Source organism: Rhinatrema bivittatum, chromosome 1, assembly GCF_901001135.1.
Source record: "Rhinatrema bivittatum chromosome 1, aRhiBiv1.1, whole genome shotgun sequence".
NCBI classification, from domain to species: Eukaryota; Metazoa; Chordata; class Amphibia; order Gymnophiona; family Rhinatrematidae; genus Rhinatrema; species Rhinatrema bivittatum.
This window is the reverse complement of record NC_042615.1, coordinates 510973408-511045496: the sequence shown is the minus strand read 5'-3', so window position 1 is coordinate 511045496 and position 72089 is coordinate 510973408. Positions and strand designations below refer to the sequence as shown.

The window sequence follows — 72089 nt, the reverse complement described above, 5'->3', positions numbered from 1 at the left end:
TGAGAAAACTTCTACAAGTTTTGGATTACAGTTTAAGAGTTGTGTACCCATTTGGGGATATTTCTGAAGTTCTATGCTTGGAGATAACTTTTCCGCTTGATTGTCAACTGTTACACCCGTCGGTCACAGACGGCTGCAACCACTCATGCTCACCTCCTTTTTCCTTGCACCGTCATTCCGAGGAAGAATGGCGGCCTTCACAACCATCGCCGACCTCCTGGCGTCCCCGGGATGACGTCGGTGCTGCCGACTGCCATCTATTCTCTGGAATCACCTAAGGCGCACACGCAAGGGCCTCCTTTATACACATCATGGTGGGAACCTCGGGGGCATCCCCTCCAGATGACATCAACTCGCTGCTGTACTTAAGCTGACCGGCCCTTTCTTCAATGAGTTAGCAAGGAGTTCCCTCGTTGCTGAAACCAATCCATTCTTGGACTTCCAGTTCCAGATTCCTGTCTTGGCATGTGGACGCTCTGGGTACCTGCTCTTTGGAGGCCCTTCCGCTTTCCTGGCTATCCACTCCTTGGAAGGCCTTCCTGCCTTGGACTACTACCTGACCTGCTTCTTGGGTCACTACAAACTTCAACGATACTAGTTTTACTGAAGCTTCTCTGCGGTGTACCCCGTGCCCCGGGCCACTACCATTTCTCTTCAATAGAAGTTGTTCCAGTATACCCTATGCTGCAGGGTATTATTGTACCAGCTACAAGATCTACTTCTGGGTTCCTACACCTCAGACTATTTCATCATCATCTTCAGTACAGCCATCCTCGGTGTACCCCGCTCTGCGAGCCATTACCAGATCTTCACATCAGTGAAGACTGCCGAGTAGGGGCGGTGACTGCTGGCATAAATTTACCTAAAATAGATAAACCTAATATAATTACATTGGAGTCAATATGGCAAGCTATAAGAACATTGGAAAAATCAATTTCTTTATTGGCCAGTACAATGAACTATTCACAAGAGATGCTAGTTTTGATTGAACCAAGGGTAAATAAACATGAAGAACAACTTGAAGATATTACAAATAAGATAACTGCTGCACAAAAAGTACAGACTACAATGATTCAGTCAGAATTTGTTTTAAGACGGAGATTAGAAAATATGGAGAATAAAATGAGATATTTAAATCTGAGAGTTCTCAATTTTCCTAATGATAAATTAATCTCTCCGAAGGAGCAATTTAAAAAATATCTTAAGGATGTTTTATTAGGGATGTGAATCATTTTTTGACGATTTAAAAAAATCGTCCGATATTATTTAAATCGTCAAAAATTGTTAGAGTGTGCGATACAATAGAAATTCCCCCGATTTATCGTGAAAAATCATTAATACATTAGTGTCCACTAACCGGAGTTATTTGGGGGGAGGGCGGGAAAACCGGCACACCATAACAACCCCTAAACCCACCCCGACCCTTTAAAACTAAACCCTTACCTTCCCCCACCCTCCGGAACCCCCCCAAAATGTTTTACGAGTACCTGGTGGTCCAGTGGAAGCCCCGGGACCGATCTCCTGCCCTCAGGCCATCGGCGCCATTTTGGCTGCCACTAATAAAAATGGCGCCGATTGCCCGATAAAAAAAAACAACCGACCCTTTAAAAATGACCTCTTTGCTTCCCCCACCCTCCCGAACCCCCCCCCCCCAAACTGTTTTAAAATTGCCTGGTGGTCCAGTGGGGGCACGAGGAGCGATCTCCCGCTCTCGGGCCGTCGGCTGCCACTAATAAAAATGGCACCGATAGCCCTTTACCCTTACCATGTGACAGGGTATCCGTGCCATTGGCCGGCTCCTGTCACATGGTAGGAGCACTGGATGGCTGGCGCCATCTTTAAAGATGGCGCCGACCAATGGCATTTTTGCACAAAATGGTGCCGGCCGTACGGCAACACGATTCGACTGCAGGAGGTTGTTCCGGACCCCCACTGGACTTTTGGCAAGTCTTGTGGGGGTCAGGAGGCCCCCCCAAGCTGGCCAAAAGTCCCTGGGGGTCCAGCGGGGGTCCGGGAGCGATCTCCTATGCTCCTGACGTCGGGGGACAAAAAACAAAATGGCGCCGGCGCTACCTTTGACCTGTCATATGATAGGGCAAAGGTAGCGCCGGCGCCATTTCTACAATGCACCGCAGGCCCGAGAGTAAAAGATCACACTGGGACCCCCGCTCTGGACCCCAGGTAATTTAAGGCATTTTGGGGGGCTTCGGGAGGGTGGGGGATTTATTTTAAAGGGTCGGGGTGGGTTTTAGGGATGTTTTAGTGTGCCGGTTTTCCCGCCCTCCCCCGATTTACACGATATTTACAAAAACAAAACCGCGACGATCCGATTCCCTCCCCCCCCAGCCGAAATCGATCGTTAAGACGATCGATCACACGATTCACATCTCTATTAAACACTCTCCAGCTGTCCGAGACTTGGGCGTGATCCTAGATAACCAGCTGAACCTGAAGAAGTTTGTGAACACCACCACTAAAGAGTGCTTCTTCAAACTGCAAGTCCTCAGAAACATAAAACCTCTCCTTCACTTCCAGGACTTCAGATTGGTGCTGCAATCCATCATCCTTCCAAAATTGGACTATTGCAACTCCCTCCTTCGGTCTCCCAGCCAACTATATCAAACCCCTCCAAATGGTCCACAATTCAGCAGCCAGGATTCTCACCAATACCAAACAAAGGGAACATATCACCCCCACCCTTCAGTATCTCCACTGGCTACCCATCAAATCCAGAATTCTCTTCAAAGTCCTCACAATCATACATAAAGTGAAACACAATCTCTCATCCCTCAACACTTCTATACAACTAAGACCACATACCTCAGCTAGACCAATCAGAAGTGCCTATAAAGACACTCTTTATGCCCCGCAAGCAAAAACATCCTTAAGGAAGCCCGCCATATCGACAGCAGGACCCCCCATCAATGGAACGCATTACCTCCGGACATGATGATATTGTAGTGGAACGTCGACTTGGTATTAAGATGTCCCAGAATTAAGAATTTCTTTACCCATCCTGGCATCGTCTGCTGATTGCTGGTCTAGACAATAATAATTGTGTTGCCAAGGGCCTATGGGGCCCCCAAAAACAAGCCATTTTATCCAGAAAATAAATTTTTGCTGCCAGGAGTCCCCACTCCCCCACCCCCTGCTCCGACTTCCCCTTATAGTGTCCGGAACCCCTGCTGAACGACCTCCTGCAGTCGATCTCCTGCCGGCGCCATTTTCCATACGGAAAACGATTTGCGGCAGGAAATCGCTCCCGGACCCCCGCTGGACCCCCAGGGACTTTTGGCCAGCTTGGGGGGGCCTCCTGACTCCCACAAGACTTGCCAAAAGTCCAGCAGGGTCCGGAACGACCTCCTGCAGTCGAATCGTGTTGGTCTATGGCCGCCGCCATTTTGCGCCGCCATTTTGCAAAATGGCGGCGCAGAATTGCGCCGGCTGAAGACAACACGATTCAATTGCAGGAGACCGTTCCGGACCGCCGCTGGACCCCCAGGTAATTTAAGGCATTTGGGGGGGGGGGTGAGGGAGGGTGAGGGATTTAATTTAAAGGGTCGGGGGTGGGTTTTAGGGTGTTTTAGTGTGCCGGTTTTCCTGCCCTCCCCCTTCCCCCGATTTAGCTATGGACCGCCGCTGGACCCCCAGGTAATTTAAGGCATTTGGGGGGGGGGGGGGTTCGGGAGGGTGGGGGATTTAATTTAAAGGGTCGGGGTGGGTTTTAGGGGGTTTTAGTGTGCCGGTTCACGATTTTAACGATTTTCATGATACTCTAAACACCCAAACGGCGACGATACGATTCCCTCCCCCTCCCAGCTGAAATCGATCATTAAGACGATCGAGGACACGATTCACATCTCTAGTAGTAAGTGCTTTCTTGTACATTGGTGCAAAAGTGCTTACTTATCTGTGATATCACATGTTTTATAAATTAGTATTACCTTTTTTTAAAAATGTGTGGTTTGGGGTAAAAAGGGGTATATAATAATCAACTTTATACGTTAGTTGTGTTTTGAAAAGTAGGGGATTATTCAGCAGATCACAGTTATTCTATGAGGATAATAGTTTTGTACCTTTTCTTTTTCAAATTGGATTTGAAGGGGTTGCCCTCATTGGTACCACCATGTATTTGAGGGTGGGTAAGGTAGACAGCCAGGAAATTAGTCTATTTCATGAAACTGCCTTTTTATTGGATAGTATGGTCTTTAAAGGATATGGATGACTGCGAGTTAAAGAATAAACAGTAAAGAATGGACCACATTTTGCTGGCACACATGAATCAGATAAGTAATGGCAGCATTGTCCATGCTATCTTGTACATGGTTGTCAACAAATCTGTTAATATGAAGCACATGTTAATAAACAGGGCTGAGTCCCAAAGGCAGAATAGTAATTTTTTCTATAGTACATAGGAGCCTCATTTGTAATGTAAAAAATGTTATAGATGTCAGCTTAAAGGAATCTAGTTAATTTTATGTGAAATAATTTTTTTTCTACAGTTGATGCTGGCTCTATGTGCAAATCATGGCTGCTAATACCACTTGTGGTTCCTAGGATGGCTGCTGAATTGAGGTACCAAGAGGCACATGCGAGGACACAGAGCATCATAGAGAGAACATTTGGTCTCCTCAAGAGTCATTTCCACTGCCTGGATCACTCAGGAGGGGCACTATAATACTTTCCTGAAAAGGTAGCGGACATTGTGCTGGCCTGCTGTATGCTTCACAACCTCACTATGCAGCATGGTCTTCCATAGGACATTAATCCTGACCTGGAGGGAGAGCTAAATATGAGCTCTGCAGATCCTGGAGAGAACACAGCCAGAGGAAATGAGGTCAGGAGGCATGTCATACAAGACATTTTTAGAGACCGACAATAAGGACTGTGCCTTAATGAGTATGTCTTCTTCAGCCAGTTAGTTGTCCTTGTACATACCTGTTAATATTGTTAAGAAATGTTTATTTCTTCACAAAATATTTGTTTTTAAATGTTCTCTACCTCTATTGGATGCTGTCCTTGGTATGGATGGTCATTGGGGTTGACAGCCTAATGTCCAGTATCACTGGCTTACAGAGCATATTCCACTTTATATATTCCACAATCCCAATTAGGTCAGGGGTATCCTGTTTCAGCATGGCTTGATCCCTTGCTGGCAGTTCACATGGAGCATACACTGGATCTGAAGTTGGATTCTCAACAGACTGCCAGATGTATGCGTCAAAGATTGGTGTGGTAACCTCTTCTGGTTTTCCAAACCTCCAGACTAAGGCAGTAAAATACCCCTTAAAATTATGGCTACATTGACTCCTGATTCCCTGGCATATATGATTTAAGGTGCAATGTTTGGTCTTTAAAGCTTTGCATAATCTGGCTCCTCACTGTTTTTGCCATTCAAAAATATCAACCAATGCATTTGCTGCACTCGGCCTCTAGGAATCTCCTGGAGACACCATCTCCAAAACTCTTAAAACTGGTCTCATCAAGGAAAAGGATGTTCAGCTCAGTGCCCCCTGTTCTCTGGAATGAAATACCTGATGAGATCAGGGCAGAGACAGACCTGTGCCATTTTAAGAAGCTGCTAAAAATTAATCGTTTTTCTCTTGTCTTCAGTATCTAGGCTTCTAGACAGCAGGGATGTCCCCAATAAGATGGATCTGTATTGTGATGCTGATATGTATATTGGTGCTTTTGTGTTCTGATATTTTGTTTTTATTGCTGTTATAATTTTATATGTATCGGGTTGTACATGTGTTTTATCGATATATCTTGATTATGAATATAGTGATACAATCCTCTGAGACTTGTAGATCTGCAGACTAGAAATTTCTTAAACAAATAATAAATAAATAGATACAAGTAGAGTGGGGCAGTCCTTCAGGGGCCACCACCAGTTTTGAGCTTCCCCACTGAGGAAGAAGCTCATTGACTTTACTTTGATGGCCTCATTTCTAAAAGGGGGGGGGGAGGAAGGGTTGCGGCGTGGAGAGTGCTACACCCAGGCATAGCAGTGATTAAGGTATTTTTGAAGCTGCCCTCTGGTGCCATATAAAGGCTCTGGAAATGGTGGTAAAGGCTTGGTAAAGGCAGCAGTACTAACATCATTTGTAGCAGGTGCCAGTTGCTTTGTAGAAAATGGTGTAAAGGTTGCTCAAGTGCTTTCGGGAAAGCTTTAGTATCCTCTTGGGATGTGGTTTGGAACCGGTCCTGAGCAAACTGCTTTGTTAATCCCAGGCATCTCTGGCAATAAAATTCATAAAACCAGGAGCAGCACCCATCAATAAAGTTCTGCAGGCCCTTTGGGTTTCTCCAAAACTCTGTTGGATATGATGGTCTCATAGTTTGTATACAAGACTCAAGTTTTAAGTATAAAGAAGTAGAAATGAATTGTATGTCACAGTCTGTAGAAACTTGAAGTCACCGTTCTTTATTCCAACTTTAAACAAGGATTGGATTGTGATCTGCATAGATTCAAGCAGAACAGCTTGCAGGGTCTGGCACATTGCTTAGGTAAAGAAGTCAGCTGCAGAGCTGACTGCAGGCTAAAAAGCTCACACCTGCAGGCCGATGCAATATCATGAGCGTAAGAAATGTGCATCCAAATTGGGCGCACGTTTTTGAACGTGCACACATCTACCTCTCCTGGGCACTCGATGCAATAAGCAAATGAGCTGCCACGCTAAAAGGGATGTGCAATGGCTAATTCCCTGTAAGTTCCCAGATCAGACCAGACTCCTGGGTTTTGTCTCCCCTCCAGCAGTTGGAGAAAGAGAAGATTTGACCGACTCTGCCTTATATACCAGGGTGCCACCCACAGTCCGTCAGTATTTCTTTGTCTCCAGCAGATGGTGGAGGTGCAAAACCTACAGTCTGTACTTAGTTAGTGGAAAAAAAAAAAGAGAAACAGAGATTTTACTTAAATTTAAGCTTAGGTCTTAATTATTAAAAAAAAAAAAAAGTCAGGAGAAGAAGATTCCTTTCAGCCTCCCAGGGGGTTGGCAAGTCCTTAGAGGACCATCCCCCTGGTACTCGAGGCAGCTGAGGTTGGGGGTTGAGGGCCCTATCACTGACTGTAAACAGCACTGGGTGTGATACCGGGGAGCCTGGCTCACTCACCCCAGGAGGACCAGGACCCACTGAGGACTGCGGGCAAGTTTTGAAAAAAAACAAACAAACCTCGTTTTGCCTTTCTTTTTTTTATTGCTGGGCCGGACTCTCCCTTCCCTTTACCGCCAGTGTTGATTGCCACTGCCTTCCTTTCTGCGCCATTTTGCTGGGCTCCAAAGTTTAATTTTCTCCTCAGAGATGCCGCGAAGGACAGCTTGTTGAGCGTGCGAGTCGGCAAGTGCGTGAGTCTCGCGCAACGGCCTCTGTTCGTCCTGCCTCCCCGGGGGGGGGGGGGGGGGGGGGGGGAGGGAACTTCCACTGCTGCCACTGGCGATGTTTTGAAGGCTTCTCCAGATCCGTTCCTGCTGAGCGCAGGAACAATCGCCATTTTTTATTCTTTCAGAGCAGCGACGTGAGCCGCAGCAGGGGAAGGGATTTCCCCACCTCCATTATCCCCGCAACAGGCAGCCCCTGGAGGGAGTGGGGCAGACCAATGGGGGCATGGCTCAGGTGCAGCAGAGGAGAGCCCCAAGGGGGCTTCAGACTCCTCCTCTTCGTCCTCCTTCTCCTCCGAGTTTATAATGCTCCTCCATAAGGCCTTTAAGGCCAGGAAATCAGCAAAAAAGCATGGTGGTGATAAATCATTTTTGGAGGTGCCATTGTCAGGTTCCCAATATTGGAAGTGATCCAAACCTTGGGAGGGTGCTGGGTCCTCAAAGCTGAAGCACCCCTTACGGTTGGTGGCGCCCCATATGGGGATGGATTCCTCTTCAGAGGTTTCCGACCCGGACGATCAGACTCTGCCATCCATGCCTCCGCCAGGGCTAGATTGTGATGGAGACCAGCAGCATGCTTCTATTCACAGCTCCCATGTTGTTGAGGTGAATACCCAAAAGTGGTCCGCCTTTTTTAGAAAGGATGAACTGGGCCCGCTTATCCCCACAATTCTGGAGGAGTTAGGCATTGACGCTCCACAGGAGGAGTCCCGAATGGGGACTATTGATCCGGTGATGTTGGGGCTTCTTGGTCCGACTACTTCCTTCCCTTTTCATCTCTTAGTCACTGACTTGCTATTCCAAGAATGGGACACCCCTGACTTGGGGTTGAAGGTCAGTAAAGCAATGGACAATCTATATCTTCTGCCAGAGGAAGCCTTGGACCTTCTTCGAGTTCCCAAGGTGGATACAGCGGTGTCAGCGGTCACCAAAATGACCACCATCCTAGTTACTGGGGCGACGGCCCTCAAGGATCTCGAGGATCACAAACTGTAGCTTCAGCTCAAGAAAATATTTGAGGTTTCAGCGCTAGGTGTACATTCTGTCATATGCAGCAGTTTTTCTTTGCGAGCTGGTCTTCGCTGGGTGCAACAACTACAGGGCAACGCTTCTCTGTCGGAGGAAGAAGCTCTTCAAGCAGGGTGCCTGGAGGCTGCGGTTACTTATAGTGCAGATGCCCTTTATGACTTGCTGCGGACATCCACCAGGTCGATGGTTTCGACTATCTCTGTACGCAGGCTTCTCTGGTTAAGAAACTGGTCTGCGGATGTCTCTTCCAAAGCTCTGCTAGGCTCTCTTCTTTTCAAGGGCAAGTTGGTTTTTGGAAAGGACTTGGAAGACATGATTCAGTCTTTAGGTGAGAATAAAGTACATTGATTGCCAGAAGATAGGCCCAAGTCAAGGGGCTCCTTTCCCCCCCGGCCTCACTTCCGAGGGAATCAAAGATTTCGAATGCCCCGGTTGTCAAGCTCATCTTTTAAGCAAAATTTGGACAGACAGCAGTCATGGTCTCAATCCTTTTGAGGGCGTTGCTTTGGTAGAACGGGTAACCCCAAATCTGCAGCAGGAGTTAAGTCCGCACAATGAAGTGAGGCCAGTTCATTCCTCGGTACCAGTCGTAGGGGGCAGACTGTATCTGTTTTACGAGGAATGGGCCAAATTGACATCGGCCCAGTGGGTGTTATGGTTATTGGTGTTTAGGTGGCTCCTTGGACACTGTGGCAGCTGACCACACCCACAGGGGGCAGTCCCGTGAGGGACCACAGTGTCAGGCTAAACTCCGAACAGACAAACACAGATTTGAATCTTTTATTAAACAGTATATGGAACAACCAAAGGTGGCAGTAGTGAGTAGTGGTTGTAGAGCCCGGCTGGGTGCATCTCTCACAGAATGCTGGAAGCAGGTCCTCTGTAGCAGTGCTATAGTGAAAAGAGACAGAGTTATGAGCACAAATAGAATTAGCATTCAGAGTCTCACGTAGAATGGGAGAGCTCCAAGGCAGGGAGAGCAGGCCCTCAGGGTCCCACCCCAAGTAAGAAAGCTCTGGTACATCCCAGGAGTCTGGACTGATCTGGGTACATACAGGGAAAGGAAAAATTGGTCCTTACCTGCTAATTTTTGTTCCTGTAGTACCATGGATCAGTCCAGAGTCCTGCCCGTTTTATATATTTTAATGTATGATGTGTATGCTCTATTTTATTTTTATTCTGATGGATATTATTGTATTTGTTTTCTTTGTAAACCGATACGATGTTGTTTCAAATACCTGTATATAAAACTAAATAAATAAATAAATAGATGTGTGGAGATAACGGAGAGTCCGCTTGTTCAGCATTTGTTTTATTTGGTTCTGCAGATCAGTTTTTCACAGTGTTGAAGATTCTTCGGTTGTCACAGGTTCTGTTCCCACTTGGGATTAGAGAGCTAGTTCAGGGGGATATAAATTCCCAGTTATTGTTGCTATATAGTTAATTTGGTTTTGAACCATTCTGCTTTGATACTGAGTAATACTGATGGACTGTAGGTGGCACCTCAGGATATAGGGCAGAGTCAGTCAAAACTTCTCTGTCTCCATCTGCTGGAAGGGAGGCAAAACTCAGGAGTCTGGTAGTACAGGAATGAAAATTAGCAGATAAGGACCAATTGTGGTCCTTATCCGTGGTAGTACAGGAATGAAAATTAGCAGATAAGGACCAATTTTCCTATTTTGTGTCCCTAGTGCTCTGCATCGGGCACCCAGGAGTCATGCTTGTGCACCCATCCACAACAGCCTGGCCAGAACTCCCTCCCCAATCCCTGCAGAGCTGTTCCCGATTGGTCTTTTTCACTGACAATTGCCAGTGAAAAGGACCAATCGGCACAGTGATGGAGTGAATAAATGCATTTTTAAGTGTCAGCACCTTCCTTCTGCAGTGGAGCCACCTGGGCAAGCCCACTGGAGCCCACTACCTAGGCCAGCTGGAGGGTAACGCTCACCTCTCCATTTGAACAGCAGGTGAGTGTCCACACCACTAGACCCCATGCCCAGAAATTCTTCTTTTTTTTTTTCAAGACTTGCATGATGCTACTTTCTGTAGTTCCTCCTACTTAGTATCATGACAGTACTAACAGGGGGAACCTAGAAAGCAGGATTTGTGTTTTTGTGGTTGAACCCTTGAGCACGGCATGCCAGCTCCCGAGCTGGCATTAAATTTGCTGTGTTACAATGGGCACATTGGCCGCGCAGGAATTTTTTGAATTGCGGGGCAATAGCTAATAGCCTCATCTACATGGAATTTACACGCGATGAGCGCTATCAGCTATGTGCTGGTTTGCAGACGCTAATCTTCGTATTGCATCGGGAGTTATTTTAACGAGTCCAAAACGTGTGGCCAGTCCCTTGTTAAGTGGTGCGCTAGCCTGAGCGCATGGTATAGCATCAGCCTGCTGTAGTCTTTCTTTCTCCAGCCCCACATACAAAAAAAACCCAACTCTTGAAGCAAAAATTCGAGCTCTCACCGAGCACTACCTAGAAATCTTTTAATTTTCTAGTTATCCCCATACCAGGGCTAGATCCCTTTGAGTCTGAAAACAAAAAGGACACAAAGAGATTGCTGCTTACAGTGACAAAAAAACATTCAAAGATTTGTTTGCACACTTTTCCCTCTGACCAGCTGGCTGCAAAAGCTGGAGGCATGTTGTCAGGCTTTGAAGGGCCCTGCAGCACATTCACACAAGAATTATGCTTTAATAGTGACTTTATTTGGAAATTGTGACAACAAAACAGTTCCTGACTATGCACTGCAGGTTAACTTAACAGAAAGTTCACAATTGGGTAAAGCTTATTTCCAGTCCAAGCATTTGGTCTGAGTCTTGTTTCAGTGGATTCTCTTCAAGAACAGCACACAACATGACTGCAGACAAGACTTCTGCTTACAGACAAGGTAAAGGACTTTGAGACTTAACGATACAGTATAACATAAATGCACATCAGAGGAAGAAATCACTGTTTGAATCCAGAATCCCACATCTTTTTTTGGCCTCCATGCATTCTAAATGCTGGGATCACCTTCCAGATGTTCCCACACTGCCTTTGAATCCCCTGAGGACCAATCCTGACCCTCAGGGAAGGAGCCAAAGAACAAGCTATCTACCATCTGAACTGAGCTATCCTTGAGTCAGTCTGTAGCTCTATACATAATGCACAGGTTCTGAGCAAAGCAGACCCTGGTTCAAATCAAGCACTATTTTGTCCCAGACACCAGGCTACAGTGGGATATTGTATGTGTAGAGTGTACATTATTGTATTTGTTTTAGTCTACAGGATGGTGAAAGAATCCTGATTTTTGGGAATGTGAGAGGATCCACCTTAGCAGGCAGTAAGAATGCTTGGGAGAATATTATTTCATTTTCCATAAAATGTTGTTTGGTTTCTTACTTTAGGAAGTGTTCACTTGGAAAATTGTGTGGCGACACCCTGAAGATGGGTGCATGCACAAGAAGGGGTGTAGTTTAGAATGTAAAGTAGTAGCATTGGTGTCACACAGAATGCCCTAAAACTACTAATTAGAATGGTTTGAGGTATTTTCTATGTGCTTATGTTCTTACAGTTATTGCAGAATGCTGTGACTCCTCTTATCTCAGGCCTGCATGAGACCATATAATGCCTGTCTTTGCTGATCTCCCCTGTCTCCTTATTCATTCGAGAATCACATTTAAAACAGTACAGTTAGTGCACAAGCTTTTATCTCCTGTATTAATGTAGCGCTCTGGGTTTATAATCCCACAAGAGCGCTCCATTCTGCGCAGATATCCCTTCAGTGCAGCATGCTCAGTTGATAGACATCAGGGAATGAGCAATTTCTATAGCCCCTCATTTTCATGAATCCCAAACCCCTCCCCAATGCTTTCAAAAATTTGCATTTGTGCCATGAGGTACAGGGACTATCGCATGCATTATGGCATTAACGCCAAAATGCATTTTGATGAATGACCCTGTATAATTGGAACAGTGTACAGGGTTTTCACTGTTTCCTTATTTATTATCTTTTGATTATATTGTGTATGCTTTATCGTATGCCACCTAAGGCCCTGGCATAGGTGGGATATAAATTAAATAAAAATAAAGTAAAGGGTTGGGCTAATCAATCTGTATAGTGATTATTACTAGATTAGTTTTTTGTTTAAAAGTGAGGTATAAGCCCACGTATTAGAATGCCGATACCAGATGCAGAGCCGATTGTGATTAATATGCACAGTCATGATAGAAATGTGTTATGGTATACCTTGTTTGTGATGTACATTTGAGACTGTTTTCCAAAATTTGAAAACACTGGGGAAAGATATAAGGAAGAAGTAGATGATGTGCTCAGACTGTATATAAACTCTTGCCACAGTCACAGTGCGTGGAGTTTTTACTTGGATTTCCTGAGTTAATCTCCAGTAGAGCATCATAGTGTATGCCAGGGATGTGAATCGTTTTTCAACGATTAAAATTATCGTCCGATAATGTTTATATCGTCTTAAATCGTTATAGAACACGATACAATAGAAATTCTAACGATTTATCGTTAAAAATCGTTAAATCGTGTTAGTGCGCACTAACTCGATTTAGTGCGCACTAACTGAAAATGATACAAATAAACACTTTCCAGGTCACTGAAGGTCAGTTAGGAATGAATATGTGTTCCTATTGGCTGGCTGCCCTCTTATCTATTGATGTTACCAAGGTTACCACTGAGGTGATGGTTGGGGGGATGGGAAATGGAACTGGAAACTAACGAACACCAACAGAAAATGAAACAAAGTGTTCACACTTCCCAGGTCAGTAAAGGTCACTTAGGAATGAATATGTATGTATGTATTCCTATTGGCTGGCTGTGCTCTTATCTATTGATGTTACCAATATGGTTGGGGGGATGTGAAATGGAAACAGTTGGAAGCTTGACAAAAAAAGTAATGTAATGATCAGCACTCACCTGACTAGAACTTGTTTGTTTATTATTTTTGTTAGCAGGCACCTGAAATGCTAGTGCATGTTGAATTTGCCAATCACTGTGCATTTTAGAAAGGTGGTCCTGGCTGGAACTGTACACAGTTCAAATATATGTAATTGATTGTTGGTAAGTGTATTTTTTAAGTAGCCACACTGGCACCAGTATGTTTACTTTTCCTCCTACTTAACTCACTAGCTCAGCTTTGTAAGAAGGGCTTCTCTGCTTGTGTGTTGTTTTTGTTTGGTGTGAGGAGAGCAGAAACATCAGATCTTTATTCAATCTACTACAGTCATCTCTTACAGTGCCCTATCCCTATTAATACCAGGAGTGTTGTGATCTTCCTGCACACAGTGCCCTAACCCTGATACCAGTCTGAGACAGCTCCCTCCCTGCATTACTAGTGAGAGGCTGGCTTCACAGACAGGGGGGAGCTGCCTGACCCTCACTCCTGACTTCCCCCATGTCCCAGCTAGTGAATGGTGTGTGGGTGAGGGGGGGGGGGTGGATGGTGAAGTCTGAGACAGCTCCCTCCCTGCATTACTAGTGAGAGGCTGGCTTCACAGACAGGGGGGAGCTGCCTGACCCTCACTCCTGACTTCCCCCATGTCCCAGCTAGTGAATGGTGTGTGGGTGAGGGGGGGGGGGGGGGAGGATGGTGAAGTCTGAGACAGCTCCCTCCCTGCATTACTAGTGAGAGGCTGGCTTCACAGACAGGGGGGAGCTGCCTGACCCTCACTCCTGACTTCCCCCATGTCCCAGCTAGTGAATGGTGTGTGGGTGAGGGGGGGGGGGAGGATGGTGAAGTCTGAGACAGCTCCCTCCCTGCATTACTAGTGAGAGGCTGGCTTCACAGACAGGGGGGAGCTGCCTGACCCTCACTCCTGACTTCCCCCATGTCCCAGCTAGTGAATGGTGTGTGGGTGAGGGGGGGGGGGGGAGGATGGTGAAGTCTGAGACAGCTCCCTCCCTGCATTACTAGTGAGAGGCTGGCTTCACAGACAGGGGGGAGCTGCCTGACCCTCACTCCTGACTTCCCCCATGTCCCAGCTAGTGAATGGTGTGTGGGTGAGGGGGGGGGGGAGGATGGTGAAGTCTGAGACAGCTCCCTCCCTGCATTACTAGTGAGAGGCTGGCTTCACAGACAGGGGGGAGCTGCCTGACCCTCACTCCTGACTTCCCCCATGTCCCAGCTAGTGAATGGTGTGTGGGTGAGGGGGGGGGGGGGAGGATGGTGAAGTCTGAGACAGCTCCCTCCCTGCATTACTAGTGAGAGGCTGGCTTCACAGACAGGGGGGAGCTGCCTGACCCTCACTCCTGACTTCCCCCATGTCCCAGCTAGTGAATGGTGTGTGGGTGAGGGGGGGGGGGGAGGATGGTGAAGTCTGAGACAGCTCCCTCCCTGCATTACTAGTGAGAGGCTGGCTTCACAGACAGGGGGGAGCTGCCTGACCCTCACTCCTCCGGGGTATTGTGATCTTCCTGCACACAGTGCCCTATCCCTGATACCAAGGGTGTTGTGATCTTCCTGCATGCAGTGCCCTATCCCTATTAATACCAGGAGTGTTGTGATCTTCCTGCATGCAGTGCCCTATCCCTATTAATACCAGGAGTGTTGTGATCTTCCTGCATGCAGTGCCCTATCCCTGATACCGGGATGTGTGCAAGAAGATCACAACACCCCCGGTATCAGGAATAGGGCACTGTGTGCAGGAAGATCACAACACCCCCAGTATCAGGAATAGGGCACTGTGTGCAGGAAGATCACAACACCCCTGGTATTAGGGATAGGGCACTGTGTGCAGGAAGATCACAACACTCCTGGTATTAATAGGGATAGGGCACTGTGTGCAGGAAGATCACAATACCCCTGGTATCAGGGTTAGGGCACAAGTTCTAGTCACATTGACTGATCACATTACTTGTTTTGTCAAGCTACCAACTGTTTCCATTTCCCATCCCCCATATACTGTCAGTAGGAAACTTGGTAACATGAATAAATAAGAGGGCAGCCAATAGGAATACATATTCATTCCTAAACTGACCTTAACTGACCTGAAAAGTGTCAAATTGTATCATTTTCAGTTAGTGCGCACTAATCGGAAAAAATGATTTTTAACGATTTTTTAACTAAAAAATCGTGCCTAAGACGATTTTCTTGCCCTGCCACACGATTTCTATCGTTAAGACGATATGGAAAACGATTCACATCCCTAGTGTATGCTTTTCCATGTTTGTTATTTTTCTAGGGTTAGGTTTCTGGAGACAGAGACCGTATCCCTTTATTTTGTCAATGGTTTGTTGGAAACCTTTAGTTGATTGAAGAGGAAGTTTTTTCCCACCCTTTCTGCCTCTTATTTGGTTTTCCCTTTCAGTGAACTTTTGTCATTTTCATGCTTCTGAGGATCAAAGGGCCTGGGGACTCTACGTTTGGGCTGTCTGACGAAGGAGATGCCTTTTTCTTAGAAAGGATCTGAGAAGAAGAGGTGTCATAGGTAAAAAATGGACTCTCATCCATTCTCAGAGAGGAGGAACTGGACAAGCATGATTTGAGATCTTGTGCTACGGATATGTGGGAATTCTGAAGAGAAAACTATGAAGAGAAATAGAGAAGAGTGCAAGAGAGGTATGAGAAAAGGGATTGTGTTTAGTAATGGAAGTAAATTTGGATAAATTTCTACCCATGCCAATGGGAAGAATTGGAAATGAAATGGTGATATGAGAAAAAGTGAAATGCTAAATTACCCACAGAACTGGCTGGGAATAATGGGAGAATTTGTTGCTGACATGGATGGTTTCAAATTTTCAAATTTTCATTTTGTGAAGCTTAATTGGACTATTTTTAAATTAGGCTGTAAAAGGACCATCAATTTACTTTTACATCCTATCAGTAAAATTAAATTGGCACCCATCCAGTTTCCAGCATAGAAATTGTGCAGTTATTTGGGGTGATCTTCATTTATTTAATTGATATTCTGACTTTTCAGGCACTTTAAAGTGAATTATATTGAGATACTGTAAGTATTTCCTTATCCCAGTGGGCTGACAATCTAAATTGTATATGAGGCAATGGAGACTGAAATGTCTTACCCAAGGTTACAAGGAATAGCAGTGGGATTTGAACCCTGGCTTATAGCCCACAGCTGTAACTGCTAGGCTAATCCTCCACTTCATCAGTGCTGTTGACAAAGGGACTGAAGAAGAGAGATTCGGAGGTAAACAATGTAATAAGGCCTTGATGCTGAGCTTCCCCCACAGGGGGATCCTGGACTCTCAGAGAGGTATATTAAGTGTGTGAAAAATGTGCAATTAGGGTCCTAAACTGAGATGTGAACCTTTTGTTGCAGTATCTGGGTTTTCCTGCCTAGGGGTAACACTATCATTACTATGAGACTGCTTATTCCTTTTAGCCTCTTCGGAAAGTAGATTTGTGGAGGCTGCCAAATCTGGAACAATTTTGAATAATATAGTATGAAATTGGCTTTTCAAAATCTATTCAGGTGATACAAATGATCTATCATTTTTACTTCCTGCTTAAGGCCTGTTTCTTACTAAATGTTGTCACATTTTCAGATCCCAATGTTAGCAAAATGTTGTAACACTTGGGCAGAAATATGCAGGCTAAGACACCAGTGCTGGAGGACAAAATGGCGAATATCTCCACAGCGACCATGTATTTCCCACGAGTGCTCAGATAGGCTGGTAGGAAGGAGGTCCAGACACTAAGAAACACCGTCATGCTGAAAGCAATCCACTTGGACTCATTGTAGCGGTCTGGAAGTTTCCGGGCTTGGAATGCTACCAGGAAACTGATGCCAGCCAGCAGGCTCAGGAATCCCAGCATGCAGTAAAAGGCGATCCGTGAGTTCTCATTGCACTCCAGGAGGATTTTGGCTGGTGAGTCCTTCCAGTTGAACTCTGGGAAAGGAGGATACATGCATATCCAGGTAAAGCAGATGATGGCCTGAATTGACAAACAGCTCAGAATAATAGTGACTGGGGTTCTATAACCTAACCACCTCCGGTACATGCTGTCGGGAGACCTGGCCTTGAAAGCCACCACAACCACAGTCGTCTTGGCAAGAATACAGGCCACACAGAAAGAGAAGACTAGGCCGAACGCAGTTTGGCGCAGGGTGCAGCGAAGCTCCACAGGCTTCCCAATGAAAATGAGAGAGCAGAGGGAACAAAAGATGAGGGAGACTAGGAGGAGGTAGCTGAGGCCTCGGTTGTTGGCCCTCACAATAGGGCTGTGTCTGTGCTGGATGAATATCACCAGGAGCAAAGCAGCAATCACTGAGAGGAAAATGGCAGCGGCTCCCAAACAAGCCCCCAAGGTTTCACTGAAAGAAAGGAAATCCACCACTCTTCTGATGCACCGATCTCGCTTCTGGTTGCTCCAATGGTCATCTGGACACTTGATGCACAAAATGGCATCTGTAAGAATATAAACAATAATTAGTGCTGGTTTCAAATTATAGATTTCTAGAATCTATTCATGTATAAAAGATGTGGAAAGTTATGAGTCTGACAGAACATATCTGGACTCTTAAATACTGGATCAAAACCAAACTAACCAAAGCAAGTTTCCTAGACTTCAAAATGACTGACTTCAAGAAAATTAACAGTTATGCTAAGGAAGCCTTATGAGGGCTAGGAGGCTCTAAGAGATACAGAGGTAATATGGACATCATAAAAAATAGTACTGAAATTGGAATAAATCATTGAGGCACACATGATAACAAGGGAAAGAGAATGGTTCACCAAAGAGGAAGAGCAAAAACGTAAATAAATAAAATTAATGACATTCAGACTAAACAGACTCAGAAGGAGAACAGACTAAATTATAAAGTGAAGCAAGAGTAGGCAGGGGAGAGAGTTTGTCTGGCAAAAATGTAAATGATGGAGTATATTTCTCAGCCAGTAAAGATAGAGGATAAAACTTTCTTTAGAAACGTAGCCCCTTTCCATATTTTTACTTCAAAGGGAGCTTGCTGGACCTGAAGGTTTGTTTCCAAGCAAGAGGGGAAGATACACTTCTAAGCCCATTGGGCTCAAACCCACCCCAACCCTTCCCATTTATTAAAATATGGAGGCCCCCACATGCAAAACCACCCACCATAGCTCACCCTCCCTAGCGCCCCCAGTACTCACCAAAAGTCCCTTGTGATCTTACAGGGGGCCCGTGAGCACTGGGTGCCTTTTTCCCCTACCATGCAAGAGGGACTACTGGTTCCATTGGGCAGCCCCTCTCACATGGTAGGAGAAAAGGGCGGTTGGCTCCATTATGATTCATAGCAGCTACCAGCGCAGGAGCAGGAGGTTGCTCCTGGCCCCTCTCCCCCCGCTAGATCAACAGGGATATTTGTTTAGCCCTGAAGGGGTGATTGGTGGACATAGGGGTCTGCATGTGGGGGCAGGGCTCCATATTTTAATAAATGGGAAATGTTGGGGCTGGTTTGAGTTTTGTTTTATTTTACACTTGTTTATTGGCTCCCCCACAAAATAAATTATAGGAAAAATAACACAAAATTTCATGGCTTTTCCTATTTCTATTTTAAATTTCCAAAATACAACAAAATACAAAATAAGAGATATCATCAGCATTTCCTATATCATTGCAAAGAAATCCCTAGTTCCCACTGCACGCACCTGCTTCTGACTCTGAACAGTAATATTGGACAAGACCAGAATCAGAAGACTGCTGATCTAGAGAAGACATTCTTAACCAAACTATGCTGTTTGGGGGGGCCTCCTGACGCCAGCGCCATTTTATTCAAAATGGCGCCGGCGCTACTTTTGCCCTCACTATGTCGACATAGTGAGGGCAAAAGTAGTGCCGGCGCCATTTTGAATATTGGCAATACGGCCCGCGTGCAGGAGGTCGCTCCCGGACCCCTGCTGGACTTTTGGCAAGTCTTGTGGGGGTCAGGAGGCCCCCCCAAGCTGGCCAAAGGTCCCTGGGGGTCCAGCGGGGGTCCGGGAGCGATCTCCTGCACTCGTGACGTCGGGTGACATGAACCAAAATGGCGCCAGCGCTACCTTTGCCCTGTCATATGGTAAGGGCAAAGGGCCACCGGCGCCATTTCTATTAACGCAGCCGTGGCCCGAGAGCGGGAGATCGCGCCGGGCCCCCCCCCCCCCCCCCCCCACTGGACCCCAGGTAATTTAAAACATTTTGGGGGGCTTCGGGAGGGTGGGGGATTTGTTTTAAAGGGTCGGGGTGGGTTTTAGGGTTGTTTTGATGTGCCGATTTTCCCGCCTTCCCCCCTCCCCCGATTTACGATTTTTTGACGATAAGGCGGGGGAATTGCTATTGTATCGCGGCTCTAACGATTTAAAATATATCTGACGATTGTTTTAAATCGTCAAAAAACGGTTCACATCCCTAATAGACATACTGTGTAGATGTGGAAGAGAGGCACTCATGGCAAAGACAGACATTGAATCAGCATTCCGTCTCCTCCCAGTGCACGCCACCAGATTCCCTTTATTGAGATTTTGTTTCAAAAAAGAATATTACTTTGATAAATGCATGCCGATGGGGTGTGCGGTATCATGCGCAATCTTCAAAACATACAGTCCATTTCTCCTTTGGGCAATGGCACAACTGGCAGGGCTGAGCACCATGGTGCATTACCTCCATGATTTCCTCTTCATTGGCCCCAAGAATTCCGCTACCTGCTCTTGATCATTGTCTGCATTCAACGAGATTTCATCCCAGTTCGGAGTCCCTATAGCACATGACAAGACAGAAGGGCCCAGTACTTCAATCAAATTCTTGGATATCGAACTCAACTCCAATAAGATGGAATCCAGATTACCATAAGATAAACTTCGCGAGATACAGAGTAGGTTGAAGGAGGTGATGGCAGCAAAAAAGGTGGCGTTGGTCCATATTCAGTCGCTAATAGGTTCCTGAACTTTGCGTGTCAAGTGATACCCATAGGTAGAGCCTTCTTGAAGAGAATAACTGCAAGCACAATTGGCATCTCCTGCCCAAAACATCGCATCAGAGTCACAAAGGTGGTGAAAAAGGACTTGACACTATGGTCATCCTTCCTCAACGAGTTCAACGGAACATCTGTGTGGCAGGATCCCCCAACCTCAAATCTGGACCTGGGTATCTACTCGCACATGCGGAGGCTGGGATTTCGGTGTATACTGGGCTGCAGAACAATGGCCCCAGGAGTGGGTACAAGAGGGTTTAATGCACAATATCACTTTCCTTGAGCTCTTTCCCTTTCTAGTTGCGCTTGTCATCTGGGGAAATGAGTTGTATAATAAACATAATCTTTTGGTGCGACAACATTTCGGTGGTACAAGTACTCAACAAACATTCGGCCAAATGTCAAAGGGTGGCCGAGTTACTGAGGGAGGTGATATTAGCCTGTCTGCCATTAAATATGACCATACAGGCGCGCCATGTCACAGGCGTGCATAATAGTGTTGCTGATGCATTGTCAAGAGCTAAATGGGATTTGTTTTGAAAACAGGTTCCTGGAGCCGACAAGGAGGGCACAGCAGTAACCAAGAGATTGTGGAGCATTGGGATGATGCCACAAAGGATCTGCTGAAGCAATCATTCGCTCCTTCTACATGGAAGGCCTACAGCAGAGCATTCGACAAGGTGTCCAAATTCTTAAAGGAGAGAGGTTGGAATACAGGATTCGTTCCCCAAGATCTAATTATCAAATTTATTGTTGGTGCCAAAGAAAGTAGTAAATCAAGGGGCATGGTGATAAACCAACTTGGAGGCTTCACCTTTTTCTCAAAGGCGTGGGGATGGGGTGACCCAACCAGGAGTTTCCTCGTTAAGAAAATCCTGGCAGGGTGGTGAGACGTTCAGCGAGACAGGAGAGTGAAGCCCCAGAAGCCTTATGGAGGTGCAGATAATCGGCTTCGATGGCAGCTTACCTGGGAGCCTGCGTCTGACATCATCGGGGCACACACAGGGGCTTTGAAAAGAGCCCTGCTAACTTTCCCTACTGTTGTGAGATGTTCAGAGAGAGAGGAGAGTGAGGCCCCAGAAGCCTTCCGGAGGTGCAGATAATCGGCCTCGACGGCAGCTTACCTGGCAGCCTGTGCCTGACGTCATCAGGGCATGCACAGGGGCTTTGGAAAAGAGCCCCAGTGCGGTGTGATACCGTCGCTGGCATGTCACCTAAGCCGCTCGCGCCAAAGGGGCGCGCGGCTTTGCCCAATCTTTTGTGTGGAAATTGAAAGCCCTCTTTGAAGTTCTTTAATTTGTTATTGTCTCTGAGCTTCCACGCCACTAATTTTAAGAGGAACCAGATAATCTGCTAACCAACACCGCATCCGAGGGGTTTAATCCTTTTAATATGCCACATTCAGCATGGAAGAGGAGGGCCAAAGAACGTCAGACCTTGGACAGAACTGAGGCCACCTCCAAGTTGGTTCCAATGGATGCGCATGTGTTACTAGGGATTGAGAGGGGAATAGAGTGTGCTGAATGTCAGGAGGGGAGAAGAAGAGCTCTCAGGCATTCCTGAACTGGTAACATCACTCTTCCCTGGGGAGAGATCACCACCGGCAAATCCCGCTGAGAAGTTCCTGCTGACCTCCGGAGACCAGACCCCAACCGAAGGGGTTGGAGTAGGGTGGTCTCCCCCGAGGCAAGGAGTTCTTCAGGAAGAAGCTGCGGCTAAGAATAACAGCTTGGAAACCAGGCAAGTCTCCAACTAAGCAGATGATGTGGAACCTGTCATAAGGGAGAGGGAATAGCCTAGTGGTTAGAGCAGTGGACTATGAACCAGGAGACCAGCGTTTGAGTCCAGCTGTCACTCCTTGTGACCTTGGGCAAGTTACTTTACCCTCCATTGCCTCAGGTACAAAAACTTAGATTGTAAGCCCTCTGGGGATAGAAAAATACCTACAGTACCTGAATGTAAACCAGTGTGATATCTCAAGTGAGATTGAATGTCAGTATATAAAAATAATAAGTAAAATGGGACTTTTAACATCTCAGTTTAAACCATTAGTGAGACCACAGGACTTTTCTTTAGAATACATATGGGAGGCTATAAATGAAATTAACAGAATATGGGTACCCAAATGGTTGTGATGACTAATGTAATCAATGATACAAAAAGAAATATTGAATTATTAGAAGAACATAATTGAGTTATGAAATAAGAAATGGATAAGGTGAAAACTGAAGTAGGTAAAATTAATAAAACTCAAGTAGAAATAATAAAAGAAAATCTATCTTTGCAATTAAAAGTTGAAAAATTAGAGAATGTGGTAAGATCAAGAAATATAAGATGTATTAATTTTCCCAAGATTCTTACCTCTACACCAATACAATTATAGAGAAGAAATTTAATGGAAGTACTTGATATTCCAGAGAAAATTTTGCCTATAATTTCTAAAATATTTTATTTACCTCGATTAAAAAAATCATTAGAAGTTAGGGTGGTTAGAAAGGCAACCTCGATTAAAAAAATCATTAGAAGTTAGGGTGGTTAGAAAGGCAACCAATATTGAATGATATAATAACGTGTCAGAAATTCTGGAGAAATCTGAAGAGAATTTTGTAACATCAGCAACCTTGATAGTATCATTTATGTTAGAGTCTGATAGGGACTGAATCTTTAAGAGATATTTTCTTAATAGATCCAAAGATTTTCTTGGCTGTAGAGTTCAGCACCTTCAACCCAGAAACGGAGGAAAGAGTTCCTATTATTAAAAAATCAAGTGTTGCAAATAGGGATATACTTTATTTTAAAATTCCCGTGTAAGTGTATTTTAAAAAGTGAAGGTAACACTTTTGTCTTTACCCAACCTAGTCAGTTGGTACAATTTATTGAAAATAGATCAAAACCCATTGGAATTTCTATGCCAGGAACCACAAAATAAAGCTCTAATGTTGGGAACTTACTCTCTCATATATGGAAAATATCCCTCAGGTTAGCAAAAGGAAAGTCTTGCTAATGATTATTGTTTTGGAATTTGGTATTCTGGATCCTCTATCATGGGCTAATAGACAGGTTTTCTTTCTTTTCATGTGTTAACTTATTAGTGTTTTAAAACTTTATCAGTGCTTTATTTTGGGCCTAACGATTTAAGGTCTAAGTAAAGCATGATATGACTAGTGAATATATGTGGTTATATTACATAGATAATTTTGTGGGGTTTCTATTTTCCCTTTCTGATTTCATGTGTAGTGAATGTAACACATATGTAATGTTTTGGGGTAAATAATAACCTGTATAATTCAAGATGTAATATACTTGAATGTATAATGAAAATTTGATAAATAAAAAAAAAAAAAAACGAAAATCCTGGCGGGGTGGGCCAGAAAATCCGGACATGTCATGGATGCACATGAGCCAATCACACACGAGCTACTCACACAGCTGTGGTTGGTATTATCAACATATGCAAATCCCAATTTGAGGTAAAATTATTTAGGTCCGCGTTTTCAATGGCTTTTTTCGGAGGTCTGCTAATCAGCGAAATGGTGGCCGCATCTAAACTGAAAGTGGGATACGGGGGCATACTACTGAAGAACATTTCAGTATCGGAGCACGTAGCCCAAATCACCATAAACAGGTCAAAAACTGACCCAGCTGCCAAAGGTGCCAAATTATATTTGAAGCAGACCAATACCTTGATGACATGCCCCGTTCAAAATTTGAAGACATACCTGTCCGTACACCCGCCAGTCGGTAGATTTTTGCTGATCCACGACGATCATACCCCACTCACCAACTATCAATTTGCAGCCATTCTCAACTTGGCAAGCAAAAAAATAGGGTACAATCTGAAAGAATTTGGTACCCACTCTTTCAGAATAGGCGTGGCCACCAGTGCGGAGCAAGCAGGTCTAGACATAGACACCATTCAAAAAATTGGAAGGTGGAAGTTGGACTCTGTCTATACCTATATCAGGCCAAGCGCTGAGTAAAGACATAACCACTTATTGACCTCTTTTTCAAAGACACCTCAACGGCAAAGATTTGTCTGGATTATCAGACACTCCTTTGTACATTGGGCAGCCAGGAGGGTGCGGTCTCGCTCCTACGGGACCCACTTGGGTTTAGCTACGAAACAAGTTCACATCATATGGATGGATCATAAAGGGATGACCTGGGAACAGCTTCTCCCGATAATGCAGCACAAGAAAGATACCCTGGCCGACCCAAATTGCTGTCGTGATTCACCTCGCAGCAACAACCTGGGAGCTATGTCGTGTGTACAACTAATAAGAAGAATAAAGCAGAATTGGAGCGAACTGGTTTCCAGGTTCCCCAACTCGTGCCTGGTCTGGTCAGACATCATACATATATTACAATGGCTTGATAATAAGCAATGAAAAAGAGGTCACAAAAAAGTGAATCAGCAAGTTGGGCGGTGGGCCACCAGGTTGGGGGGGAGGGGGCAGCATGTATGCCATGACTGGGCCGAGGTCACATATGAAGGGCTATACCGGCCTGATCGAATACACTTATCCGATATTGGTAATGACCTTTTCAATAATTCCATTCAGGAGGCCATTGAATCCAATTTTGGTTGAAGAGGCCACAGCTGTTGGAGGGGGCATGACGCAAATGTTACTACCTCATGCTTGTAGCGAGGGCATGAGCCAGGGCCGGATTTGGTAGACCTTCGGTATGGGCCCCCTTGCTATCAAGAGCAAGGTGGGGGGCTGGACGAGGGGGATGCCTTGCTAGGAGACATGGAGGGTGGCTCCCGGGACTATTATATATATATAATTATCGGCTCATGCATCTCATATACTAGTTCAGTTTGGTCAATTGTTGATAGTACAATAAAGCTGCGGCCTCTTCCACCACAAAAAAGTCTGCGCCTCATATTTATAGCTTTACAAGATTTTGTGACTATATGTTAAGATATTCAGGATGAGAGGGGGTGGATGGGGGCGGGCCCTGCATCAGCGATCTCGACGTTATGGGTTGCAGGGACAATCTGTACAGAATCATTTGCACAGATGAGAAAGCTAAAGCAGCTACCCAGCCAGAACTGCTTACATATATGGCACAGGTATCTGGAGCACAGAGGCACACATGCAATAAATAACTGGTAGGACAAACAAATGAAGGTGGATTTAAAGATAATAACCATGATTGTGCTATTTCAAAGGCAAAGCAACAGGTATACCACTGCCGAGGGCAAGCCATCACAGAGCAAGTCAGCCACTGAGCTAAGCCACAGTGATCTGTATGGGCAATTGAAAACAATGATCCCTTCTGGAAAACTTCCTGACTTTCATTGATGATTACTCTAGGAATACAAAGACTTTCCTATTAAGACAAAACAATGGAAAACTAGAGAAACTCAAGGAATATGGGACTGTGGCATGAAAAAAGTTCCAGCATCAATCTGAAAACATCCACATTGCATGGACAACAGAGGAGAGTATGTGAACACAGCAATGCAAGCAAGCATACCTCAAGTAATAAGGGATCAGACCACACTGCCATACACTCCCAAACAGAATGATGTAGCTGAGAGTAAAAAAATGCAGACTGGTGGAGATAGAAAGGAGAATGCTTTCCTGACAAGTTTTGGGGAGAGGCACTGATGCGGCTAGCGCAGTACCGCCCCCCATTAGCGCGATTTTCTAAAGTATTGCAGGCGTGCGATACTTTAGAAAATGAGGCCCCATGTTTCTATCCACTATAATATAATAATTTAGATGTGCAAGAATTACTTTGTATCTGCTAACAATAGAAGATTGTGGCTAAACCACTAAGAAAATGAGTGTGATGCTTTATAGGTAGATATAAATGATTACCTCACGTTGCACAAAGCTTCATTCAATTGAAAGCTGTGTGTGCAGTTGATTGTGCTTTTGTTTTTGATATGTGTGCATCTTGTTATTTTAAGTTTGGGATTTTACTATTATATATGTTTATAAATGTTATTAAATTATTATGCTCTGAATGTATTTATATGTGTCATATTTAATGTATTTTTAATGTATGTATACATTTTATTTTACTTGTTTTTAATTAAAAATCATTATAGCCCCTGAGGCAGCTCATCTCAATAAGCGAAACTCGGCCAGAGTCAGGTTCCTACTGCTACTAGATCAATAAAGAAATCTTTGCTTCTACCGATCTTTGTTTCCTGGTTGCTACTGTGCCACTTTGGATTGGCTTCCGTGTTATTTCCTGGGACGGTTAAATAAAGCTCAGTTATTTACCCTTTCAAATAACATTAAAACAAGAGGACACGCCATGAAACTAAAAACCAGCAGATTCAGAACAAATTGTAGAAAGTAGTTTGTCACTCAGTGCACTTTCAAGCTGTGGAAGCTGCTGCCAGAGGACATGATCAAGGCAACTAGCAAAGTGGGATTTAAAAGAGTTTTTGACAAGTTCTTGGAGAAAAAGTCCATATCTCATTATTAGCCCTATATATTTAAGAAAGTTATTGCTATCCCTGGAAATGAGTACATAAGATCATAAGAAGTTGCCATACTGGAGAGACTGAGAGTCCATTAAGCCCAGCATCCTGTTTCTTTAACAGTGGCCAGTCCAGGTCACAAGTACCTGGCAAGTACACAAACATTATTACACAGTTCAAGCATTCATGATACGCTTAGTATTCCTTGCTGCAATGACATCTAATGTCATAGTATAATAGAAAATCATAACACCCACAATGTTGGAGCTAGTTATTGTGCTTCCACACAAGTGTAGTCATCCATCTCCAGTTCCTTTTTTTTTTAAATGTTTATGCAAATAAAAGCAATCACTTCCCTTGTAATATAATTCTTGAATTATGCCAGCCTCAAAGGAAAACCCAACATCATGCTATGTTTCCAGATGAGATGGCTCTGTGTCAGGGGTTCATGAATGCTTGCATTGTGTATTTTATACTGAGTGCATTCAGACTTTGGACTCTTACTGTTTGTGAAGTACCCAGACATTACATAGATCCCATGCTACTAATTCCAGTAATAGCAGTGGCGGTTCCCTAAGTCAACCTGTTACAAACCTGAAGACAGGAGTGTTCTTTCAGGGTTTGTTTGAGTTTTCTGGAATCACTGCACCATGTTAGTGCTAGAGATGGGGAAAGAACATTGGAAAGACTAAGCAGTGCCCTGTAAAACCTTTGTCCCCACAGCCACAAAACATGGGAGATCCACATACCGGGTATATAGAACTGCCAGTCTGGATCAGAAGAGTTACTGCGGAAATATTTGGAGCTGTCCAACATAAAAATCAAACTTTGGTAAAATGTCTCTATCACACCAAGGTACGTTTTATATAAAAAAAAAAAAAAAAGTCAACACAAAAGAAAGTTGGCAACAAAACCAAAGTAATTGAAAACTGAATAAAACTATTATATAACATTCTGGAAAAAAGGTAGGAGGGATTCAAAGGACAATCCAAAAGGGATGAAGAGACCTCAATGGTGTCTTCTGTCTCTGTCTCTGTCTCTGTCCCTGTCGGGGCTCCTGCTCTACCTGTGCCCTCCCCTGAAAGCTAAACGAGAGTTTATACTCCTCACATTGAGTGATCGCCCAGGCTCCCCCTCCCCAAGCCTTGTTATTAGGACTTCTAGACACTGGATAGTGACAGGGATCAGATGATTCAGAAAGAAGAGATTTTGCTGGTAAAACTTTGTGTTTCTCAAATTGCAAATGACACTGTAGCTTGAGAAAACTTATCTGGAGAGATGAGTAAGAGAAATTAGATCTACAAGGTACTAGATTGGGTACTGTCAAAGACAGGAAGCTGGGCTTGATGGGCCTTGACCTGACCCAGCATAGCAATTATGTTCTTATGTACTTATGAGAGACTTACAAGAAAAGGACACCATTAAGCTTGTATAATGACCATCAGAAAAATGGTCACAGATGTGCTGACAATACTTCTCTCCAGAGACCTCTACTGGTAAAGAAGAACCTCAGGGGCTGATTATTCAGCCATCAAGAAGGGGATATTGAAGAACCGATAGCAAAAATATCATCCCCTAGCTCAGACAGTAAATGGTTTACATTCCTTGGCTGTGTTACCTGTCTTCATATGGGAAGGGATGAGACTGTAAGTGTTACCAAGATAGGATGTAACCTGTACTAATAGCCTGTCTGAGTCCTCATCTTCCTACTGCCTATTGTATCTGGTCACACCAGCACAGTTCCTGTTTTCAGAACCATATAACTGCGCATATAATGTTTATTATTATTCTATCCCAGTTTCCCAAGTAAAGAATTCTTGCATGCTGCCACAGAAGGAGGTCAATCATTTCTGCTTCACCATCATGAGGCGATAAAATAAGACACGCGATAAAATGGGCGGTCGTATTGAGATTTCTTAACGCGCGCACATCCACCTCTCCTGGGCACCCGATGCTATATTTAAATGATCTGCCGTATTAAAAAGGACGTGCTAGGTAAAAGTTGGGCATCCCTAGCACTCAAATGCATTGGGCGCCCAAGAGCCATGGTTGTGCATGCATCTCTTAGAGGTATTGTATCTCCTCACCCTCCATGAATAACCAATTTTAAATGTAGTTTAATTTTTGTTTGTTGAATAAAAAGGCATTAGCTATTCATGATTGAATTCTTGATATCAAGCCTGCTTCTGTGAGGCTGTAGAATCGTGACTCTTTAAAATCAAAGGACCTATTTTGGTTGAACTTTGCCCCCTTCCAAGATCCAGGAAATGAGGAAATGTTTTAGCAGGATTTTAAAAAATCTGTTTTGTTTCAAAAGCAGTATTTTTGATTTTTTCTTGAGTCCTTGCCTCGCGGTATGACTTAATGCCAGCTCCAAGGCTAGCATTAAATTTGCCACATTAGAAAGGATGTGTTGGGCAACCGGCAATTTTCTACATTGGGAACTTACATGTGGTGAGCACTATTGGCTTTGCATTTCTTTGGACACGCATTTTGGATACGCTAATCCTCTTATTGCATCTGATGTTATGCTAGCGCGCCCAAAATGTATATCTAACCGCGCATGGACCTATGCACTAGACTGAGCGCACTTTATTGTATCCGTTCCTCAGTGTTTCTCCTGGAAGCATGGGGGTTCCCAGCTGCACATTCCTAGTTCTGACCGTGAACAAGATTGGGTCAAACTGGTATCATAAGAAAAACCCATAAGCACCAATAGCACCCAACAGAGCTGGTGCCCATGCTCCAGAACCAATATGGCTACTCTAAATCTTCACTACTGGGAAACAAAAAGGAAAAGGCAGAAAGATTGAACACAATAATTATTTTCATCAGTTAATACATCAATTAAGCTCTATCCTAACAGTAGGAAAGTGAAGACCTGATAGTTAAGAAAAAGTGAACTCCAGTGCATCTCTTTGATTTTCATCACCGGTTAGGTGCATTCCAAGGTTTCCTTGAGGCCCCTCTCCTCCCCCTCCTCTTTTCTCTCTTCCTTCACTGAAGTAGGTCTCACCGGTTTGGTTGGAGATCTCTCCCTCGGGACAGGGGGTACAGTCGAAACAGCAGACAGGTCGTCCTTCCTGTGGAACTTTCCTGTACCCCGGGGGACAGCTCTCACTGCACACGGAGCGTGGGACCTGAGGGGGAAAGGGAAGGGAACATTAGTGCTGCCTAATGGTGTCTCTCAGACATTCTGAAAACAGAGAAAAGATTCTCATGAAAATAGCGAGATTCTATTCTTGTCTTGTAATTCATTCTGCTCTAGTGGAGGATGATATTTAGAGCCATTTCACCTCGCCTATCTAAAACTTACTGTCTTCAGGAAGTCTATTGATAGTTAATTTATAAAGAGAAACTATCTGGGCATCTTCCCTTTGGAAACTGTCTTCAAAGTGCAATAAAAGAACCCTCAACTACTGGGCTTTACTTGTAAATTGCCCCATTACTATTCTATCTCTTCCTGTTTCTATTCTATTTTATTCTAGTCTACTCCATTATGACCTGTCCCTCTATCTATTCTATTCTTTTTATGTTCCATTCTTGTATCTATTCTATTCTAAATTCCTATCTTCCTAAATATAATTTGTTTTGGAGGGGGTGGGAGGGTGGAATATTACCTGGGAGTATCCTCTTCCCCATTGAATGAGGCTCTCATTTAGGCTCAGCTTGCTGTCTTTTGATGCCAGGGGATCATAGAAGCCCACTGTCAGGTATCTGTTGCCTCCATCAGGGGTGAGCTGCCAGTTTATGATGTCAAAGGCAGAAGAAGTCTCCCCAAGCTCATTGAAGTACAGCTCTTCTCCCACTGGGTTCTGGAAGTGGACTCGTTTCAAGTGCTGGAGAACCTGGATCCCAGCAAGTTGAACAAAAAAGGACAACTGAATATAATCAAAGACTGTCTGGTTCATCTCTGACTCCTCCAGCACCCTTCCTGGCCTTATGCAATGCTTTACAATAAAAACATCAGCCAATCAAAGGTCAGCATCCTCGTTGATGGGGTCCCCTCTTATTTCTATAAGTGTGTCTCTTATATTGCATACTTATTTTAGACTGTGTCTGGGCTGTACAACAGACTATTCCTTTTATAAATTTAAAAATAAATGTTTATTAAATTTTAATAACTACAACAACAATGAAACCTTACACAATACATTAAAACATATCACTCACTTCATTCCCTATTCCACCCTCCCCTACTACTGTAATTGTGTCACAGAAATGAAATCACACTTGTCTTTTGTCTGCAGTTTTTGGGTGGGAGGCCTGGGTTAAGCAGTGGGGGGAAGAGAATGAAGTGGTAGAGGGCCTAGGTGAACTGGTGGAAGTGTAGGTGAACCGGAAAAGGTGTCCGAGAACTGTGATTAAAAGTATGCAAACATGAATTTTCATAAGCAGAGTATGCACATAGGGCGTCGGCCCATATGACATAGTGAGGGACATAGTGAGTATGCACATAGGGGCGGATTTTCAGAGCCCTGCTCGCGTAAATCCGCCCAAAACCGGGCGGATTTACGCGAGCAGGGCCCTGCGCGCCGGTAAGCCTATTTTACATAGGCCTACCGGCGCGCGCAGAGGCCCGGGACTCGCGTAAGTCCCGGGGTTTTTGGAGGGGGCGTGTCGGGGGCGTGTCGGGGCGGTCCCGGTCGTCGCGGCGTTTTTGGGGCGTGTCGGCAGCGTTTTGGGGGCGGGTACGGGGCGTGGCTACGGCCCAGGGCGGTCCGGGGGCGTGGCCGCGCCCTCCGTACCAGCCCCCAGGTCACGGCCCGGCGCGCAGGAGGCCCGCTGGCGCGCGGGGATTTACGCCTCCCTCCGGGAGGCGTAAATCCCCCAACAAAGGTAAGGGGGGGGTATAGACAGGGCCGGGCGGGTGGGTTAGGTAGAGGAAGGGAGGGGAAGGTGAGGGGAGGGTGTTAGAGGATTCCCTCCGAGGCCGCTCCGATTTCGGAGCGGCCTCGGAGGGAACGGGGGTAGGCTGCGCGGCTCGGCACGCGCCGGCTATACAAAATCCATAGCCTTGCGCGCGCCGATCCAGGTTTTTTAGTAGATATGCGCGGCTCCGCGCGTATCTACTAAAATCCAGCGTACTTTTGTTTGCGCCTGAGCGCAAACAAAAGTAGGCCTATTCGCTCTCCTTTGAAAATCCGCCCCATAGGGCGTCTGCCCATATGACATAGTGAGGGCAAAGGTAGCACCGGCGCCATTTTGAATATTGGCAATACGGCCCGCGTGCAGGAGGTCGCTCCCGGACCCCCGCTGGACTTTTGGCAAGTCTTGTGGGGGTCAGGAGGCCCCCCAAGCTGGCCAAATGTCCCTGGGGGTCCAGCAGGGGTCCGGGAGCGATCTCCTGCACTCGTGACGTCGGGTGCCAGGAACCAAAATGGCGCCAGCGCTACCTTTGCCCTGTCACATGGTAAGGGCAAAGGGCCACCGGCGCCATTTCTATTAACGCAGCTGTGGCCCGAGAGCGGGAGATTGCGCCGGGACCCCCCCACTGGACCCCAGGTAATTTAAAACATTTTGGGGGGGTTCGGGAGGGTGGGGGATTTGTTTTAAAGGGTCGGGGTGGGTTTTAACGGTTGTTTTGGTGTGCCGGTTTTCCCGCCCTCCCCCGATAAAATGATTTTTTAACCAAAAAAACTAAAATGATCAGATTTCCCCCCCCCCCCCCCTTCAGCCAAAATCGATCGTTAAGACGATCGATCAAACGATTCACATCCCTAAAAGACAGTGAATCCTGTAAGATTAATAATTTTGGCTGCAGTGCATGTGATTTTAGAAGCAGCTGATAGAAAATCCATGTGCTATCTGAACCTGATAAGTGTGATTGTGAAGGGAGTTTAAGTTCACACATCCAGTTATACCACTGTGTTATATCTCTGTTTCTCTGGTATCAAGGGGAAAATGAGAAAGTAAAGTCCATGAGAGTTTATCGCTTGAGAGAACTTCTGTTGTATGATAACTGAATTCTTGGTGAAAGGAGAAACAGACAGCCTCAGTAATCTGGGACAAGATGTCTGGCAAGCTAACATTGAGCTTAAGGATCAATTTGCCTAAACTACTGGTCAAGTGGCTGGTAAGGTAAATGAGTACCAGAACTCCACTGTAAGAGCTGTACTGATAAAAAAAAAAAAATAGAGAGTACAGTATTTCAAAATAGCATCTCCCAACCAGTATGAGAATATTACCCTAATATTGGGGAAACAAATCAAATACTGGAACAGACTAGCGCTCAGAGTTTAACACACAGAACTGTGAGTTTCCTAATAAAAAAAAACTGATATAAGTGCAGTGGTGTGATATCAAATCTGTACTACAAAGCAGAATATAAAGCTATAGTCTAATCCTAAAAAGGTTATATAAAATGTCTCAGCCTGGAAAACAGTGGCATGAAGTAAGTGTGTGAGTACAAACAGAGAGAGAGTGTGTAATTTTTGTAAAACACATGGAAGAAACCGCTGAAGCAATTCCTCTGTGCATAGATAATGAGAGGAAAATGTAATTATTTTTTATTTCATTCACTAAGCTAGCAAAGTCCAACAAGACTCCTGGACAACAGTTTGAGGGAATTCAAATTAATACATTTGTGGAAGAGACTGTCGGTGTCAGTATAGTTAGGAATACACTATTTCTGTTATTTAAAGCTTAGTTAGGCACAAAGTCAAGCCAGGAGGCTATGCTCCCCAATTGGATCCAGTGACAGTGTCCCTCCAGTTGTAAAAGCTGCGATCCCTAACAGCAGTTTAGCCAGCTACGTTATCGAGCATCAGTGGAGGGGGCGCAGATTGACTGTAGAGCAAAGGAAACAGCTAAGTGTATCCATCCCAGAATCAACACAGTCTAGCTAGACTAGGGAAAAGACTAGGGAAAAATTGAGTTATCACTAACATTTACATAGGAAATCCTAGGAAAAGAGACTGAGACCATCGTACTTACCTAACTGGATTTAAATATTATAAAGGAGAGAAAGAGAACACTTACAGAGAGTTGCACTATACAAAAGAGACATAAAGAAAGTAAAGTAAGTTTTTTTTCCAAACAGAAAAATGGCCAACTTATCTGATAAGTACTGTTATGGGGGTAAATTACCGATTCTAATTATTTTCATTTTTTTTAATGAAATATAACAAGAAAATTGTTAAATGTTGATCCTGACAGTGTTATTGCTATCCAATGAAACAAACCGGAAGGTGGTCCCACATAGCCAAGGCGAAAAAACAAAGGGGACTACCTTACACCGTGGAAAGACTTTTATTAGAAAAGCCCGACTCAAAATACAAGCTGAGTTTCGCCAAAAGGCTGCATCAGGGGCTAAAACAATCAAGAACAATAAATATTACCACAAACATGAAGCTCTTACTTTAGAGCATAAAACATAAATAGAGTCTTAAGCTCTTACTTTAGAGCTTAAGACTCTATTTATGTTTTATGCTAATGTTTTTTGCGCTAAAATCTGTTTAGTGTGGTTTGTCAATACAATATTGCTTTAGTTGCCGGGTAGTTTTAATTATTTATTTCTATGGCCTTTTATGTCTGTAATGTTTTCATTTAGATAGAAGAAGCTATGAGAGCACTGATATTTAACTTATTGTTAATAGTTTGATTGCCATTTTCATAATTTTCAGTTTTAGATGTGTCTTTTTTAAATGAATATTATTTATAGTCCGAATGTGAGGTTTGTTTTGAAGAACGCTATACAAATGACAACATATCAGAGTACTCTTCTTAGTTGCAGTGCCAGTTTCTACGAGATGTAAAGTAGATAGCCCTAAGACTACTTTCAAAAACTTTCTCTTTGTAGAGTTGCTCATATCATAACAACTTAGGGATTACTAAAGTAAGTCTAAGACTTTATTTATGTGTTAAATGGTTTTAGCGCTTAAATCTGTTTAGTGCGATTTGTCAATATAATATTGCTTTTTTTGCCGGGTAGTTTTAATTATTGATCTTTATGGCCATTTATGTCTGCTATGTTGTCATTTAGGTAGAAGAAGCTATGAGTGCACAGATATTGAATTTACTGGAATAGATTGATTGCTGTTTTCATAATTTTTAGCTTTAGATGTGTGTCTCTTTCAAATGAATATTATTTATAGTCCGTATGTGAGATTTGATATGTATAAGGTCTTTCTTAATACTATTTATTGATATATTTGTGTATATGTGACTTTTTTTCATTTTATGTTTTCTAATGATCATTTTTATTAACAGCTTTATTTTTTAGCTTTACTGCAACAGCTAATGTTCAGATTGATATACTGATATATGTAGCTGTGAGTATACGATTACAGCATAAAGGTAATGATTTCAGTTTTTTCAAATATTTTTTAAAACAATTTTTTTAGAAAAATGATGTTTGTTTTAAATAATAGCAGTTTTAAATAGAGTGAATGGGTCACGTTGCACAACAATGATTTAAATATGTATGTTATATATGAATACTATGATTATAGACCATTATGGCAGAGTTACATAGAGATAAGCAATTTTCTATTTTTTAGTAGGTTGTTTAATACTTTTTAGCAGATTGTTTAATAATTTTTATAGAGCATGTTTGTGGTAATATTTATTGTTCTTGATTGTTTTAGCCCCTGATGCAGCCTTTTGGCGAAACTCAGCTTGTATTTTGAGTCGGGCTTTTCTAATAAAAGTCTTTCCACGGTGTAAGGTAGTCCCCAGTGTTATTGCTATTCCATACTTCTTAAAACTTGCTAATGAGTAAGAAATAAAACTTAATATTTCCAGTTATTTGTATATAACTGTATTCATCTAACCCCTGGATTCATCAAAATGCTTAAATTTAGTGGAAATAACTCCGGAGATAAAAAATGGGCGGTGGTTATGCTAATTTCTCTGCTCCCGCATCACATAAGTAATTTCCACAAGGATAAAAAAGGGGGCATGGTTACGGTAATTTCTCTGCTCCCGCATTGCATAGGTAATTTCTGCAACATGCGATACATTTATGTTGGGATCCTGCCTCAGGCTGCCCTGCAGGCAGTCCACTACCTTCCTTTAGCGAAGCCATCGCCGATGCCATCCTCCGCAGCCCAGAGGCCGCGGCTGTCGCCTCTCCCTCGTGGCAGGCTAAACTGCCTGATGCCGCCTTTCATCTCTGCGGCTGGAGCCGCCGCCGGGGTCCTCGCTTGAGCGGCAGAGAAGCCATCTCAACCGCTGCCTGTCTCCACTGGTTCGCAGCAGGAGGCCACTTCCTGTTGGGCTTTCCACATAGCAGGGACGCCGCTGATGTCTTCTGCCTTCCAGCTTCCTCATAGGTGCGGGCACGCGCCTCTTCTCAATATTTAAAGGGCCAGCGGCGGGAAAAGCCCCGCGGCACTCACCAGTGATGTCATCACTGTTCGCCTGGATCAGCCCTATCAAAGGGCCCAGCCTCAGTTCCTCAGTGCCTTCGGATCCGGCCTTCACAGCATCTGTGGTCTTCTTCCTGATCCAGTTCCTCCGTGGTCTTCCTGTGCCTTGATGGTTCTTCGTTCCATGTTCTTCGTGTTCCTGAACCTCTTCGCCTTGATGTTCCTGATCTCATCCCTCGTTGGAGCTCCTTCGTCACCTGTTCCATGTTCCTGATGTTCCAGATGTCCAGTTCTCCTGATGCCCTGATGTCCAGATGTTCCGTGTCCAGTTGTCATGATGTTCCTTGTCCTGATTCCGTCCGTCTCATCTTCAGCTCTTCGTCCAGTTCCCAGGTTCCTCGGCTATTCACCTTTCCTGGCATGCCACCGTCGTGGTCCGTGACCAGCCCATGAGGGGCTGCATAGGGTGTCTCGTGGTACAAGACCTTCTTCTTGTCTGCAGCGCAAGCCTCCAGAAGACTCTTGTTTTTAATGCCTTGCTTCTGAGAATCCTGAATGTTGAATCCTGTCCCGGTCTTCGCAGTTCCTTGTGCCTACTTCCGTCCATGCTCAAGACTCTGCCAGAACCTGCTCAGCTCCAGAGTGGTCCATGACCAGTGACAGGCAGCTGTGTAGGCTGCACCCCGGTGCAGGCCTCTACTGAGTCTTTGTCATGTTCCAGTCTCAAGTTCCACTTCTTCACCTGGAGTCTGCTTCATGTTCAGCGTATTCTGCAACCAGCCATGGGCAGCTGTGTATGGCGTGCTGCGATACAGTTCTCACCCAGTACTTTCGCCTGAGTCCTGAATCCTTGCCTGAGACCTCCAAGAACCTGAGTCCTTGTCCGAGTCTTCTGAGTATCCTGAGTCCCTGTCTGAGTTCTCCGAGTATCCAAGTATACATCTGAGTTCTTCGAGTATCCTGAGTCTTTGTCTGAGTCTTCTTGTTCCTGCCCTCAGCCTCCGTCTGGCCTCACGCCTCATTGTTCCCAAGCGGGAGATCTGGAAGGGCTATCGAGTGTCCAGAGGGCTACTCTCAAGACCAGCATTGCGTTGCTGGGTCTCATTGGTGCATGTAGTTCCAGTGGAGGGCTGAGCCTGCCTTGTTCCTGTTCCAGATATTCCTCGCCTTGTCTTCAGTCCAGCCTTGCTCCTGCTCTCCCCGTGCTTATACCTGCTCACCTCTCGCGGTGTGTCTTGGGGCTCCTCCCTGAGCTGCACCATGATCCAAGGGCTCATATCCTCCCTTGAAATAGGACAGCACCTCCGTGCTCCTAACAGGATCCGAAGGCCATGAGCTCAGTGAGCTGTGCCTGTGATGGGCTCCAGTTCCTGGACATTATTTTTGTAGCCTTGACTTTGCCCAGACTTTTTGCCTTAATTTCCTGGACACTCTGAAACCTATTTCTAGCTCAGAACTTTTGTTCCTAGTTTCCTGGACATTTAATACCTTGCTGCCAATTTTTTTTTCTTTGCTGCTTGTCTGTCATATTCAGTTGTCTGTATCCCATGACCTGTAGGAGGCACCTGCATCCAGATCATCTCCAAGTCCAGTCGGTCCTGGAACCTTCTCGACCTGCAGGAGGTGTCTGCCAATGTTCCAGAGACCATCTCCATTCTTTCCATTGCAATGTTGGCTCATCTCCCTGGGTTCTATACGACCTGCAAGAGGCGCCTGCGTCAAGATTCTACATCCAGTATCAGTTCCCCTGCATCGCCAAGTATCATCAGGCTTCAGGAAATATGTCCCATTAAAGTATACTCCACAGCAACTCCTGGTCTTGGGTTTGTATGACCTGCAGGGGGCGCCTGCACCCTAGACCTGGCTCCATCTCACCATTTCCAACAGTCCCTACTTGCTCTGTCCTGGTGCTTGCCTTGGGACCATCCACAGCCAAGACTTTGTCTCTGCTTGAGTAACTTATTCCACTTCCGGATTTCACCTTGTGGTTCCTTTCTGCCTTGATCTCAGCGTGGCGAGTTGCCTTAAATCTACAGCTTCAATCCAGATCTTGCTCTGTGCAAGTGGAATTCTAACCCATATCTTCATCATTGCGAGCTATCCTGCAACCAGAGCTCGCCACCATTAGTCCTCCAGTGTCCTTTCCACAGTGTTCCTATCTGCTAGAATCAAGATTTGGGAGATCCTGAGGAATTCAGTATCCAGTTCTTGCCAAGGTGACAACCCATGCACTCCATTTAGCTCCAGTTTATTCAACTGCCATTAGGTCATAATATTAATAATGATTGTTCCCGTCCTCATAATGTACATGTATATTTCTAAAATATTTAGTTGTAACCACAATATGTAAATGATATGCACTATGATTATTATGCTTTTTCACTTGTAGCACTATAAATACACTTGCATACACTATCATAGTTATAGTAGTTTAGTAAAAGCAATCAGTCGAATGTGCGTTTCCATTTCTCACCTGCCAAGGTTGAAAATCTCTAAAGCTGGCGCAATTTCCTCTGACAGAATTACAGGACAGCAGATTATGCAAGGCATGGGCCAGTGCATAGACAGCATTGTAGGCAGAGTAACCATACCGCATGTTCTTTACATCATAGGTGGAGCTTGGCAGGTCTTCCAGCCTCTCTGTGCCCATGCAGGGCTTCTTCTCTCCACTTGGAGCCTTACCAGTCTTATTAAGGCCCTCTTTCCACTCACACTCAAACACATGTTCCCAGAAGGGCCTGAGAAAGATGTCAGGAGAAAAGTCAGTGGGATGATTCTTATACTGAAAGTCGATGAAAGAGGGGACATACATGGAGTGGACTGTGACCCCAATGGTACCATGCAGCACCTCCCATAAGCGCCTGTTGAAGAACAATGGGGATACAATGAGAGATCGGATGAAGATCCAGACCTTCCTCACCTGCCCCAGTGCCATCTCTTCTAAGATTGGTTCAATCTCATTTGGGTATCCATACACAATGATAACTTCTGCGCTTGATGTATTTAAGATTTTCACCAGATTCCGAATTCTTATTAAGCTCTCATCTTTACCAAGACTTTCAGAGAAGGCCACGCAGACTTCTAAGCGAGCAAGCTCTGTCTTTAGGACCTGGGCTCCGGATACACCGTAGTCAGTAGAGGAGAACAGGATGCCTACCCAAGTCCAACTGAAATGAACCATTAATTGGGCTACTAAGTAGAGCACGGCCTCCATATTACCAATCGTCCTCAGGAAGGAAGGGAACAAGAGTTTGTCCCCCAGGTCTTGGAATGTAGATCCAAAGCTGATCTGGAAAAGAGCAAAAACAAAAGCTGAAATGATGAGCTTCAATATTTACAGGGGCAAAACCAGAGAAAAACAAAGCTTGCAAAAAGTTCTGAAAGTTTCTAAACATTCTGCAGAAAGAGAGGCAATGAGAGAGACAAGGTGGCTCATAGCACACTTACACCGAGCTGAAGGGAAAAGCAGCACAGCAAGATTAAAGTGTTTAGGCTCTTTAGAGAATTCTGGGTAATGGAACAAAAATGATAATTAGTGTAGCAGCTGTAAAGCTCCTTGCATACTCAATATCACTCCTGTTATGTCTTTCCTTTCCCACTTTACATCTTCCTACATATACAATATCTATTTGAAGATGATATTCAAAAGTTCTAGGTCACTAACTTAAGGAGTCAGTCTCCTAGATCTGACAAAAAAGAAAAAATTCACTATCTAAACTGTTAAATTTAGATACCTAAAACATGGATGGGATCAGAGGTGGGATCAGGTTGGGAGAATGAAGTTAGGGATTTAGCACTAATTGCCATCACTAGGAACATAACATAGGAACCTAAAGTTAGAAAAATTAATAGCAGGCCTAATAGCCTTAGTTTTAGAGTACGAAAGTTTTCCTATTTTCAGCAAATTTAGGCCCCTATGTTTCAATGAAATTAGGCACTTAACTTGAGTGCCCAAATTTAGGAACTTAATTTTTTTTATATATCAACCTCTATCTCTCTATTAATTTATTTAACTATATCTCTCTCCTTATAGTATCTTTCTTTCTTCTGTTCATACTGCCAGAATCAATATATGAAATCCAGAGGCAGCAGAATGCCTTTGTGATTGGGAGGGGTGCAGCTAAGCACCACCCCAGCTCTGCCCCAGCTCCGCCCCACCTCATCAGTAAGCTCCACCCATGTTTCCACGATCAATGTTTTTGCATTACTTTTAGAGTTAATGTCATTCTATCTTCACATAAATCACAGAATATAATTATTCACTCCCAGACCAATTAAATGCTTGATGCTAGAAAATCAGACATTGTGATAATGGAGGAAACATCAAAAACAGCAATACTAATAAAAATGTTAATATTAAACACAAATTACCTCCATTATCAGGCTCATTGTGAAATAATAAAAATTCTAGGAAAAAAAACCTCAGCAGTTACTGTATGTAGCAAATCTATCATTCTACAGCAGCACTAATTCACAAGACTACAAAAATATCAACTCTACCTATGATTAGGAAGCATTGTAAATATTACACAGAGTCCTACAATACCTATTACCATTTACCAATACACCTCCTGTTGGGAAAATACAATGAATAAAACTGCCAGAGAACCCTACACAGAAACTACATGCTAACAGAATACCTCACCTTAGTTACACAAGCAAAATGACCCTTAATAGATACAAAATAAGTGATCACATATTAAAAACAGAAATATGCAGAAAAAAGCTAGAATAGTAATGTGATGAGATGCAGGTTGGCCAACCCTGTGCTGGCAGAATACCTCACATTCTCAGAACACAGACAAACCATCATCAAATACAGTACAAAATAAGAGTCCATAAAAGTACAAATAGAAACATGCAAACAAAAACTAAACTGGAAACCACAACTGTATTATACAGTGCAGCAATGGAAAAAATAACCACTACCATTCCTCATAAACCATAAAAAAAAAGTAGAAATATAGAACATCATTCAAAATAGTAAAAACTTACTAATAAAAGGAATACATATTTTAGAACAGCCAACAAATAGAGCATCCAATAATTAAAAACTCACACAACTGCTTTAATATTTCCCCAAAAGCCATTAAAATATTTCAAGACAGCAGATAAATCAAATAGCACCCCAAAATTAAAACTAGTAAAGATTTAAACATCTACTCTCCCTACCTGGGATCTTTTGATGGCCAGACACCCTGAGATTACTGTGGATTGTGGAGAGGGTGAACAAAGAAGGAGATAGATCACAAGACCTTAAAAGAAAGTTCTTTATTACAATTGTTGGGCAACTTGATTAACTTTAGCAATGGTAATAAAGAACTTTCTTTTAAGGACTTGTGATCTATCTCCTTCTTTGTTTATCTTACAGCTACGACAGATCATCTTCCTTGTTGCCTTTTGGGGAGAGGGTGGCCACACAAACTTTATTCTTGTGAGGGAGTACACAGGAAACTCCCTTTACCCACTTTAAAGGAGCGGCCACAGCAATCCAGCCCGATCCTCCATAATGCTCAGCCCTGAAAGAGATTTTGGATGAAGGGAGGGTCCCTTCACCATACTATAAGGAGCCTGGGCACAGAAGGGTTAGCAGGCCCCAGGGAGGAGGCAGGAACCCAGTTTATGCGAAGACCTGGCTGCTATGCAGGGTGAGCTGCATTTGTTTTCTGTTTTGCTTTCTCACTGTAAGTAAATTTGCACCTAAGGAAACAGACAGAGGTCTGCCTTCTCATTCCTCTTCGCTGTTTCCTAAGCCATGACTGGCCACATTACGAAATATGATATTAGCAGTGGGATCTTCTTGCCTAAATGGTAAGCACAGGGAGAAGCCCACAGCCATAGTAAAAGAGAAAAAAGACAAAAACCCTGCAGAATCTTGCTTTTCCTTTTTCTCATGGGGCCTCACGGTTTCTCTTGCCTAACCAGTTACATCAGGCCAAGGGGCCAACCCTGCCTGTGTATTCAGGGTTCAAGGTTTTTTTTATTTTGATTTCCCTCTCCTTACTCCAGAGAGATGCACCATTTGGAGGCTGCTTGGAGTGTGAAAACGCTCATCCAAAGAGAGCTAGTAAAGCGAATCCAGATTGCCTGCAACAATACCTTTGATTGGGAAAATGGGAGTAACTCAGGAACTTCCAAAGGTAGGATGAGTCCTTTAAGTAAGCCAAATAAGTCCCTGGAGAGCAGGTTACAGACCCTAGTCCTCTTTATTTTGTAATGAAATGGGACCTACTTTACCAAGTCACAAAGGACGGTGTAGAAGAGAAATTGATAAAACAACATCTAGTTACCAAACCATATAGCCAGAATATCATGCATCTAGTGCACAGTCACCTTTTAGAGGGTCATCTGGTAGAGGAAAATACCCGATAGACAATATTGGCTAGGGTTGTGAATCGTTTTTTGATGATTTAAAATATCGTCTGATATTTTTTAAATCGTCATTAATCGTTAAAGAGTGCAATACAATAAAATTCCACCGATTTATCGTGAAAAAATCGTTAATCGGGTTAGTGCACACTAACAGGAGGACACAACCTAAAAACCCACCCTGACCCTTTAAAACTGCTCCCTTAGCCTCCACCACCCTCCCGACCCCCCAAAAAAACATTTTAAAATTACCTGGTGGTCCAGCGGGGGTCCCAGGAGCGTTCTCTCACGCTCGGGCTGTCGGCCGATAAACAAAAAACCCACCCCGACCCTTTAAAACACCACTCCCTTAGCCTACACCACCCTCCCGACCCCCCCAAAAACGTTTTAAAATTACCTGGTGGTCCAGTGTGCCCCGGGAGCAATCTCCCGCTCTCGGGCCGTCGGCTGCCACTAATAAAAATGGCGCCGATGGCCCTTTGCCTTTACCATGTGACAGGGTAACCGTGCCATTGGCCGGCCCCTGTCACATGGTAGGAGCACTGGATGGACGGCACCATTTTTAAAGATGGTGCCGGCCATCCACTGGATGGCCCACACCATTTATAAAGATGGTGCCGGCCGTCCACTGGACCACCAGGTAATTTTAAAACATTTTTGGGGGGGTCGTGGAGGCTAAGGGAGCGGTTTTAAAGGGTCAAGATGGGTTTTTTGTTTATCGGATCGGGTGCAGCCGATAAGCAAAACTGCGATTGGGCTGGATGAAAAAAAATTGCACAATTTGAATCGGAACCGGAACCGAACCGATTCCAGTTCTGATTCACATCTCTAATTTTGGCACAGTTCTATTGGCTGGGCCTTTATAAAAAGGTCCAGTTTTATTGTCGGTTCTGCCCTACCTACCAAATCACAAAGCCTGCTGGTATATGGGTGGCACCTCTCATACCAATGTCTATAATTGAGACCCCTTTAGAAAGGGTGGGATTGGACCTGGTGGGGCCTCTAGAGAGATTTATACAAGGAAATAAGTACATCCTTGTCATTCTGGACTATGCCACAAGATATCTTGAAGTAGCATTGCTATGGAACATGAAGATCCCGATGGTGGTGATTGCCCTAATGGAAGTTTTATCATGACTTGGGCTGCCCAAGGAGATCCTGATGGATCGGGGGACCTCATTAATGTACAAGGTAATGAATCAACTCTGCACCTTGCTTAAGGTATAAACTCTGTGCACTTTGGCCTATCACTGCAGACTGATGGCCTCACTGAGCGCTTCCACCAGATGCTCAAGCAAATGTTGAGGAAATGTGTGGATGAAGATGGCAAGAACTTGGACTCCTTGCTGCCCTACATGCTGTTTGTCATCTGCAAAGTTCCCCAGAGCTCAATGGGCTTTTCCACTTTTGAATTACTGTATGGGAGGAGGCCAAAAGGAATCTTGGACATAGCTCAGGAAACTTGGGAAAACGAAAGGAACCCCAGCCAGAACTTAATGGACTACATTCTCTGAGTGCAGATCACCTAAAACCCTGCTCCACATGCATCACCGTTCCAGCCTCCAGTGCCCTTGCTGGCACCTCCTCGTTTTGCAAGTGACCCCTTGTTGTGTAGGGGCTTTTTGAATCAGTGCAGCATGCACTTTTCCTTACAACCTGAATACTTCCCTGACGTAGTTTCAAAAACTAGGTACATCTTGTCCCTCCTTGACAAAAAAGCCTTGGCCTGGGCATCACCCCTTTGGGAGCAAATGGATCCGATCGTCAATGACTTGCCGGGTTTCCTCGCCCTATTCCGCTCCGTATTTGATGACCCCGGTCGCAAGACCATTGCTGGATCTGCACTCCTGCATCTATAACAAGGTGCCAGATCGCTGACCGAGTATGTCATTGAGTTTAGGACTCTTTCCTCAGAATTACATTGGGACCTGCGTTTCCTTCATGCCATATTCCTAGATGGTCTAAGCTCACGCATCAAGGATGAATTAGCAGCACGAGAGCTCCCTGAGGCCTTGGACTCCCTTATCAACCTTGCTGGTTGCCTTGATCGCCGTCAGCGTGAGTGGTCACACGAGGCTAGAGGATCCAAGAGAATGTCTTCGGGTGTTCCACACATTCACCCAACACCTACCACCCAGACTGTTCCTACACCCAGCACCGAGGAAGAGGAACCGATGCAAATGGGTCACAGTCATCTATCTGCTAAGGAGAGGCATCGTCAGCAAAGATTAGACCTTTGCATGTATTGTGGCCAACCAGGTCATGCAGTGACCTCCTGTCTACTCTGTCCAGGAAACTCCCAGGCCTAGGATCTGCCGAGGACTCCTCCTAGGCCTGACCACACCATCTCCTCCGCTAACAATACCTGTCTCTATTAACTCGAGTGGCTTGGAATTTCACACCCTTGCACTGGTGGACTCCGGGACCAGAGGGAATTTTATACTTTAACAACTTGTGGAACACCTATGAATCCCCACCGTCCGGACACCTACGCCATTGTTACTGTCTTCTATTCATGGCGAACCGTTACCAGGCAAAGTTACCTTCTCCACGATCCCCATTCAACTTCACACCAGGTCACTACACACAGAGACCATTTCTTTCTTGGTCTTAGACAAGGCTATACACCCTGTGGTAGTTGGACTACCATGGTTACAACTGCACACATCACAATTCAATTGGGGCCCTTTACAGCCACGAGAAGTGCTTGGAGGTCGTGTCCCTTGCCTTGTCTAACCACTACAACATCCCTTCCAGGTCTTCCACTGCAGTACTCCTCTTTTAAAGCATGTTCTCAAAGAAAGTTGCGGACACTCTACCGCCTCACCGCTCATTTAATTGCGCTATAAACTTATTACTGAGCCTCCCAGAGGAAGGGTGTACCCACTTTCTCAGACTGAGACAAAGGCCATGTCTGAATATATACAAGAGAATTTGGCTTAAGGCTTTATTCGGCTTTCTAAGTCTCCCACAGGAGCTGGGTTCTTTTTTGTGGGAAAAAAGGATGGCTCCCTCCAGCCGTGCATAGATTACCGTGGCTTAAATGAGATCACCCAGAAGGACCGCTACCCATTACCTTCAATCTCTAAACATTTTGACAGGCTCCAAGGGGCCAAGATATTTACTAAATTAGACCTCAGAGGAGCATATAACTTGCTCAGGATACGCCAGGGCGACGAATGGAAAACCGCATTTAACACCCACGACGGCCATTTTGAATATTTAGTAATGCTGTTTGGCCTCTGCAATGCCCTGCAGTATTTCAGAATATGATGAACGAAATCTTCAGAGATTATTATTATTATTATTTTTTTTTTTTAATATACTGACATTCGATCTGAGATGTCACATCGGTTTACATTCAGGTACTGTAGGTAGATGTGCTCCATAGCTGTGTTGTGTTATATTTGGACGACATTCTGGTTTTTTCACGAGACCTTCAGAGCCACCACTTGGGCATTACCAACGTCTTACAATGCCTGAGGGATAACCAGTTATATGCCAAACTGGAGAAATGCTCCTTTCATCAGGAGACGTTTCCCCTTTCTGTGCTATGTGGTCTCAAGCCAGGGGTTCCAGATGGATCCACAAAAGACTAAGAGTATTCGGGATTGTCCTTAACCCACAGGTCTTAAAGCACTTCAAAGATTCCTGGGTTTCACTAATTACTACAGTCGTTCATCCACCATTATTCTACACTGACCGCCCCACTCACAGCTATGACTCGAAAGGGAGCCAATCCTTCCCAGTGGTCATCTGAAGCTGTGACTGCCTTCCAAGAACTCAAGGAGGCGTTCCTTCGAAAACCGTGCTTATGTCACCCATAAGACCATAAGAAATTGCCATGCTGGGTCAAACCAAGGGTCCATCAAGCCCAGCATCCTGTTTCAAACAGAGGCCAAACCAGGCCACAAGAACCTGGCAATTACCCAAACACTAAGAAGATCCCATGCTATTGATGCAATTAATAGCAATGGCTATTCCCTAAGTAAACTTGTTTAATAGCCTTTAATGGACTTCTCCTCCAAAAACTTATCCAAACCTTTTTTTAACCCAGCTACACTAACTGCACTAACCACATCCTGTGGCAACAAATTCCAGAGCTTTATTGTGTGTTGAGTGAAAAAGAATTTTCTCCGATTAGTCTTAAATGTGCTACTTGCTAACTTCATGGAATGCCCTCTAGTCCTTCTATTATTCGAAAGTGTAAATAACATAAGAAAAGTAGTCCAAGTCCTGTAACTAAAAACTCACCTGAGCTAAAATATTCTAACTTATCCCTATCAATTAAAAAGCAGAATGAAAATACAAACAAAAAACAAACTTTGAAATGTTTGTATGCTAATGCCAGAAGTCTAAGAAGTAAGATGGGAGAATTAGAATGTATAGCAGTGAATGATGACATAGACTTTATTGGCATCTCAGAGTCATGGTGGAAAGAGGATAATCAATGGGACAGTGCACTACCGGGGTACAAATTATATCGCAATGACAGAGAGGAGCACCCGGGAGGAGGTGTGGCGCTTTATGTCCGGGATGGCATAGAGTCCAACAGGATAAACATCCTGCATGAGACTAAATACAAAATTGAATCTTTATGGGTAGAAATCCCTTGTGTGTCGGGGAAGACTATAGTGATAGTATACTACCGTCCACCTGGTCAAGATGGTGAGACGGACAGTGAAATGCTAAGAGAAATTAGGGAAGTTAACCAAATTGGTATTGCAGTAATAATGGGAGACTTCAATTACCAGTCCAAAGAGAAGAGAAGCAAACCTTGCACATAAGCAAGTATCACAGTACACTGGTGCAGGATAAATATTTAATCACCATCAATTTCTATGGTATACTTGACTTGAATTTTCAGAACATCGAAGATATATATAATTCAGACAGGCAACTCCATGAATTCCAAATAATTCTTTAACTTAGTCCCCCGACACGGTCCCGTGTTTCGCTAGGCTGCGTCGGGGGGGACCAGGGGTACATTCAAATCTAAAGTATAAAAGCAAATAAAAGTCAACTCAATGAAATGGTGAGAAAGGCTACATAGTAACATCCATTAAGCAAATGTACATACCTCTGAAATGATACCCGGAGCGCGCAGGCTCTCGCAGGTGTCAGCCATTTAAACACAGGAAAAGGCGCGAATGTGACAGCTCTCGCGAGAGCTGTCAAAAGCCAGCAAATCTCGATGGATCCATCCCTAATAAAACAGGTGTCACTCAATTTCTCTGTTAAGGCCCTGGGGAGCAACTGTGTTAAGCGTAAAGATCCACCTCTGCTCCCTCCGACCCAGAACCTCGGGGAAGTCCCCACCCCGAAGGGGGGGACGTACCACCTCGATAACTGAAAAGGAGAGATCAGAGACGGTGTGACCACATTCAATCCAGTGCGAAACCAAAGGCTCATCTACTCTATGAAGGCGAATATTTGAACAATGTTCAATCATGCGGGTCTTCAGCATTCGCGTAGTTTTGCCTACATAGAGTAGAGAGCAAGGACATTTTACAATGTACACTACACCCTTTGTAAGGCAGTCTGATGTGGAGCGGAGTTTAAAAACTCGCCCCGTGCTGGGGTGTGTAAACTCAGAAGACGATGTCGTATGACTGCACATAGTGCAGTGGCCGCATGGACCGTGTATTCCAAAGTTGTCAGGAATGTCATCTGAGGGGGATGTATGGACCAGCCGGTCCCGCAAGTTTTTACCACGTCTAAAGGTAAAACGTAACGAACTGTCTAACAATTCAGTCAAAGCCAAAGCTGCCCAATGTCTCCTGATCATCGTGGAAATGGCTCTCCCCTTAATGGAAAATGGTAAGATACAGTTGTTAGTGTCGTCTTCTAAGTGAGTGGACTGTAAAAACAGCCACTCCCGGTTTGAGTACAGCGCCCTTTTGAAAGCTCTTTTAACCACTCTATGCGGGTAGCCGCGCTCTATAAATCGATCACTCATCAAGCGCGCTTGTACTAAAAATTCTGAACGGGTAGAACACAATCGGCGTAAGCGTAAAAATTGTCCAGAGGGAATGTTATCCCTCAAAGCACGGGGATGGCAGCTCTGATACTGTAACAAAATGTTACGGTCTGTGTCTTTGCGATATAGGGTGGTGTCAAAACCATCTACCCCAGTTGTAATGGTGATATCAAGAAACGCTATTGTCCGTGGATGGATGCAAAAGTTGAATTGAATATGTGAACTGACTGAGTTAAGCCAATCCAAGAAACAATAGAACTGAATATCCGTACCAGTCCAGATAAGCAGTACATCGTCAATGTAACGACGCCATGCGTAAATGAACTGAGACCATTCGGAAGGGTAAACATGCTGACACTCAAAGTGGTCCATAAACAAACAGGCCAAACTGGGGGCCATGGTGGCCCCCATGGCCATACCTTTAACCTGCTGAAAATGGGCATTCTGAAACTGAAAAAAATTATTGGTTAACGCGATCTCTGCTAACTGAGTCAAAAAAGTGGTAGACACGCGATGCGGATGGGATCGTTTGTCTAAAGTATGTGAGATAACCTGTAAAGCCTCATTTTGGGGTATATTAGAATACAGAGAGACCACGTCCAGCGTAACCAGGAAAAAAGAGCCAGACGGATAACTCAGTTCAGATAACAATGAGATAAGATGTGTGGAGTCCCTCACATAGGATCGAATCTGTGGCACAAAGGGCTTCAGAAAACAATCCACAAATTGTGACAACGGTTCTAGGAGAGAGCCAATGCCCGCGACGATGGGGCGACCCGGGGGGTGTATAAGGGTTTTATGTATTTTAGGTAATGTGTAGAATTGCGGCATTATAGGAAAGGGTGTCGTCAAAAACTTTTGCTCCCTGGCAGTAATCATACGTCGGTCAGCAGCGTGTTGAACTATTAATTTAATGCTGTTCTTCAGTGGCTCTGTGGGATCAGTCAATAGCGGTTTATAGAAGGATTGATCACTCAATTGCCGAAGTGCTTCACAGTCATAATCAGAGCGATCCTGAACCACTATACCGCCCCCTTTGTCCGCCGGTTTGATAGTGATGGAACGGTCCCTCGACAGGGTCGCTAAAGCGTTGGACTCAGCTCTAGACAAATTAAACCGGACAAATGGTGTGTGGGAAAAAATATTATGTACGTCCCTACTGACTAGACGTTCAAATGCCCCAAGTGTGGCATCAATGGGGCCCGGAGGGATCCATCAAGACCTGGGCCGCACAACTGACAAGTCAACGGTGGGTGCAGTATCCTTAAAGAAAAGTTTAAGCCTCAATAAACGAAAGAAACGATGAAGGTGTGTGAAAACCTCAAACATATCACCCTTAATTGTGGGGACAAAGGAAAGCCCCTTCCGTAAAACACTCAATTCGCTGTCAGAGAGTGCCCGGGAAGATAAGTTAAAGACTGTTTCTTCAGTCACTGCCACGGGTCCGCTTGCGCTCGCGTTGTGCGTGCCGGTCTCTGTATGCGCTGAGTTGATCCAGTCCCCCGCGATCGCGTGCTGCGGGTATTCCGCTGATTGTGGCCAGAGTCTAAAAAAGAGGCAGCGATTGACGAGTAACGGGAGGAGGCAAATTGTCCAGAAGATGTATCCCCAACTGACTCCGCTGCTTGTTCCTGGGCGTCCTCCAAAGGTGGTGCCCGATTTCGACGAGAGCCGCCTCGATGTCGTTGTGCCATGGGGTCTTCTGCTGAGGAGTCGCCAGAGGAGGAAGAATCTTCGGCGAAAGTTACTTTCTTGGGGGGTTTTTGATTCATCCATTTATACACATAACCGGACTGATAGTCAGTTGCGTCTCTCTGAAATTTGCCAAATTTCACCGCTTTCAAATCTGTGCGAAACTTTGACAAGTTGTCTTGAAACTCAGTTAGTTGTTGTTCGAATGATTCCACTGCAGTGGAAGCTTTGATAGTATCCAATTTCTGTGTAACTTCTGTCTTGAGTTGGTCAATAAGCTCTTTGTTGGTTTCAATAATCAAAACCATCAAATCCAAAGAGCATTTGTTTAATATTTTATTCCAACACGTAAGAAAAGTGGTGTTATCCGTATGTAAGCGGGGTTCCTTCTGGATACGAAGTCCCCTGGGAATACGACGTATGCGGCAGTATTCTATAAGCGTAGAGGAGTGAAGTTCAGCCCTGGTTAAACGTTTCTGAGTATTAATCAAGTCCGTCCAGGACACAGGAGTGATGGTATCCAACGAGACGTCCTCAAAGAATGGACTGGCTGTGAGTACCGCGTTCACGGCTGCTTCCGAATAACTGAATGTATAATCATTGGTAGCCATTAAATGCTTCAGTAATACGGTACTAGTCCAAAGAGAAGAGAAGCAAACCTTGCACATAAGCAAGTATCACAGTACACTGGTGCAGGATAAATATTTAATCACCATCAATTTCTATGGTATACTTGACTTGAATTTTCAGAACATCGAAGATATATATAATTCAGACAGGCAACTCCATGAATTCCAAATAATTCTTTAACTTAGTCCCCCGACACGGTCCCGTGTTTCGCTAGGCTGCGTCGGGGGGGACCAGGGGTACATTCAAATCTAAAGTATAAAAGCAAATAAAAGTCAACTCAATGAAATGGTGAGAAAGGCTACATAGTAACATCCATTAAGCAAATGTACATACCTCTGAAATGATACCCGGAGCGCGCAGGCTCTCGCAGGTGTCAGCCATTTAAACACAGGAAAAGGCACGAACGTGACAGCTCTCGCGAGAGCTGTCAAAACCCAGCAAATCTCGATGGATCCATCCCTAATAAAACAGGTGTCACTCAATTTCTCTGTTAAGGCCCTGGGGAGCAACTGTGTTAAGCGTAAAGATCCACCTCTGCTCCCTCCGACCCAGAACCTCGGGGAAGTCCCCACCCCGAAGGGGGGGACGTACCACCTCGATAACTGAAAAGGAGAGATCAGAGACGGTGTGACCACATTCAATCCAGTGCGAAACCAAAGGCTCATCTACTCTTTTTTCCTGGTTACGCTGGACGTAGTCTCTCTGTATTCTAATATACCCCAAAATGAGGCTTTACAGGTTATCTCACATACTTTAGACAAACGATCCCATCCGCATCGCGTGTCTACCACTTTTTTGACTCAGTTAGCAGAGATCGCGTTAACCAATAATTTTTTTCAGTTTCAGAATGCCCATTTTCAGCAGGTTAAAGGTACGGCCATGGGGGCCACCATGGCCCCCAGTTTGGCCTGTTTGTTTATGGACCACTTTGAGTGTCAGCATGTTTACCCTTCCGAATGGTCTCAGTTCATTTACGCATGGCGTCGTTACATTGACGATGTACTGCTTATCTGGACTGGTACGGATATTCAGTTCTATTGTTTCTTGGATTGGCTTAACTCAGTCAGTTCACATATTCAATTCAACTTTTGCATCCATCCACGGACAATAGCGTTTCTTGATATCACCATTACAACTGGGGTAGATGGTTTTGACACCACCCTATATCGCAAAGACACAGACCGTAACACTTTGTTACAGTATCAGAGCTGCCATCCCCGTGCTTTGCAGGATAACATTCCCTCTGGACAATTTTTACGCTTACGCCGATTGTGTTCTACCCGTTCAGAATTTTTAGTACAAGCGCGCTTGATGAGTGATCGATTTATAGAGCTCGGCTACCCGCATAGAGTGGTTAAAAGAGCTTTCAAAAGGGCGCTGTACTCAAACCGGGAGTGGCTGTTTTTACAGTCCACTCACTTAGAAGACGACACTAACAACTGTATCTTACCATTTTCCATTAAGGGGAGAGCCATTTCCACGATGATCAGGAGACATTGGGCAGCTTTGGCTTTGACTGAATTGTTAGACAGTTCGTTACGTTTTACCTTTAGACGTGGTAAAACCTTGCGGGACCGGCTGGTCCATACATCCCCCTCAGATGACATTCCTGACAACTTTGGAATACACGGTCCATGCGGCCACTGCACTATGTGCAGTCATATGACATCGTCTTCTGAGTTTACACACCCCAGCACGGGGCGAGTTTTTAAACTCTACTCCACATCAGACTGCCTTACAAAGGGTGTAGTGTACATTGTAAAATGTCCTTGCTCTCTACTCTATGTAGGCAAAACTATGCGAATGCTGAAGACCCGCATGATTGAACATTGTTCAAATATTCGCCTTCATAGAGTAGATGAGCCTTTGGTTTCGCACTGGATTGAATGTGGTCACACCGTCTCTGATCTCTCCTTTTCAGTTATCGAGGTGGTACGTCCCCCCCTTCGGGGTGGGGACTTCCCCGAGGTTCTGGGTCGGAGGGAGCAGAGGTGGATCTTTACGCTTAACACAGTTGCTCCCCAGGGCCTTAACAGAGAAATTGAGTGGCACCTGTTTTATTAGGGATGGATCCATCGAGATTTGCTGGCTTTTGACAGCTCTCGCGAGAGCTGTCACGTTCGCGCCTTTTCCTGTGTTTAAATGGCTGACACCTGCGAGAGCCTGCGCGCTCCGGGTATCATTTCAGAGGTATGTACATTTGCTTAATGGATGTTACTATGTAGCCTTTCTCACCATTTCATTGAGTTGACTTTTATTTGCTTTTATACTTTAGATTTGAATGTACCCCTGGTCCCCCCCGACGCAGCCTAGCGAAACACGGGACCATGTCGGGGGACTAAGTTAAAGAATTATTTGGAATTCATGGAGTTGCCTGTCTGAATTATATATATCTTTGATGTTCTGAAAATTCAAGTCAAGTATACCATAGAAATTGATGGTGATTAAATATTTATCCTGCACCACTGTACTGTGAGACTTCAATTACCCCAATATTGACTGGGTAAATGTATCATCAGATCACGCTAGAGAGATAATGATCCTGGATGGAATAAATGATAGCTTTATGGAGCAATTGGTTCAGGAACCGACGAGAGAGGGAGCAATTTTAGATCTAATTCTCAGTGGAGCACAGGGCTTGCTGAGAGAGGTAACGGTGGTGGGGCCGCTTGGCAATAGTGATCATAATATGATCAAATTTGATTTAATGACTGGAAGAGGAACAGTGTGCAAATCCACGGCTCTTGTGCTAAACTTTCAAAAGGGAAACTTAGGTAAAATGAGAAAAATTGTTAGAAAAAAGCTGAAAGGAGCAGCTACAAAAGTAAAAAATGTCCAAGAGGCGTGGTCATTGTTAAAAAATACCATTCTAGAAGCACAGTCCAGATTTATTCCACACATTAAGAAAGGTGGAAAGAAGGCAAAACGATTACCGGCATGGTTAAAAGGGGAGGTGAAAGAAGCTATTTTAGCCAAAAGATCTTCATTCAAATATTGGAAGAAAGATCCAACAGAAGAAAATAGGATAAAGCATAAACGTTGGCAAGTTAAATGTAAGACATTGATAAGACAGGCTAAGAGAGAATTTGAAAAGAAGTTGGCCGTAGAGGCAAAAATTCACAGTAAAAACTTTTTAAAATATATCGGAAGCAGAAAGCCTGTGAGGGAGTCAGTTGAACCGTTAGATGATCGAGGGGTTAAAGGGGTACTTAGAGAAGATAAGGCCATCGCAGAAAGATTAAATGATTTCTTTGCTTTGGTATTTACTGAAGAGGTTGTTGGGGAGGTACCTGTAATGGAGAAGGTTTTCATGGGTAATGATTCAGATGGACTGAATCAAATCACGGTGAACCTAGAAGATGTGGTAGGCCTGACTGACAAACTGAAGAGTAGTAAATCACCTGGACCGGATGGTATACACCCCAGAGTTCTGAAGGAACTAAAAAATGAAATTTCAGACCTATTAGTAAAAATGTGTAACTTATTAAAATCATCCATTGTACCTGAAGACTGGAGGATAGCAAATGTAACCCCAATATTTAAAAAGGGCTCCAGGGGCGATCCGGGAAACTACAGACCGGTTAGCCTGACTTCAGTGCCAGGAAAAATAGTGGAAAGTGTTCTAAACATCAAAATCACAGAACATATAGAAAGATATGGTTTAATGGAACAAAGTCAGCATGGCTTTACCCAGGGCAAGTCTTGCCTCACAAATCTGCTTCACTTTTTTGAAGGAGTTAATAAACATGTGGATAAAGGTGAACCGGTAGATATAGTATACTTGGATTTTCAGAAGGCGTTTGACAAAGTTCCTCATGAGAGGCTTCTAGGAAAAGTAAAAAGTCATGGGATAGGTGGCGATGTCCTTTCGTGGATTGCAAACTGGCTAAAAGACAGGAAACAGAGAGTAGGATTAAATGGGCAATTTTCTCAGTGGAAGGGAGTGGACAGTGGAGTGCCTCCTCACGCCCACCCGCCACCCAGCTATCTACATTCCTAATAATCGAATCACCAACTATGACGGCCGACCTAACCCTTCCCTCCTGGGCAGTAGGCCTTGGGGAGATATCCTCAGTGCGAAAGGACAATGCATCACCTAGAGAGCAGGTCCTTGCTACAGGATCCTTTCCTGCTACACCTGGTTGGTGCTCTCCCATTATGAGACCTTCTTCCTCCAAGGCAGCACCAGGGCTGCCAGTCTGAAGTTGGGACTGGACTACTATGTCCCTGAAGGTCTCATCTATATACCTCTCTGTCTCCCTCAGCTCCTCCAGGTCTGCCACTCTAGCCTCCAGAGATCGGACTCGTTCTCTGAGAGCCAGGAGCTCTTTGCATGGCATGCACATGTACAACTTCTCACCGGTGGGTAAAAAATCATACATGTGACACTCGATGCAAAAGACTGGGAAGCCCCCCTCTTGCTGTTGGACTGCTGCCTTCATCTCAATTTTGATCAGTTCCTAGTTAAGTTTTAGGTTGCTATGGGAGTAGGAATGTGTCTAAGTTCCTTTAAATGTATTAGTGAATTCACTATATGTCTGGTAGTGGCCTACTGGGGTCTGATCGAATTCTCAATAAAGTTTTTGAGTTCCTTCAGTACTTTAGGATGCATACCATCCGGTCCAGGTGATTTGCTACTCTTTAGTTTGTCAATATGGCCTACTACATCTTCCAGGTTAACAGTGATTTCGTTCAGTTCGTCTGACTCATCACCCCTGAAAACCATCTCTGGAACTGGTATCTCCCCAACATCCTCATTAGTAAACACGGAGGCAAAGAATTCATTTAGTCTTTCTGCAATGGCCTTTTATCCCAGGACAAGCAGGATGCTAGTCCTCACATATGAGTGATATCGGTAATGGAACCCTATCACGGAAAACTTTCTGTCAAAGTTTCTAAAAAGCTTTGACTGACACTGGCACACTGAGTGCACTGAGCATGCTCAGCATGCTATGATCCCTGCGTCCACAGGGGTCTCCCTTCAGTCTTCTTTTTTCCGCTCTGCTGTAAGCATAGTGATTAGGAGCTCTGTGAGAAATTCTAACACTTTTTTTCTCATGAAAAGATTTACATTTTTACTTCACAAACACTTTTCCCTGCACGGGTCTCCCTCCGCGTTGGTTTAATTTGACGTTAGGTGAGTACTATGCAAAATTATTTCTGTCGGTTCCTGTCACCTTTCTGGCTACCAACCGACTGCGACCTTCCCTCTCCCTATTTTTCAGTTAGTCACACATAGCCTGCAAGTGTCCCTCTGTGACACTCTGCTTGGCAATTAGCGCTAGTGGGACAGGGACTTCCACAATTACCGGTGCCGCCACTGCCCCGGTAGATTCAGGTCCTTTATTTTCCTCGGTACTTTCGCGCAGTAGATACCCCATCGCTACCATCGGTACTCCCTTCAGGCCACCCAGTGTTTGTAGATGCCACAGGTACCCCTCCCCTGCGGTACCCTGATGCCATCCTCCCTACATAGTTTCTATCAGTGCCATCTATGTTTTATCCATGGCACTGATTTCTTTCCTTAACTTTTATAGGTGCTGTCATTGCCTGGGTGGATGCCATTGACGGACACCTTGTCTCGTCGCTGACATCCATAATTGGGTCGATGTCACTGCTACCCGAGTCACTTCCATCGCTGTTGGGGTCATTTCCATCGATGGCCATTGATGCCAGATGTTTTTCATCAATGCCAGGCTGTTTTTCATGCATGGCCATCGATGCGAGGCTGTTTTCCATCGATGCCAGGCTGTTTTCCATGCATGGCATCGATACCAGGCTGTTTTCCATGCATGGCATCGATGCCAGGCAGTTTTCCATCGATGCCAGGCTGTTTTCCATGCATGGCATTGATGCCAGGCTGTTTTCCATCGATGCCAGGCTGTTTTCCATGCTTGGCATCGATGCCAGGCTGTTTTCCATCGATGCCAGGCTGTTTTCCATGCATGGCATCGATACCAGGCTGTTTTCCATGCATGGCATCGATGCCAGGCAGTTTTCCATCGATGCCAGGCTGTTTTCCATGCATGGCATTGATGCCAGGCTGTTTTCCATCGATGCCAGGCTGTTTTCCATGCATGGCATCGATACCAGGCTGTTTTCCATGCATGGCATCGATGCCAGGCAGTTTTCCATCGATGCCAGGCTGTTTTCCATGCATGGCATTGATGCCAGGCTGTTTTCCATCGATGCCAGGCTGTTTTCCATGCTTGGCATCGATGCCAGGCTGTTTCCATCGATGGGCAACCATGCCAATGCCATTTCCATGCATGACACCGATCTCAATGCCAATCCCATCAATGAAATCCATGTCAACATTGATTTCATCGGTGCCCATGTCCGTGGCATAAATGCCATGGACGTCATTGTTGCCCGAGTCGATCCAATCGATACCGTCGATGCCTGTGGCCATACCGCAGATATTGTCGGCGCCCGCCTCCATACATCAATGATCTTGACACCCAGGTCGTTCCCATCGGCATCTTCTACGTTTTATGGATGCAGTCATTGACTCCGTCAATGCCCATATCATTTTTTCTGAAACCAGCGATGTTTTCGATTACCGTCAATGCCGACATACCACCGCCACATAATGGCTTCGCCTGAACACAGTGCTCCATGCTTTGGGTCCTTATTAAAGCCCCGTATCAGGAGCAGAGCAGGCATGCTGACATTCATCATTGATTGCCATCCAGGACAGCAAGGGCTTCCATCTCGGTGCTGGGGAATGACCAGGTTGAGCACCGTGGCATTCATCGTCACCAACACGATGACCGTCTGCCACCGACGCCATCCAACACATTGCTGCTATTCTTCTCGATGCTGGACAATGCTTGGGCCGAGCAACATCACCACTACCATCGGCACTTTTCCGCACAGTTTTGGCAGTACTTCCTGCTCCAGAAACACTGGATCGAGGTCCGCAGAATTCTGCACTGGCGTCAAGAGACATCGAGCCGCTGCGACAATGGTTGGGTTCATGAGTTTGTTAATCGGCTCCCCTGTTCCCAGGCATACCCCACCGACATCGGTGTGGGATTCTGGCCCTCCGCTCATTACGGTCTAAGCACCAGCCACGCCCAGCCTTGTCTCCTCTATACCTGCGCCACCATACCAGGTATCAGAGTTGAGAGGGACGTTGACGTCCACAGGCTACCCCTAGAGGACTCCAGAAATCCACCGAGCCAGCAATCTTCACCGGCTCATCCTTCGGCGGTTCACGTTGGACGGTATGTACCCGCTTCTGCGGCATTCCCATTGAGATGTGTTCTTTAATTCGGGCCACATGGTTAGAAAAGTTCTAGGTCATGTACTTTCCAAGAACTGTATTAGTGTCACATATCGCTATGCCAGCTATGTCAGCCACAATACCAAGAGAACTTCTCTTTCTTTTCTTTGGGTTTGCATCAGGGCTTCCTCCCTTTTTCAGCAATGTGGCTCTGTACTGATTAATGCTCTAGCTTTTGGTTCCTGTTTTAGTACCAAAGTTCCAGGTGCATTTACTGTTCTGCTAAACATGAGATCCAGCACATGCTGCCTTAACTACAAGTCCACCTCGAAGCCTGATACGGGTCTCGATGTCTCCTTGTACAGCACTCAGAAATGCGGGTAAGACTTTACCGCTCTCACTCCCATGGGAGGTTACCTGATATCCACATTACATCAACCCCTCCAGTTGGACACCTCCCGGTTTTCCAACTGGCCAGATATCAGAACAGCCACCCCTACCTTGTACCAAGGTTCCCGGTACACTCCCCTACACGCTTCAAAGCCCAGAGGGGGGAAGAGGGGGGTTGGGGAGTTTTAATTACATTATTCTTTCTTTCAACAGAAAGTAGTTACTCTCCGCCCATCCTGGACCTCAGAAATACCAACTTTCTTCAGAAGGCACAGGTAAAATGGTATCTCTCGTTACCATGTTTCTAAAATGCAGTAAGTACATTACCTCTATTCTTTCTATATGCCTCATGGTGAGTCAACAATATTACAATTCCAAGCTCTGCCGGTGGCATCAGCTGCGACAACTGGGGTATTTCATTGAATCAATATCAGTGACTGCTGTTTCTCTACGGAGTCCAACATCATTCACGCTTTCCTTGCATGGACAGCTGCATAACCACAGGCAGTCCACTATCTGGGATTACTGTCACTGCTATAATTCCCTTATACACTTCTGGACACCATAGTCACAATGACTTTCCTGTCCAGCATCCGCGCAGACATTTTAATACATTCCTACATTTCCCTGCGCGCATATTCCATAACCTTCACTATGCACTTTCCTCATAGACCAAAACTGCTATGAGTTAGATTCAGTGACATTCCATTATCAGTGGGTCTAAGCTATTCAACCGCTTTCGCCCCTCTCTATATCATGGATTTAGAACCAAAATCCTAATCTGATCCTGCTCATGCTCGCATTTACTTCAGGTTGTAAGTTTGACCACAAATCTTCTCACCCAATATGCGTCTATTCCGCTCCAAGCAGTTCCACATAGAGGGGCGGATTTTAAGAGCCCTGCTCGCCTAAATCCGCCCAAATCTGGGCGGATTTAGGCGAGCAGGGCCCTGCGCGCCGGTGAGTCTATTTTACATAGGCCTACCGGCGCGCGCAGAGCCCCGGGACTCGCGTAAGTCCCGGGGTTTTCTGAGGGGGGCGTGTCGGGGGCGGGCCCGAACCGTGCGGGATTTTCGGGGCATGTCGGGAGCGTTCCGGGGGCGGGCCCGGGGGCATGGCTACGGCCCGGGGCAGTCCAGGGGTGTGGCTGCGCCCTCCGGACCCGCCCCCAGGTCGCGTCCCAGCGTGCTAGCGGCCCGCTGGCGCGCGGGGATTTACGTCTCCCTCCGGGAGGCGTAAATCCCCCGACAAAGGTAAGGGGGGGGGTTTAAACAGGGCCGGGCGGGTGGGTTAGGTAGGGGAAGGGAGGGGAAGGTGAGGGGAGGGCAAAGGAAAGTTCCCTCCGAGGCCGCTCCGATTTCGGAGCGGCCTCGGAGGGAACGGGGGTAGGCTGCGCGGCTCGGCGCGCGCCGGCTGTACGTAATCGATAGCCTTGCGTGCGCCGATCCAGGATTTTAGTGGATACGTGCGACTACGCGCGTATCTACTAAAATCCCGCGTACTTTGCTTGTGCCTGATGCGCCAGCAAAAGTACGCCTATTCGCGGTATTTGAAAATCTACCCCAAACTTCCTGGATCTTGTAACATGAGTTATATCCTTATGCCTTCTAATACTGCCTCTGCAACAATTCTTTGTGCATACAGACAGTCAGCATAAGGACAATGTGCTTTTCAACATACAAGCATGCACAACATCTTAGCTGCTCTGCAAGGAGGCTGTACAGCTCTGTCCTTAGCCCTTGTTCACTCTATGCATCCTCGAGCCACTGATCTCAGACACTTACTGAAGGCACTAGCAGACCTTCTCCATATAGGTGTCCATCCTGTCGAATGGTCTTCGACATGTGTAGTGAGGAAAATCTTCTAGCGCGCAGGTCAACCAAACCTGCCCTTTGCTTCTGAATCGAACCATACGGTGCACAGATTCTACTACCTACACATGTTTTCAATGCGTTCCCATAGACGCCTTTCTTCCATCAAGGGCCTCCTAAATGTGTATCTTCCGCTACCTCTCATAACCAGCATTCTTATAATGCTGAACTGGGATGGAGATCACTGTTCCTCAGGCCCACGTCCTGCCCGAGACCAGTATGCTTCCAATACTTCATACCCAAAACTCTTGTGAACCTACAACGGGACAGAGGAACAATAGTCCTCTTAGCCCTATACTGGCCTCGACAAGTATGGTTTCCCATATTCTTCGATCTCTAGATCAAAGACCAATTCGCCGGGGCACAGCGCCCACTCTCGTACTCGGAATCAGGACAAGTTGCGTCATCCCAACCTAACAACTCTTGCCCTGACAGCTTGAATGTTGCAATTCTACAACCACTTAATCTTTCAACACAAATCTCTAAAGTTCTCGTAGCTTCATGAAAGCCTTCTGCACATAAACCTTACCACTTTTAGTGGTCTAGATTTACCAAGTGGTGCACACAAACAGGTTTTCACCTTTTTTCTTGCCCCACTCCTTCTGTACTAGATTACCTATATCACCTTTCGGATTCTGGTCTCCAGTCGTCCTCTGTAAGGGTACACCTAAATGCCATAGTGGCATACCACAAGGAAAAAGGGTATATGCCAATAACAGCGTAACCCCTAGTATGTCGGGTTATGAGAGGCTTACTTCACCTTAAGCCTCCCATTCGACCACTGGTCATTAAATGGGACCTAAGTGTAATACATTCCTGCAACAAGAAATTCCTTACATAAAAAGTATTTTTCTTAGTAGCCATTACATCGACTAGGAGGGTCACTGAGTTGCAACCTCTCATCACATACTCATCCTACATAAGGTTCCTGCATGACAGAGTAGTCCTTTGCACTCACCCCAAATTCCTATCAAAAGTAGTCACAGATTTTCACTTAATCAGTCAATACTCTTGCCTACTTTCTTTTCAAGACCTCTCTCTAGCCAAGGAGAGAGAGTCTTATACACCTTAAACTGAGAGCGTACACTAGCTTTTCACCTGAACCGCACGGTGGTCCATAGGACATCCAACCAACTTTGTTTCTTTTCACAAAAAATGAACGAAGGGTTGCGGTAGTAAAACGGACCCTCTCCGACTGACTAACAGTTCCTCTCCAAGGGCGAGTAACAGCACACGTAGAAACGGCTATGTCTACATCAGTAGTACACTATCGTTCATTGCCCATTATTACCATAGGTAAAGCTGCAACATGGAGTTCCCTTCACACCTTTACAGCTCATTATTGCTTGGGCAAAGAAGAACGACAAGATTCGGCCTTTAGACAATCTGTCTTACAGAACTTGTTTCCAATATATTCCCAACTCCTTCTACATCCAACCTGCTGTGATTTTGGCTTCCTCATTTTTACCAACAATACTGCAATGTTGATTCACTACAAAATGACTCAGCCTATAGCTTGCTAATCACCCATATGTGAGGACTAGCATCCTGCTTGTCCTGGGATAAAGCAAAATTGCTTACCTTGTAATAGGTGTTATCCCAGGACAGCAGGATGTAGTCCTCACAGAACCCATCCGCCACCCCGTGGAGTTGGGTCCGATACGTTTTATTATTTTCTTTTATATTTTCGCTTACGCATAATGCTACAAACGAGACTGAAGGGAGACCCTTGTGGACGCAGGGATCATAGCATGCTGAGCATGCTCAGTGCACTCAGTGTGCCAGTGTCAGTCAAAGCTTTTTAGAAACTTTGACAGAAAGTTTTCCGTGATAGGGCTCCATTACCGATGTCACCCATATGTGAGGACTACATCCTGCTGTCCTGGGATAACACCTATTACAAGGTAAGCAATTTTGCTATCTTCCCTAAGAGCCCTTTTAACCCCTCAGTCATCTAATGGTCCAACCAACTCCCTCACAGATCCTCGACGACTCTTCATCGCCAAAGTAGATGCTTCAGATGTCGGTGTTGGTGCAGTCCTCAGCCAGCATTTAGCCAATCACACCTTGTACCCTTGTCCATTCTTCTCCCAACTCGGGTGCTTCTCACCTGCAGAGCGTAATTATGGACTCGGGGACATGGAATTACTGGTGATTAAATTAGCCTTTGAGGAGTGGTGTTCCTGGCTCGAGGGAGTACAGCACCAAATCACAGTTTACACTGACCACAAGAAACTCGAGTACTTACACCATGCTCAACGCCTTAATCACAGGCAGGCCCGCTGGCCTCTGTTTTTTACCCGGTTCAATTTTCTCTTACGATACTGGCCAGCAAACAAAAATACTTGAGTCGATGCACTCTCCCGTTCATTCTCCACGGAAGATGTTCAAAATACTCCACGGCATATCAGTGACCCAACGAGAGTGCTCCTCTCTGCCACACATACAGTGCCAGCTGGAAAGATGGTGGTTCCTCAACCACTCAGAAGGAAAATCCTCAGATGGGTACATGACTCCTTGTTCGCAGGCCACCCCGGACAAGCTAGAACACTTTCTACCCTTCAAAGGTTCTACTGGTGGCCAACCATGAAAAAGGATGCTCAAGTGTATGTAAAATCATGTCCCACTTGCGCCCGTCAGAAGCCGCTGACAGGCCGCCTTTGGGGGCTCCTTCAACCACTTCCTGCACCTAGTGAGCCGTGGAAACATATAGCCACATATTTCATTATGGATTTACCTCCATCCAATCGCAACAACACCATTTGGGTCACCGTGGACCACTTTTCGAAGAAGGCTCACTTCGTGGCATTACCTGGTCTACCTTCGGCTTTGGAATTAGCAAAATTATTCATTCACCATGTTTTTTACCTCCATGGTCTGCCAAGACACATACTCTTGGATCGAGGGGTGCAATTTACGCTGAAATTCTGGAGATCATTATGCAAGAAATTCAACATATCCCTAGACCTCACATCAGCCTACCATCTGCAGGCCAATGGACAGACAGAGAGGACGAACCATACCTTAAAGCAGTTTTTCCGGGCATATGTGAACTCTAGGCAGAGTGACTGGTCCGATTTACTACCCTGGGCCGAGTTTGCCTTAAACTCCCACCAGTCTGCTTCTACTGGATCATCGCCCTTCCAAATTGTTTATGGACGCCAACCTCTGCCTCCTCTTCCAGTACCTTTGTCTGTGTCGTCTCCGGTGGCACAGGCCTCTGCGCAAGAGTTACACCAACTCTGGGAACACCAAACAACTTTTACAGCAAGCTAGTCAAAAGGCAAAGAAGTTCTACGATGCCCATCATCGGGCAGTTCCTCAGTTGAACCCCAGAGAAAAATTGTGGCTCAGATTGAAATTGCCCTCAGCTCGCTTCGCTCCCAGATACATCGGGCCTTTTGCAGTACTTCACCACCTAGGACCAGTTACTTACAGCCGTTGGTTACCCACTTCACTTAAGATCCACAATGCTTTCTACATCTCGCTATTAAAACTGCTCATCCTGTCTGAATTTGCAAAGAAACTGCCTGAACCCCAACGTCTTGGGTGTGAGGAAGGCGTTAGGATTTGGCCCCAAAGAGAATAGTTGGGAGCCTGCAGCCAACATCCTTGACAAGGAACTGATCAGTTCCATACTTCTTACCCAAGAAAGCCAAAACCCCCGGGGAGGGGCCGTAAGAAGGGGGGAACTGTTTCGCCCGTCGGTCGCAGATGGCTGTGACCACTAATGCTCACCTCTTTCTTTGCTGCATTAACTCCATTGGGGAAAGTGGCGGCCTGCGCCAGCTACCACCGACCTGCCTGGCGTTCCCAGGATGGCGTGGGTGCTGCCTACCGCCATCTTGACTTTGGGATCACTTAGGCGCATGCACACACGCACGGGCCAGTCTTAACCATGTCATGGCGGGAACCTCAGGGGCGTCCCCTCCAGATGAATCATAAGCCGGCTGGTCCTGCTTATTAATGACTTGGCAACGAGTGCCCTCGTTGCTGAATCCTCTTTGCTCACTACGGACGTCCCATTCCAGTTCCTGCACATTTGGCATGAGACGCTCGGGTACCCGCTCCTTGGGGGCCCTTCCTCGTCTCTGGCTATCCGCTCCTCGGAGGGCCTTCTTGCCTTGGACTACTGCCTATCCCGTTCCCCGGGGCTTCTGTTGGAACATTCATTACTGTGAGTACCTTGACTCTACGGACCACTAATGTACCATCTCTAGTGTGGAATTCTCTCTGGTGTACCCCGCGCTGCGGGCCACTACTATACCTTCTCTAGAGTGGAATCCTCCCCAGTGTACCCCACGCTGCGGACCACTACCGTATCTTCTCTAGAGTGGAATCCTCTCCGGTGTATCCCACGCTGCAGGCCACTACCGTACCATCATGAGTAGGAGACCTCTTCAGTGTACCTTGCACTGTGGATTTCTACTGTACCATCTCTAGTGATAAACCCTCTCCAGTGTACCACGTGCTGCGGGCCACTACCGTATCATCTCAAAGTGAGGAACCCCTTCGATATACCCTGTGCTGCAGGCCACTACCGAATTATTGCTACAGAGGAACCTCATCGGTGTACCCCACTCTGCGGACCATTGCCAGATCTCCTCTACCGAGGTATTCCCTCAGGGTATACCCCACCACACAGACTTTGTGACTTCTCCTGCACTCCCTGCTCTTCGAGCAGTGCCTTTCTGTCTCTCTGTGTCTGACGTCCGTGGAGACCTCGCCTCCCAACGGGGAGGCTCATAGGGCTCCTCCCTGTGGGCGGTACCATCTCTCACCTCAGCCCAGGACCCACATACCTACAAATCCTAACACTTTCTTCAGTGATACAAACTTTAAAAACTGACACCATCCCCCCCCCCCCCCCCAACTCATGGCTGGTATAAGGTTATTAGATGCCCTAGGCGAACCTATAGCTAGACTTAACACAATGCCCCTGCTCCATTCCACACACACAGTTAAAGAGTTATGCATTTATATTATAAATGAAAAATATCAAAGAATAATATTCTAAGATAAAAATATCACTTACACTATATTTATATGCACTGTTGTGATGCCAACTAGAAATCCCTGCAAAAAATACATTTGGAACGCATATGGTATTTAGGCCTATTGTGATGTGTGTTGGGTGTGGGCTTGATCCTCTGAAAGCCTAATTACACTAATACACTTCCTTTTAGAAAAATGCCTCACCTCAGTCACACATGCAGAACATAAACAGACCCTCACCAAACACAGAATAGATCAACCATAAAGTAGAAATACAAATGTGCAAATAAAAACTGAATTGGAAACAGCAAAAAGCCAGACTTTCTAAGCAGTGTGATAATGAAAAAACAGATCCATCACCATTCCTCAAACATCAAACAATAAAATCAAGAAATAAAATACATAATCATAATACTAAAAACATACTAATAATATTGTTTAAAAACTGATGAATAAAAGATCAAATAATTAAAAACGCATACAAGTTTTTTTAAATGTCCTAAACACCAATAAAATATTTCAAAACAGCAGACACAGCAAATAACATTTGAAAAATAAAACTAAAAAAGATTTTAAAAATTCATGCTCTCCATACCTGTGAACTTTCGATTTCCAGATGCCCTGAAATTGTCATGGATTATCAGGCAGAGAGTAACTGGGCTAGCTGTGCACACACATTCTCCCTCTCATACACACACATATGCTCTCTCTCACTCTCCCACACACAAGCATACATACTCTCTTTCACTCACTTCCCTTGATTTAGCAGGCAGTAGCAGCAGCAGAGTCTCCTACATCAGACCCCATGGCCAAGGGAACAACTTCTGGCCATGGGGCATTGGATTACTTCTTGCAGGGCATGCTTCTCTTCCTCCTCAGCAGCGCGGCCCCGCCAAAATCGACGGTGTGGTCAGCACTGCCTTAGTAAGTGGAAAAGCAGCGCAGCCCTGCTGGCAACGCTGATTCTGGTGGGGCTGTGCTATTTCTCCACTTACTAAGGCAGCCCTGACCACGCTATCGATTTCAGGGGGCCATGCTGCATTTTCTTGGCATCATGGGCCTCCTCTTCTTCTGCTACCAGTGGCATTGGGTCCACCGGCAGCACCACAGATGCCTTCTTCCATCGCCGGTGGGATCAGGTCCACCGGGAGCACCACGGGTCTCCTCTTCTGCCCCCGGTGGGATCGGGTCCACCGGCGGCACCATGGAAACCCTTCTTCTGCTGCCGGTGGGATCGGGCCCACCGGTGGTAGCACGGGCCTCTCCCTGCTCCTGACGCTGCCGTGTGCAGTTGCATGGTTCGCATACCCGGTGGCACCAGGCCTAGTTCTAGTTCAGTTCTTCTCAGCAAGTTTCTATTTATACTTTCTGGTCTCTTTATTCTATATTTAATCAAGGTCTGTCTGAGTTCTCCATGTGTGACCAAGGTAAGATATTCTACTACCATATAACTTATCTGTAGGGATCTATAGCAGTCTGATTTGTTCTGTTTTCCTAATAGGAAGTGCATTGATGTTCTAGGGCCTGCTCTAATATGTACAGTATTACCTTTCCATAGATAAGGCTGTTACTGTTTGAGTATGGGTGGATTACTATATTGTAATGGTAATTCCATTTATTTATGGCTTTCTGAAGGGCAAGCCCACAGTTAGCATGCATTACAAAAGTCTAATTCCATAGGAGATTCCTACACAGAAGCTACATGCTAGCATGCTAGCTACCTCACCTCAGTCACACTTGCCAAAAACAGAATAAAGAGACTATAGTATAAATAAAAACATATGACAAGAACTGAACTGGAAAGGCAACTCTACATGCAGTGCAGTAATGTAATGCAATGTAAAATTTTACCAAGGACATGAGGACAACAGAGACAGTGTATTTCTCATGATCAAAAGCCTTTATTCTTCTTATGCGCATAAGGAAGTCAGTTCCAAAGTTGGAGAGCTTGACTTAATCTGATATCCAATTGACTTTACTTAAATATACTTTTGTCTAGGACATTACTACAACTCTCCTTTGATTTAAGATCTCAAGGTGAAAACATTTGCTGACATTAACATTCCAAAGTGTCCTGAGAACACTAACTAACCTTGAAGACATACATTTTTTATAACTCTTCATTGTGGTATCTAAAACTACAAAGAGATACATTTGTCTTTCTGTTATCTAAGTGTGAGACAGTCTCAGAGACAGTTTCAAGACCTAGCAATGCTTCCTGGAACTCTTCTGATAATTTTCCGCTAAACAAATGCCTCTAATAAATGTTATTATCGCAGTTCCTCCTAAGGTCCAGGGGGGCAGTGCTTGTCTTAAATATCTATTATGCTTTCATTCATAGTGAATAACCTATTAAATTCTTCATCTGAGGATACATTCTGGGGCACTACAAGTGTTGCTGAGACCATTATTTTAGGAATGCTTCTTTTACTTAACATTAAAATGCATTGAATGGATACACATAAAACAATAAGGATTACTATTATTGTTTTAAGTATCATTAGTAACTGTTGGCCCCAAAGTCCTAGCATTCTTCCCAAACCAAAGACATCCCATGAGGAATTTTCTGTGTCAGTGAAGTGAGTAAGGTGTGAGAGTAGAGTATCTATGACTTGCATGTGATTTCTAATACTGCCATCATTATTAGTATAGGAATAACAAGAACAATTAATAAATTGACAAACCCCTCCTTTGTCATCAAGCAACATATCTAGTGCCATACAATTATCTAAAAATATTTCTTTAAGAGACTTAATCTCTTGTTGCATTAGTCCCATAATCTTCATTGTCTCATTCATTGTGACTTCCACAGTGGCAGAAAGATTTTTTAAAGCACTTTCAAGTTCAAAAACTCCTAAACCAGGGAAAAAGGTTCTCAAAACATGATGAAAGGGATCACAGTCCATCTGGAGATCAAATAGTGACCTGTGCCTTCTCTTAGGGGTAAACCAGTTCTGGTGATGCTTGTTTAGGGAAAGCAATGGTACAATGTATCCAAAGGAAAATTGAGCAGTAGTATTAAAGGAAATAGTCTTTACTGCTCCCCATGGTGCAAAGAACCATAGTCCTGAGGTATTATAAACCGATAGCCTGCTATCATTTACTCTTACCTCAGAAGTGGTGAAGTAGATTTGTGATATGTTCTCTCCGGTAACAATAGGAAGGCCCAACACAGAACAGCCCTGTGCTTCAATATAAGCTTTGGCAAGCAGAAACATGGGGGAAGGAGTGTACTCATCATGAGTATAATTCCCAGTACACCTGAGGTTGTATCCATAACCAGTAGAGCAGGTTCCATGGATCTTTTTCCCAGCTTCCATAGGGCACAGCTGGCGAACCGCATGGACTGACTGACTGCTTCTGCTGTAGTCACAACGAGGTAAAGTCCTGTTGAAGCATGGGGGATAGGTGGGACACTTATGCTTATAGTCTCCGCAATATGAAGGATGTGCCCCAGGGAGGGCCACCATCTTGCCGTTAACCTTATACAGATGAATAGTCATGTTTAGTTCATGGTCAAAACATTCATGCACAAAGCTCCATCGTGCAGACAAACGGTATTTCACCACACAGTAGTAACCCTTCTTATAGGTCACGGTCATAGTATTGGTACAGTTTGCCCAAGGTGTGGCACATTCCGGCTGAAAACACCACCCTGCCTGTTTGGTGTGCAGGGGTAGGGCATAAGGATTAGCGTGGGTAAGAGAGACAGCAGTAGGGGCAATATAAGTATCCCGATTGAGGATGGATGATTCATTGAAAGGTACAGGAACAAACCCAGAGCCATCCGGCTTTAGGTGATAACATAGCCAGCAATCTGAAAGATTCAAAAATTTCTGCAATGTTTTAATATAGGCCAGATAAGTCTGTACATGGGGCCCCAAATAGGGCCATGCCTCTGCGGAGTGCAGATAAAACAGAAGCAAAAGCAGGATCATGTTTGTTCCAGCAGCCTCGTGAGAGAGAGTTCTATGTTCAGGAGCTTCCTGCTGTTATAGTATTGTAGGCCTTTTTACAGTGGGAAAGATGTACCCAGGTAGGGTGTCCTTCTAATTTCACTGCAGAATGTGAGGTTAAAAGTACCTGATAGGGTCCCCTCCACCTGGGGGCCAAGGAGTTCTTTCGTCGAAAAATCCTCAGAAAACCAAAATCACCTGGTTGCACACTCTCAGTAGGCGCAGGGTCCACTGGAGGAAAAGATGCTCATACTTTCTGCCAGTGTGAAGCTAAAACTTTCTGCAACATAAACAAATAATAGTTTAAATATTCTTCCTGGGAAAATATGAGGGCAGGGGAGGGTTTTTGTATTGGACCAATAGCCTTTGGTCGTCCAGTGACTATCTCAAATGGGGTAAGCCCTGTCTTGGAATGGGGTGATGCCCACAGGGCCATTAGTGCTAAAGGGAGAGCCCATAGCCAAGTTAAATTTGTTGCAGCCATGATAATGACCAGCTTAGTTTTTAACCTGCCGTTGAAATTTTCTATAAGAACAGAGGCTTGGGGTGGTAAGGGGTGTGGAACCTGAGAGAGATGCCTAACACCTTACTTAGTGACACTACTATGCCATTCATAAAGTGTATCCCTTGATCACTATCAATTGATTCTGGAATTCCATATCTTGGGATAAATTCTCTCAGCAGAATCTTAGCTACAGAGATTGCATCTGCCTTTACTACTGGGAAAGCCTCCCCCCACCCTGAGAAACAGCAAATCATTGTTAGTGCGTACTTGTAGTTTTGACATAAAGGCAATTCGATAAAATCAATTTGGATTTGCAAAAAACGGCCTAGGGGGTGCTTTAGGTGTGTGGGTATGATGACCAAGCCTTTGGATGCTTTGTACAAATTACATTGCATACACTGAAAATGTATGGTAATAGCCATATGGTAATAAATGGTAACCATATGGTAGCCATATGGTAACATATGGTTACTTCCCCTCCTATGATATGCATTGATAGTTACTCTTTCGTTTCTCCCTCTATTTTTTTTCATTATCCAGTTCAATCTCCTTGTATATATTTTATTTTTGTTCTTCTTCCTTTTGTCCATTCCCCCCTACCTGTTCCATGTATTTTCTACCTTCGGTTAATTGTAAACCAATATGATGTTTCACACTAATGTCGGTATAAAAAAGCAAATAAATAAATAAATACATAAATAGCCAGAGCCTTGACTGCTGGGACCAATCCCCACCAGTGATGAAAAAACATGACCACTAATGCTGCAGGAGCTGCATGGGATGCCTGGTGTATAGAAAGTAAGATATGGGGCAGTATATGTCGGGGGACCACAACCTCGCCATTTGGGCCAAACCATACTTTATCTTTCCATGATTTTGGACAGTGGCCCCTCTTTTGCCTACAGTTTCCAATAATCCTTATCCTGTGCCTGCCACTGAATCAAATTGTTAATATTAAAGTCTTTTATTTTATTTAAGTGGTGTGTGTATTAACAAGTGGCATCCCACAATCCCCACAGTATTGCTGATCAGAGCTGCATGCTTACCTGCCTGATCTGCCAAGTTATTTCCTTTAGCTACAGTCAAATCTTCCTTGCTATGTCTAGCACATTTAACTACTGCCAGTTCAAGAGGCAACTGGATAGCTTCTAGCAATTCTTTAACAAAGGACCCATTCTTAATTATTTCCCCATTGGCTGTTAAAAACCCTCTCATTTTCCACAATGCCCCATAATCATGGACCACTCCAAAGGCATTACGAAAATCAGTGTAAACAGTGAGACGTAATCCCTTTCCTCTAGAGCAGGGGTCAGGAACCTTTTTGGCTGAGAGAGCCATAAATGCCACATATTTTAAAATGTAATTCCATGAGAGCCATACAATATGTTTAAAACTAAATACAAGTAAATGTGTGCATTTTATGTAAGATCACACTTTTAAAGTACAATAAGTCTCTGAAAATATTACACCAGGCCTTAAGACACCAATACATCTCCTATTAGGAAAACAGACCAAGTCAGGCTGCTATAGAGTCCTACACAGAAACTACACGCCAGCAGAAAACCTCACCTGAATCACGTGCTGACCCTCACCTAACATAGAATAAAGAAACCAAAACGCATAACAAGAAGCATGCAGAAAAAACTGAATTGGAAACTGCAACAAGCCAGAGTCTCTGTATGCAGTGTAACAAAGGAAAAAAGAAACATCACCCATCCTTATAAAACAAATCAAGAAATATAAAATCATCAGCAGTAAAACTGTACTAACAAAAAGAACATATTTCGAAACAGCTGATGAGTGGAATATCCAATAATTAAAAACTCATATAAAACATTTCCAGATACCAACAAAATATTTCAAAATAGCAAACACAAAGACTCAGTAATGAAAAATAATAAGGATACAAAATTTTTTTTGCTCTGCATACCTGGGAACGTTTGATATCCAGGTGTCCTGAGATTGTTCTGAATTAGCAGGAGGAGGGGTGGTTTGCTTGGAACTTTCTCCTCTCTGTCACATACCAGCGCTCTCTCTCACACTGGCTCTCAATGACACACATATGCTCTCAGTACTCACATATACACATGTTTTTTCTCTCTCACTTATATAGGCTCTTAATTACACATTTACACACATGCTGTCTATCTTTTCACACTTACACAAATACACAGGCTTTCAATCACATAAATACATGCTGTCTTTTTCTCTCACACACAGACTCTCATTCACATGCTTACAAACATGTCCTCTCTTTCTCTCATCTACACACAGGCTCTCAATCACATACTCACATGCTCCATCACCTAAATCAGCTCTCAATCACACACAGACACACATGGTCTCTCTCTCTCATTTAAACACAGGCTCTCAATCACATACTCACATGCTCCCTCACCTAAATCAGCTCTC

The 72089-nt window shown here is 44.8% G+C and overlaps 1 protein-coding gene across 1 annotated transcript; it reads right to left on the bottom strand.

The window, feature by feature from the left end:
• Positions 1–16878: 16878 nt before the first annotated feature.
• LOC115098412 (extracellular calcium-sensing receptor-like) lies at positions 16879–68818 on the bottom strand. Its single transcript, XM_029614952.1, has 5 exons — positions 68327–68818; positions 38535–39350; positions 30371–30598; positions 29767–29890; positions 16879–17792 (listed from the first exon to the last, which is right to left on the bottom strand). The coding sequence occupies exons 1-5, from the start codon at positions 68816–68818 to the stop codon at positions 16879–16881; spliced, it is 2574 nt and encodes an 857-aa protein (XP_029470812.1).
• Between the last annotated feature and the right edge of the window lie 3271 nt (positions 68819–72089).

What these genes read in the sequence shown, in the direction of transcription:
- LOC115098412 (XM_029614952.1), bottom strand. Translation starts at nt 68,818, where the DNA reads ATGACCGTGACCTATAAGAAGGGTTACTACTGTGTGGTGAAATACCGT. An exon ending in GGGGAAGAGGATACTCCCAG is followed by an intron (nt 29,891 to 30,370) that starts GTAATATTCCAC and finishes TTTCCCCCTCAG; the next exon opens with GTCCCACGCTCCGTGTGCAG. An exon ending in AGAGATCTCCAACCAAACCG is followed by an intron (nt 17,793 to 29,766) that starts GTGAGACCTACT and finishes ATATTCTTACAG; the next exon opens with ATGCCATTTTGTGCATCAAG.